Source organism: Cyprinus carpio, unplaced genomic scaffold, assembly GCF_018340385.1.
Source record: "Cyprinus carpio isolate SPL01 unplaced genomic scaffold, ASM1834038v1 S000006753, whole genome shotgun sequence".
In the NCBI taxonomy this organism is placed as follows: domain Eukaryota; kingdom Metazoa; phylum Chordata; class Actinopteri; order Cypriniformes; family Cyprinidae; genus Cyprinus; species Cyprinus carpio.
The window spans coordinates 1,859,479-1,920,426 of NW_024879352.1; the positions used below are offsets into that span (position 1 = coordinate 1,859,479).

General features: G+C 38.9%; 4 protein-coding genes and 3 pseudogenes across 5 annotated transcripts; 4 read left to right on the forward strand and 3 right to left on the reverse strand.

Moving 5' to 3' along the window:
- LOC122144715 overlaps positions 1–8,215 on the forward strand; it is a 10,009-nt pseudogene extending 1,794 nt beyond the window's left edge.
- A 1,286-nt stretch (positions 8,216–9,501) lies between these two features.
- On the forward strand, positions 9,502–12,275 carry LOC109112721 (annotated as a pseudogene).
- A 3,434-nt stretch (positions 12,276–15,709) lies between these two features.
- Positions 15,710–18,394, forward strand: LOC109112722 (cytochrome P450 2J4-like). Its single transcript, XM_019125634.2, has 9 exons — positions 15,710–15,997; positions 16,463–16,625; positions 16,719–16,868; positions 16,945–17,105; positions 17,194–17,370; positions 17,469–17,610; positions 17,707–17,894; positions 18,020–18,161; positions 18,279–18,394. Exons 1-9 carry the CDS (start codon positions 15,806–15,808, stop codon positions 18,392–18,394), a joined length of 1,431 nt encoding a protein of 476 aa, XP_018981179.2. The 5' UTR covers positions 15,710–15,805.
- Positions 18,395–22,008: 3,614 nt separating this feature from the next.
- Positions 22,009–33,437, reverse strand: LOC109113011 (multifunctional protein ADE2-like). Of its 2 annotated transcripts, XM_042755868.1 has the most exons (15): positions 32,984–33,437; positions 31,735–32,124; positions 31,588–31,656; positions 30,767–31,504; positions 30,094–30,171; positions 29,532–29,707; positions 27,759–27,795; positions 26,728–26,925; positions 25,944–26,122; positions 25,659–25,838; positions 25,421–25,534; positions 25,118–25,201; positions 23,036–23,216; positions 22,658–22,816; positions 22,009–22,338 (listed from the first exon to the last, which is right to left on the reverse strand). In XM_042755868.1, exons 1-15 carry the CDS (start codon positions 33,360–33,362, stop codon positions 22,172–22,174), a joined length of 3,129 nt encoding a protein of 1,042 aa, XP_042611802.1. In that variant the 5' UTR covers positions 33,363–33,437; the 3' UTR covers positions 22,009–22,171. The 2 variants fall into 2 exon arrangements, with proteins under 2 accessions (XP_042611802.1, XP_042611803.1); XM_042755869.1 differs by lacking the exons at positions 29,532–29,707; positions 30,094–30,171; positions 30,767–31,504; ... (1 more) ...; positions 31,735–32,124; positions 32,984–33,437 and adding an exon at positions 27,921–28,062.
- On the forward strand, positions 28,388–38,531 carry LOC122144738 (amidophosphoribosyltransferase-like). The gene is made up of 11 exons (XM_042755871.1): positions 28,388–28,520; positions 34,791–34,857; positions 35,006–35,212; positions 35,314–35,426; positions 35,550–35,695; positions 36,285–36,357; positions 36,518–36,669; positions 37,086–37,211; positions 37,298–37,521; positions 37,615–37,735; positions 37,866–38,531. The coding sequence occupies exons 1-11, from the start codon at positions 28,393–28,395 to the stop codon at positions 38,027–38,029; spliced, it is 1,521 nt and encodes a 506-aa protein (XP_042611805.1). The 5' UTR covers positions 28,388–28,392; the 3' UTR covers positions 38,030–38,531.
- On the reverse strand, positions 38,096–42,654 carry LOC109051423. Its single transcript, XM_042755870.1, has 10 exons — positions 42,433–42,654; positions 42,240–42,306; positions 42,031–42,083; positions 41,715–41,745; positions 41,577–41,602; positions 41,408–41,483; positions 39,676–41,210; positions 39,410–39,443; positions 39,243–39,294; positions 38,096–38,918 (listed from the first exon to the last, which is right to left on the reverse strand). Exons 1-10 carry the CDS (start codon positions 42,514–42,516, stop codon positions 38,879–38,881), a joined length of 1,998 nt encoding a protein of 665 aa, XP_042611804.1. The 5' UTR covers positions 42,517–42,654; the 3' UTR covers positions 38,096–38,878.
- Positions 42,655–49,000: 6,346 nt separating this feature from the next.
- On the reverse strand, positions 49,001–58,849 carry LOC122144716 (annotated as a pseudogene).
- Positions 58,850–60,948: the final 2,099 nt, after the last annotated feature.

The following is a 60,948-nucleotide window of genomic DNA, read 5'->3' on the forward strand; positions in this document are numbered from 1 at the left end:
AAAGGTTCAGTGATTTCCTTATAATGGTATCTCACTATGGGAAACGCCCCAGGGGGGGATAGACTATGGAAGCACCAATTACACAACGTCTGTCCAAAGGACGGACCAATCACAGCTCATGACAAGGAGCCCCCCCCCTACCTATATATACTGTATGGCTGTGATCCTCAAAAACGGCATTCTTGTTCTCTTCCCCTGTGAAGACTTTTCCTTTTAGCACCTGTTCTGCGCTCTTCAGTTCACAAAAACATATCGTCAAGGTAGACGTTGCCGAACGCAGAGAGTTGCGCACACTGTTGTGCAATGCCGGCCAGGATCTTGGAAAGAAGGCTTCGGGTGGCTGCATCTTCTAAAGACATTCCGGTTCTATTTTCTGTCCCTCCTTTGACAAAGGGGGTCAATCCCTCTCCCACACGGGATCTTTCTTTGTGGGGGATATTATGGATTCAGAGTCTCCTGAGTTACGGCGCTTTTTGACCAGCAGCTGCATGCGGAAGGTGATGAGGTGGAGGGAGACGAGGAGGAGGATGAGGAGATGTTAGCTCGCTTCCTCCGAGAGGAGCCGGATGATGAGGAAGATGATGCTATCCTGTATGCAGCACAAGCGTCCAGGCCCTCGTGAGTGCGTAAAGCGGCGATGTGGCGTCGACGGTGGTAGATTGTGACCTAGTGAAAGTTTGTAAGTCTGCGGCAGCTAAGCTTGGCATCGCTTGGCCTCTAACTCCTGGGGATCTGGGAGTTAAACGTGACAATCTACGATGGGAGGAAAGGCTTCCTTCTCACCTTCCACCAGCGAAAACAACTGCTTCCCAATTTGCCGCCGTGTGTAGCAGAGATGAAGCGGCCGTGGGACAAACCCTTTTCTCATCAAGGGATACTCGTCGCTCAATGTAAGTGAAATGGAAGGGCTTGGGCTCTCTAACCCTCCCACGGTCGAGCAGTCAGTGGCTGACCACCTGTATCCAAACAGGCGAACCACTCCCTCATCTGCTAGTCCCTCCCTCCCTGGGAAAATGGAATGCTTCACCACTTCCATGTACCAAAAAATTTATAACATGCTTACTTTCATATAAACATCTATTCTGCGCACATGAAATATCTCCGGTTTTCCTTTCAGAGCGAAGTATACGAATTTGTTACTCTTCCATTTGGGCTCAGCCTCGCTCCTTGCGTGTTCAGCAGGTACATAGAGCATTATCACCGCTGAGACACAAGGGGCTCAGAATATTTGCTTATCTGGCTGATTATCTGTTATGCACTCAGTCACGGAGTGGAACACAGAGATGCTCACGTCTCATCTAACGAGTCTGGGGTTCAGAATCAACTATGCCAAAAGCCAGCTGATTCCATCTCAGGAGATAGAGTATCTAAGCTTACGAATAGACTCTGTGGCATAACGTGTTATGCTCTCGGAAAGGAGGATAAGTGGCATTTTATTAGTGCCTGGCCCAGTTTCGCAAGGGAAATTTGGTATCCTTTAGGACCTGTCTCCGCCTTTTGGGCATGATGGCTACGTGGCTGTCTGTGGTCCCGCTAGGTTTGCTGAAAATGAGAGACTTCCAGTGATGGGGTAGCAGCAAAATGTCTCTGTCCCGTCGGCACCTCGCACAAAGAGTAAGAATACACGCGGAGTGCGTGATGGTTCTTTATCAGTGGAGAGATCCCTGTTTATTCCAGACAGGGTTTCCCTTGGGGGGCATGTCTCTGAGAAAAAGTAGTGACAACAGATGCATTTCTGTCGGGCTGGGGGGCTGTTTTTCAGGGCAGATCGGTAAACGGTCGCTGGACACCCAAGCTTCGCAAACTTAACATAAATATGTTGGAGTTGATAGCAGTCTTTCTGGCCCTGAAACATTTCCACTGATTCTTGGAAGGGTTTCATGTTCTTGTCAGGACAGACAACACAATGATGGTGGCATATATCAATCGCCAAGGGGGAACGCATTCGTTACAATTGCGCAAACTGATTGTCTGGGGCGCAGCACACTTCAGCTCACTGTGTGCGACGCACGTACCAAGAGTCCTGAATGTAGGGACGGATCTCATGTCAAGGGCCAACCCGTTATATGGAGAATGGGTGCTCCACCCACAGGTGGTGGATCAGATTTAGGGGATGTATGGCAAGGCGGGCGTAGATCTCTTCGCCTCGCAGGCAAATGCAAAGTGTCCGCTGTATTTCTCTCTCAGGGACGAAAATGTGCCTTCGGGTGTGGATGTGCTGGCGCACCTGTGGCCGAACGTGTTGCTTTACGCATTTTCCTCCGCTGAGTCTAATTTCTCCCACACTGGAAAGAGTAAGAGAAAAAACGGATTATCTCTCCTTCTGATAGCCCCTCATTGGTCGCGGAGGCTGTGGGTGGCAGAGATTGTCCAGCTCCTTCAGGGAGAGCCCTGGCCACTCCCGTTGCGCAGGGACCTGCTGTCGCAAGTGGGGCAGATTTTTCATCCACACCTGGAACGAGTCAAGCTTTGGGTCTGGCCCGTAAATGGTTAAATTTATATGCTATCGGGCTTCCGCAGGAGGTTATAAACGCTATCCAGAACGCTAGAGCTTCATCAACGCGCTCACTGTATGGTCTTAAATGGTGAGTGTTGAGGACTCATAAAGGAGTTTATTCCTTTCAGTGCGCCGTTAGCTATGAACTTTGCTTTTTACAAAGCTTAATGAACAATGGGAGAGTGTTTTCTACTATTAAAGTTTACCTGGCTGCTATTTCAGCGTGACATGTAGGCTTTGAGGGAGTCTCGTTTGGATGGCACCCTCTTATATGCCGTTTTATGAAACGGGTGAAGCGTTTCTAAGTATCTAAGCATCTGGTCCTGTCATGGGACTAATCCATGGTTCTGAATGCCTTAACTCGGGCCCCATTTGCACCTCTGGAGAGTGTTGATATTAAGCTCCTATCTCTGAAAACGGTCTTACTACTGGCTTTAGTCTCAGATAAGTGAGTGTGTGAGTTACATGCTTTGTCGGTTCATCGCGCATCTCTGGATTTTAGTCCAGATGATAGCAAGGTTACATTACTGCCTAACCCAGCTTTCGTTCCCAAAGTCAGTGATTCAGCTTATAACTGCTCTGCTCTGGAGTTGCGTGCCTTTTACCCCCCTCCTTTTTCTTTGGAGGAGGAGCAGAAATTACACATTTTGTGTCCTGTACAAGCATTATGCTACTATGTAAACAGGACACGATCGTTCAGGAAGAATGATCAGTTATTCGTTTCATGGGCCACTCAATGTAAGGGTAAGCCAATCTCCTCATAGAGCCTTTCCCATTGGAGGGTGGAGGCGATTGAATTGGTCTATACATCTATGGGTCTTCATTCCCCAGCGGGCTTAAGGACTCATTCAACAAGGTGTATGGCTACCTCGTGGGCATTGTTCAAGGGGATTTTTGTAGGAGATATTTGTGCAGCGGCAAGCTGGGCTTCCCCTCATACATTTATCAGATTTTACCATCTGGATGTCACTGTGCCTTCTATGGCTCATGCAGTTCTCAATGTTGGCTCTTTGGAGAATTGAAAGGTTATCTTTTGTTCTTGCCAGGTCTGTTCGGCAGCTTCAGAAAGCATGCGTTTCGGGAGTTGGCTACAGTATATCATTCCCATAGTGCGATACCGAGCGATTGTTTGAAAGACAAACAAAGCGAGGTATCTCACCAAGCTTCCCTAACAGCAAAACACCAGGTAATACCCAAAAAATAATCACATTTTCAAAAATCACAGCCATATATACAGGGAGTGGTTGGGCTCCTTGTCATGAGCTGTGATTGGTCCATCCTTTGGACAGACGTGGTGTAATTGGTGCTTCCATAGTCGATCACGCCTGGGGCGTTTCCCATAGTGAGATACCTCGCTCTGTTCTCAGAGAACCGGGGTTACGCAAGTAACCTAATATTTTCTATGGGAAACAATATAAAGTGAAGCTTTGCACATTGTGTTTATATTCTGGGTTCATATGCTTGCCTGTACAAAATATACATAATCAAAAAGGTGTTTAACTGAATTTCACTTTTTAAAATACCTACGTTTTACTACATTACCTCTTAATGCAAAACTGCATAAAAAATAACTGGCGGTCAGTGGAGCAATCCTTCGTTTTGCCCTTCAGGTGGGTGTTTCTATGAGTGTGTGACATCACGTGAAAACTATCAATAGCACAACAAAAGTTATTGAAATGGAACAATTGAGAAAAAGCTTGCAAAGCATTAAAGTGATTGTGCAGTTTACCGCCCCCTAGAGGAAGATATTGCACTTGTTTTGACCAAGTTTAACATTCTGAAGTTTAAATAAAATGATTTAGAATGCACACAAGTTTGGTATGTAAACTTCAAGGAGTGTGTCTTGTTACTTGTTCAAAGAACAATATTTTATAGCTATCTTTTACTATCATATGTTATTAATATATTTATTAATAGTAGCCTAATAATATAATCACCACTAACACATATTTTGTTTACAATATTTCTTATTCAAATTCAATTGGCGTTATAAGTGATTGTCTTATTTCTTTCAAAGACATTGGTGCACAAATTGCTCTTGTTTTGTTAATTGTAAAAAAAAAACATGGAGGGAAAATAGGAGTCCTATGATGCGATTTCAAGTTTTCCTTTCTCTTTGGAGTGTTACAAACTCTTGGTGCATAAAGAAGATCTGTAAAGTTGCAAAGACTAAAGTTTCAAACCCAAACAGATATTCTCAAAAGTTAAGACCTGGGACCACGCCCTCCTAAAACGGCTTGTTTAAACGCACCCCCACATATCTACGTCACTATGTGGAAAGATTTGCATAACACCGCCCAAATGTTCACGCAAAGAAAGAAGGCGTAACCTTTGATTGTCGCTGTTGCCGCCGGCCCCATGTTGTTTAGATGCTGTTTCATTGTCAAATCAACTACTCTGTTAGCCTTCCAAAAGAAGACCAAAACTAGAAATCAGTGGTTAAGATGTATATACAACACTGTTCCAGAACAGTTCAACCAAAATATTCAGATGTGTGCAGCTCATTTTATGGAGGACTGTTTCCTGATCCTGGGAGAGAAGACTACAGTGCCGGCTGTTCTGACTCACAGTCTGGAAGTACATTTACATATGTAAAGGATTTGCCACTGATAATTCAAAACACAAATTTTGAGCAGTGCAGAGTAGTGTTTTGTTTTTTTACAGTCTATGGGTAGCAACATTTCACACAAATAAACTGCGATGTGTGTTCAGTTGTACGCTCTAATGCTTTTCAGATAATCAATTTTTTATTTTATACAATTGTACTCATCCACTAAGAATTAATAGAATTTTTTCGCGGCTGAATATCTGTCCTACTATTTAACGTCAACATCGAACTAACTTTATCTTTGCAAGGCCGGGGAATCGAAGTGAAACTGATATTCTGCAGTATTTAAAACTACTTCTATAGTATATGAGTTCATTTTCAAATCATATTTTCAAGTTTGCAGAAAAATATGGAGACATTTTAAGCATTCGATTTCTCGGACCAAGAATTGTTATGTTGAATGGGTACAAAAGAGTGAAGGAGGTCTATTTACAACAAGGGGACAACCTCGCTGATCGACCCGTGTTGCCTATGATTTATGACATTGCCAAGACAAAGGTCAGTCTTGTAAATAAAATTTAAAATAGTGAATGGTAGTTTCAATATAAACTGACAGCTGTGAATTCAAACTTACATTGAGGCATATGCCACTAGAGAAAAATAACCATTTAAGTGTTCTCTCCAAATAGGTTTTTCATAAAATGCTCTGAGATCAGTACTTGTGGCAGTGAGTGTGAGAAATGGGAAGGTAATATTTAAAATGTGTTGTGATCAGGTTTAATTGGTGGCCAGTGGATATAAATGGAAGCATCAGAGGAGATTTGCACTCTCAACTCTTAGAAACTTTGGATTGGGAAAGAAAAGCCTGGAGCCGTCTATCCTATCTGAATGTTGCTTTCTGAATGAGACCATTTCAAATGAGAATGGTATGTATTTAAGTCTGTGAAATGGAAAGAAAGAACTGAAACTAACCTTGTTGTTCTACAAACATTTAGGATTGGAAGCACAATGTGATTTACTTTACAGTTATCCTAATAATATTTCCAGGTCGACCCTTTAACCCTCACAATCCTGCTGAACAACGCTGTCTCAAATGTGATCTGTGTGCTTGTGTTTGGTAATCGATTTGAGTACAGTGACAATGACTTCCAGAATCTGTTGAAGAACATTAATGAGGCTGTGTATCTGGATGGAAGCATCTGGGCTCAAGTAAACATTTTCATGTTTTAATACGTTAATTTTGCTCTCTTTAGCATCTTTGTTGCTCAGCTAAAGCCTTTTGTTCTTCTTTAGCTCTTTAGCTGTATAACATGTTCCCATGGCTCATGCGGCAACTGCCTGGACCACACAAAAACATCATTTGCTCTGTGGCAGAACGTGATTGACTTTGCTCGAGAGAAGGGGAATGCACACAGAGTGGATTATGATCCATCAAATCCTCGAGACTACATTGACTGCTTCCTTGCTGAGATGGGAAAACAGTAAGACCCTTTCTTACGCAGGTGTCAGTAAGTGGAATGCTCTGGTTATAATGTGACTGAATTAAAATACCTCTCAATCTTGTTGTTTAGCTTGAAGACGACACAGCCGCTGGGTTTGATGTGGAGAACTTGTGCATCTGTACTCTGGATCTGTTTGTAGCTGGAACTGAGACCACCTCCACTACTCTGTACTGGGGTCTTCTCTACATGATAAAATATCCTGAGATACAGGGTGAGAGCTTAGAAACTGCATTCATGTGCATATAAAATGTTGTATATACTTACACTCTTAGTTTTGTCTTGGATTGTCTCTACATTGTATTTTCAGTCAAAGTTCAGGAGGAGATTGATCGTGTTGTGGGAGGGTCACGGCAGCCATCTTTATCAGACAGAGACAACATGCCCTACACCAATGCTGTCATTCATGAGATACAGAGGATTGGAAATATTGCCCCATTAAATTTTGCCCCGGGCTACTGTGGGAGACACTCAAATAGGAAAATACTCTATTCCAAAGGTATAGTAGGTGTAGAGAAACTGTATATGTATGGACACTGGGGACAGTTTAGACTGTCTGTGATTGACTGATAGATTAAAACAATCACCACAGGTCCTCCATAAACATTTTGATTCGTTCTGATTTAGGGCACGGCTGTGATTGGCAGTTTGACATCAGTGCTGTTTGATGAGTCTGAGTGGGAGACGCCTCACTCTTTTAACCCGGGTCACTTCCTGGATGCTGAGGGCAAATTCAGAAAGAGAGAGATGCCTTTTTTGACCTTTTTCTCTAGGTATAGAAACTCAGCTTTCTAGTAATCAGCTGATATATTTTGACAGTTTCCAGTTTTGTTGCAAATAGTTGAATTTCCCATAGCCCTATAAAAAGTTACTCTTTTTGAGTGAAATGAATTATATGGAAGTCATTCTCAATGTAAAACATTATTCAGATTTTATATATGTTATATATGTTATTGTGACCTAACAAATATGACCTTGTTTTATGACAGTTGTGATTATTTCTTGCAATGTTCTTTTTCTATCACCATGGCTCTTTCAAGGGCTCAGTAGAAGCATGCTTTCATGGGAGATTTGCATATTGATATAAAAAAAAAAAAATTCTTCCACACCGCAATATTTTGATATTGGAATACACTTAGTTCCATATTTAATCCTATTCTGTATTTTCTCTTTGTTTCTAATTTAAGGAAAGAGAGTGTGTCCTGGGGAGCAACTGGCACGGATGGAGTTGTTCCTTTTTTTCTCCTCTCTGCTGCAGCGCTTCAATTTCTCTCTCACCAGCAGGTGTAGAGCCCAGCATGGATTATAGACTGGGGACCACTCGATGTCCCCTACCATATAAAGTTATGTGCAGTGCTACGCTAAGACAAGCAATTCACACAAATATGTGATCATCGATTGTTTGTGTTTATGAGACATGTACAGAGAGAATATGTATCCATTTATTTTTAAAAGGTTGTGGAAAATTGGTGAATTGGCTCAGTGGGTAAAGATCAGGGCTGGGAATCCAGAGGTTTTTGATTCAAATCCCTAGATATGGGGATTTGTGAGCAACCAGCATTGTGCCCTTATCATCAGGTTATTCCAGGGGATTGTTTGTTCACTAAAATGTAAATTAGATAAAGTATTTGATAAATTTGTGATGCAATGTATAATATTTTTTTATTTTTACAATGGACCTTAGTCAGGTTAGCGCCATATTTTAATTATTGACAGGAATGAAAACAAAGCTGTGAGAAATAGAAGTACATGCATTCAGTGTATTGTACAACATACCGATGTTCAGCTGATGAAAAAAAAATAAATAGTAGACAAAAACTCCATAAAAGTTTAAAGGTTGTGAGTTGTGAAAATTAAAATATCTACAACCTGTATACAATGTGTAGCAAAGTAAAGACTGGAAGTCTATTCCTCACAGCCAAGTTTTCATCCATGTTAAATTCAATATGGGCATCTAACCTGATTAACGTCTGAGTATAATTTGATATGATACCTGATCTGATCTCAGTAGTGGGCTTCCAATACGTATTTGACTTAGTTAAATTACGTTATTTCATGCTTAAAACACAGAACAAATATGTCAACAGAACTGCCTTTGATTTACGATAATTTTCAAAGCCCACTGGCAATATCTGTTCTTGTTTCAGTCATAAAACTCACATCATTTTAATCAATTCCACATAAAACAACAATTCTTATTTTGTCATTTTGCTTTTCAAGTTAACATATCTTGATTACTTGTACGTTATACATTACTTTTTTTCCTTTTGTTTTTTGTAAAATGAATTAGATCATAATGGAGATATGTTAGACATTGTACTTTCAGACTTTTGTTTGCTAATAAACTCATTTTTACATTTTAAGGACTATATTGATGTAATGTGTCCCTTTCCATGTATTCCTTTTATTTATTTACTTGGCCTTAAAAAGGTCTTTAAAAGTCTTAAATTTACCATCATCAAACCTGCAGAACCCTGAAATAATAATAATAGGAAATAAAATGGTATAATTAATAGCTAATATCTTGTTTAAAAACACACAAACGAGATTTTGTCATTTCTTTATAAATTATATAAGTGATCATTAAGAAAAACAAATTATTTGTTCAGAGTAAGCTGAGTCTCTCCCAAAAGCACCATATCTATCTATCTATCTATCTATCTATCTATATATATATATATTATCACTAATATACATTTTGGAAAGATGACAATATTGAAAAAAACATAAATATGTCATTAATATCTATAAAATTATTAAATTGGCCAATTTTGCTTAAAGGAATGGTAGCAGAAATTATTAAACAACTGATTAAAATACAACAGACATGAAATATTCTAGTACTTCATGTCCTCCATAAACTTTGCTGCTCTGACCCTTCTTGGCACTGAGTGTAAAAGTTCATGACAAATTATCTTATCTGTCCTGTTCATACGACGTTATATTGCGTAATGACGTTTCAGAACGTGAAATTGTGCCAAGATGGTCCAAGGACACCAAAATCAGACAACGCAACGAGTAGATCATGTTAACTGTGTTAATTATAAATTAGTACTTACTAAATTCACATATTGAACCTTAACAATCCAAAAAAAAAATAGCCACCATGGACCTGCTGCATCTTTACGAATGGATCGATATAAAGACTACTTTGTTATTTTGGTGTGTGTTTTTATTCCTGAGTGATTATATCAGAAATAAAGCGCCGAAGAACTTTCCTCCTGGACCCTGGTCTTTACCGATTATTGGAGACCTTCATCATATCGATCACAAGAAGGTTCATCTTCAGTTGGGCAAAGGTAAATACAATTTGTTTTCTTGTTTGAATGTGTAAACGGTCATTTGAAACAAAGTGTACTGAAATTCAACAGTATTTAAACTAGTTTTGTAGTGCATGTGTTTATTTTCAAACCATATATTTAAGTTTGCAGAAAAATACGGAGACGTTTTAAGCATCCGATTTTTCGGACTAAGAATGTTGTGTTGAGCGGGTACAAACGAGTGAAGGAAGTGTATGTACAACAAGGCGAAAACCTTGTAGATCGACCCATGTTACCTATGATTTACGACATCTTTGGAGACAAAGGTCAGTTTTGGAAAATCAAATTACTTGAATTGGTAGTTTCAATTTAATAAGAGAGAATATGAAAAACTTAAATGTTCTCTCCAAATACTGAAATCAGTATACTGAACAAAGAGAAGTAGGAAATGGGAAAGTCTTATTTAAATGTGTTGTAAACAGGTTTAGGTAGCTCCAGTGGATATAAATGGAAGCATCAGAGGAGATTTGCACTCTCAACTCTTAGAAACTTTTGGATTGGGAAAGAAAAAAGCCTGGAGCCGTCTATCCATCTTGAATGTCGCTTTCTGAAAGAGACCATTTCAAATAAGAATGGTATGTACAGAGATACATGGAATTTAAAGAACTGACTAACCTTGTTATTCTATTAACACAAGCATGGTGTGATTACGTCATAGTTATCATGGTAACATTTCCAGGTCGACCCTTTAACCCTCAAATCCTGCTGAACAACGCTGTCTCAAATGTGATCTGTGTGCTTGTGTTTGGTAATCGATTTGAGTACAGTGACAATGACTTCCAGGATCTGTTGAAGAGCATTAATGAGGCTGTGTATCTGGAAGGAAGCGTCAGTGTTCAAGTAAACATTTTCAGCATTTTAAATTAAATTTTCATCTCTTTGGCATCTTCACAGCTCGTCTGCTTCTTGTTCTTCTTTTCTTTAGCTGTATAACATGTTCCCATGGCTCATGCGGCTAGTGCCTGGACCACACAAAAAAATGTTTGCTCAGTGGCAGAAGGTGATTGTGACTTTGTTCGAGAGAAGGTGAATGCACACAGAGTGGATTATGATCCATCGAATCCTCGAGACTACATTGACTGCTTCCTTGCTGAGATGGAAAAAGTAAGACTCTTTCTTAGGTGCAGGTGTCAGTAAGTGGAATGCTCTGGTTAAATAATGTATGGCTATTGAATTGAAATATCTCTCAATCATGTTGTTTAGCTTAAAGACGACACAGCCGCTGGGTTTGATGTGGAGAACTTGTTCATCTGTGCTCTGGATCTGTTTGTAGCTGGAAGTGAGACCACCTCCACTACTCTGTACTGGGGTCTTCTCTACATGATAAAAATCCTGAGATACAGGGTGAGAGCTTAGAAACTGCATTCATGTGCACATAAAATGTTGTATATACTTACACTCTTAGTTTTGTCTTGGACTGTCTCTACATTGTATTTTCAGCCAAAGTTCAGGAGGAGATTGATTGTGTTGTGGGAGGATCACGGCAGCCATCTTTATCAGACAGAGACAACATGCCCTACACCAATGCTGTCATTCATGAGATACAGAGGAGTGGAAATATTGTCCCATTAAATTTGCCCCGGGCTACTGTGGAAGACACTCAGATAGGAAAATATTCTATTCCAAAGGTACAATAGAACTAGTAGGTGTAGACCACTGAATGTCTTTTACTCAAATACAACACAACTCCATGTAAGGTTCTAGTAGAACGGTTCCCAACCACATTCCTGGCTATGCAAGAACTGGATAAGCTGGTTTATGTGTGTTTAATTAGTGTGGAAGCTATATAGCAGGATTGGACACTGCTGATTTAAACCTGTCTGACTGATTAATATCCTAAAGCTGGTACATAGCTACTCATCCTTTATGAAAATTTTTTATTCTTTAGGGTACAGCTGTGATTGGCAGTTTGACATCAGTGCTGTTTGATGAGTCTGAGTGGGAGACGCCTCATTCTTTTAACCCGGGTCACTTTCTGGATGCTGAGGGCAAATTCAGAAAGAGTTGCCTTTTTTACCTTTTTCTCTAGGTACAGAAAAACTCTGCTTTCACACCACAATATTGGAATACAGTTATTTCCCATTTACTTTGTAGAACTGCAAGGCATATACAAGGTACTTTTCTCTACTTTCTATTTTCAGGAAAGAGAGTGTGTCCTGGGGAGCAACTGGCACGGATGGAGTTGTTCCTTTTTTTCTCCTCTCTGCTGCAGTGCTTCACTTTCTCTTCACCAGCCGGGTGTAGAACCTAGCATGGATTACAAACTGGGAACCACTCGATGTCCCCAACCGTATAAATTATGTGCACTGTCACGTTAAGACAAGCTATTCACACAAATATGTGTTTGTGTATTGCTTGTGCCTCCGTATATATGTACCATATGATTTGATAAAATAAAGTAATAGAATGTATTCTAATTTACTTTTTGGATAAGAAACCATTTGGAAAATATGGAATAATACAATGTATTATGAGTTAATATCTAAAAAATGAGAAAATGTAGTATTTATATTCCTTTAATTTCAACATACAGAATTGTCAAAATTAGAGCAGTGCTCCCCAACATTGTTCCTGAAGTAGCTTCAACAGTGCACATTTTAGATGCACTTTAAAAACTTTTATCTGGCACACTCATTTTATGTCTACTAACTAGCTGATGAGTTGTTTGATTATAGAGTCATTATTCACTTTGTGTGGTGTATAGATAACTAGTCCATCAGGGTTGTGATTCTCTTCTATAGGCTATGCCAGTAAAATAAGGATATTACTTAGTAATGCTGGCTTTCACACCATAAAGTACTGATTATAAAATAAACCAGAATCTGAGTCTGTGCTAAAATTGTGCAAGACGGCAAGGCCATTTAAGAGCAACTCGCTTTACAGGCAGTAAACCTGACCAACAATCCAGGAAATGTCAGTCATGGACCTGTGGCACCTTTATGAGTGGATCGATATCATTTTGATATTTTCATGTGTGTTTCTATTGCTGAGTGATTATTTCAGAAATAATGCGCTTAAAAAAATTCCTCCTGGACCATGGTCTTTACCGATTATTGAACACCGTCATATCGATCACAAGAAGATTCATCTTCAGTTTTTAAAGGTAAACATTCCGGCTGCCACCTGTCCCTTAAAATATGGAATCGTCCCGTATTTTAAGGTAAAATGATGCGTCCCGTATCAAAACAATTTTACAAAGGTAAGCTGAATCAATCAACAAAGTATTTTGCGGTGTTTATAATGCTAGTTTCATAAGAAATTAGAGAAGCTCATCTTGGCGTCTTTAGCCCTATTCGGATTGTTTCTCAGGGGGACGTGATTTTTACCATTTCACGTACAGGGTGCGGGTGATTTTAATGCCGTCCGAATCCAGGATGTCGGTGTTTTTTTGACAAACACCAAGGTCATGTCGTGATTTAATTGCCGTCCTACCTACTGTTTTTTTGACAAACACCAAGGTCATGTCGTGATTTAATTGCCGTCCGAATCCAAATCTCTGAGTTTACTAGAAGAAATCGATTCAAAATTCAGTGTTTAAACTCTTTTTTAGCAACATAAAAACTCAACGTTGTAGGCTACTTCGGTGTAATGTGCATACATATTTATTTCTGAAATGCTGGAAAGGATTTAAAAGAACATACTTCATAACTGCTCCACCACAGCATGGGAGCAGAAAAAAAATAAAAGTACATAAACATTCAAAGGGTCTTTATCATTACCACAGCAGCAACACAATTTTTAAATTTTAAATATTAAAAACTAAAAACAGATTTTTTTTTTTAAATATTTGCAAACATATTATGGTATTTTTATGCTTTAGTAGAGTCAAGAACATACAGCACCTTTAATGTTAAAACTGCCTCTCTTTACTGGAGGTAGAAAAGCTTTCACTAAAAGAATGGATAAATTATTTCAAATGTATATACATTGTTTTATGAAAATCTATATACACCCTAGGCCTATAGATTACTTTGTTTATTTGAATAAATCTAGATGTACACATATACATTGTTTTATGAAAAGCTGTATGGACCCTGCAGCCTTGCACTCGCAAATCTAGGGACCGTCTCTAAAGTTACATGCGAAACTACTATACACTTCTCTAACGTCAATAGCATGCAAGGAGAATGACTAACAGTCATGAAAACAACTGTTAACTGTTCATCCAGGTGTCAAACTATAATGCACACCTTTTATATTTTTTGATAATTATTAAAATAAACTGTAAATCGAATGTAAAATATTGCTAATTTTCATTACCGAATGGGCTCAAAATTAAAATATGCCATAATTTGAAGCTCAATAGCATTTGAACAGAATGACTCACATTCATAAAACATACTGTAAAGTGTTCATTTGGGTGTCAACTATAATGCACACCATTTATATTTTTCATAATTATTCAAATAAACTGTAAATCATATGTAAAATATTGCTATTTTTCATTACTGAATGGGCTCAAATTTAAAATATGCCATAATTTGAAGCTCAATAGCATTTGAACAGAATGACTCAATTTCATAAAACATACTGTAAATTGTTCATCTAGGTGTCAGCTATAATGCACACCTTTCATATTTTTCATAATTATTCAAATAAACTGTAAATCATATGTAAAATATTGCTACTTTTCATTACTGAATGCACTTAAATACAAATTTAAAGCTCAATAGCATTTGAACAGAATGACTTACATTCATAAAACATACTGTAAAGTGTTCATCTAGGTGTCAGCTATAATGCACAACATTCATATTTTTCATAATTATTCAAATAAAATGTAAATCATACGTAAAATATTGCTACTTTTCATTACCGAATGGGTTGAAATGAAAATATGCCATATTAGCAATATTTTACATATGATTTACAGTTTATTTGAATAATTATAAAAAATATGAAAGGTGTGCATTATATCTTACACCTAGATGAACACTTTACAGTATGTTTTATGAAAGTGAGTCATTCTGTTCAAATGCTATTGAGCTTTAAATTTGTATTTAAGTGCATTCAGTAATGAAAAGTAGCAATATTTTACATTTGATTTACAGTTTATTTGAATAATTATGAAAAATATGAATGGTGTGCATTATAGTTGACACCCAAATGAACACTTTACAGTAAGTTTTATGAATGTGAGTCATTCTGTTTCAAATGCTATTTGAGCTTTCAAATTATGGCATATTTTAAATTTGAGCACATTCATTAATGAAAATTAGCAATATTCTACATTTGATTTACAGTTTATTTGAATAATTATTAAAAATATAAAAGGTGTGCATTATAGCTGACACCTAGATAAACACTTTACAGTATGTTTTATGAATGTGAGTCATTCTGTTCAAATGCTATTGAGCTTCAAATTATGGCATATTTTAATTTTGAGCCCATTCGGTAATGAAAATTAGCAATATTTTACATTTGATTTACAGTTTATTTGATTAATTATGAAAAATATAAAAGGCGTGCATTATAGCTGACACCTAGATGAACACTTTACAGTATGTTTTATGAATATGAGTCATTCTGTTCAAATGCTATTGAGCTTCAAATATTATGGCATATTTTAATTTTGAGCCCATTCGGTAATGAAAATTAGCAATATTTTACTTTTGATTTACAGTTATTTTTAATAATTATCAAAAAAATATAAAAGGTATGCATTATAGTTGACACCTGGATGAACAGTTAACAGTTGTTTTCATGACTGTTAGTCATTCTCCTTGCATGCTATTGACGTTAGAGAAGTGTATAGTAGTTTCGCATGTAACTTTATAGACTTTAAACAGACACGCCAATAACTAACTTCCAACGTCAACCCAACTAAATTCCGAACAGGCACGCACGTCTTGGATTTCTTGGGTTGGTTACCGTATTTAAATTACGAACAGGTAGGTCCCTACTTATACCTGTTCGCACTCTAATTCAAGACGTGTCAGTCATGGAGCAGTTGCACCTTTACGAGTGGATCGATATCAAGAGTATTTTGATATTTTCGTGTGTGTTTTTATTGCTGAGTGATTATTTCAGAAACAAAGCGCCGAAGAACTTTCCTCCTGGACCATGGTCTTTGCCGATTATAGGAGACATTCATCACATCGACAATAGTAGGATTCATCTTCAGTTCTCAGAGGTAAATACAATTACAGCTATAATAACTAAATAAATCGGAAAATGCAAAGTAGTGGTTAGTGACTGCAAACAGCGTTAAACTAGTCGAAAATTACTGACGAAAATTACGCTTTGTATAACTACGACACCGAAAAGAAACTTCTTTTCATGAGCGTATTGCAAAACGATATACGTGTAACTCGGGTTGTTACCTGTTTTTATACAGTCTGTGGTTGTGACGCAGAGCCGTAGATATTCTTATGTTCTCAGAGGCTTATGTTATGGCTAATAATGAACTTTAGTTCGGTAGCTCTGGGGAACATGCTGCCGTCGTAACAGCTACGTAATGGAATAATATCCTAAACATGTCAAATTAATCAGTTTGAATAAAGCATTATTATGTTAATTAAGTAATAATAGATAATTCGTTAGTATGCTGATTATATATAATTTCTGGAGCTCCGGCTCTGACAATCGTATTTTACAGTTTGCAGAAAAATATGGCAAGATTTTCAGCCTTAGAATTCTTGGACCAAGAATTGTTGTGTTGGATGGATATAAACTCGTGAAGGAGGTGTATTTACAACAAAGGGACAACCTCGCTGATCGACCCTTGTTACCTTTATTTTATGATATCATTGGAGACAAAGGTAAGTCTTATCTGAATGTTAAACTGGTAATTTAACATTTCACCGTTAATGATCAGTAATCAATTAACTGTAAAGGGTCTGTTTGGTGATCAGGTTTAATTGCTGCCAGTGGGTATAAGTGGAAGCAACAGAGAAGATTTGCACTCTCAACTCTTCGGAACTTCGGATTGGGAAAGAAAAGCCTGGAGCCATCCATCAGTCTTGAATGTTGCTTTCTGAATGAGGCCATTTCAAATGAGCAAGGTATTTACTGAGGTTTGTTTGCTAAAACAACTGAAAATTACATTTGAAATCAGAAGTGATTAACCCTATTTTCCAGGTCGACCGTTTGACCCTCATTTACTGCTGAACAACGCTGTCTCAAATGTGATCTGTGTGCTTGTGTTTGGTAATCGATTTGAGTACAGTGACAATGACTTCCAGAATCTGTTGAAGAACATCAGTGAGGCTGTGTATCTGGAAGGAGGCTTCTGTGCTCAAGTAAACATTTTTACATTTTAACATTTTTACATGTTAACTTTGTTCTCTTTCACTGCTCAGCTGCTTCTTCTTGTTCTTCTTTCTTTAGCTGTATAACATGTTCCCATGGCTCTTGCGGCTAGTGCCTGGACCACACAAGAAAGTTATTATTCTGTGGCAGAAGGTGATTGACTTCGTTCGAGAGAAGGTGAATGCACACAGAGTGGATTATGATCCATCAAATCCTCGAGACTACATTGACTGCTTCCTTGCTGAGATGGAAAAAGTAAGACTCTTTCTTAGGCAGGTGTCAGTAAGTGGAATGCTCTGGTTATAATAATGTATGGCTATTGAATTGAAATACCTCTAAATCATGCTGTTTAGCTTGAAGACGACACAGCCTCTGGGTTTGATGTGGAGAACTTGTGCATCTGTACTCTGGATCTGTTTGTAGCTGGAACTGAGACCACCTCCACTACTCTGTACTGGGGTCTTCTCTACATGATAAAATATCCTGAGATACAGGGTGAGAGCTTAGAAACTGCATTCATGTGCATATAAAATGTTGTATATACTCACACTCTTAGTTTTGTCTTGGACTGTCTCTACATTGTATTTTCAGCCAAAGTTCAGGAGGAGATTGATTGTGTTGTGGGAGGGTCACAACAGCCATCTTTATCAGACAGAGACAACATGCCCTACACCAATGCTGTCATTCATGAGATACAGAGGATTGGAAATATTGTCCCATTAAATTTGGCCCGGGCTACTGTGGAAGACACTCAGATAGGAAAATACTCTATTCCAAAGGTTGGCCTAGTGATGTTTAATGCACTATAAGATTGTCAATTTAAGCATTTGCATTTTTGTAATTGACATTTATGTTTAGAACCCATAAGTTTAAGCATAGTAAGAGTATAATTATACTTTTGCAGGGCACAATAGTGACCGGCTATTTGACATCAGTGCTGTTTGATGAGTCCGAGTGGGAGACCCCTTACTCTTTTAACCCGGGTCACTTCCTGGATGTTGAGGGCAAATTCAGGAGAAGAGATGCATTTTTACCTTTTTCTCTAGGTACAGAATAACTTGTTTCCTTGAAAATAATACAACGATATATGTTAACAATTCTTTACAAGCCCCTATAAAAAGAAACCCATAATGATTACCCATAATTTTTTTCTGATTTTTCAGGAAAGAGAGTGTGTCCTGGGGAGCAACTGGCACGGATGGAGCTGTTCCTCTTTTTCTCCTCTCTGCTGCAGCGCTTCACTTTCTCTTCACCAGCCGGTGTGGAGCCCAGCAATTAAAAACAAACTACCACCCACTCACCCCAACCAACAATACACAATATGCACAGCCACACTAAAAAACACACATATAATACATTACAGTAATTTAAAAAAAAAAAAAAAAAAATGTTTATAAAAAAAGATGAGTGATGCATTTTAGTTAGTTGGTTGGATGTAGACTGGCCGTTGGTTGGTTCTATTGTTAATTGGTGGTTTAAAAAGTATAATACAAAAAATATTTATAAATAAATACACTGGAAAATTATCATGAATATGTTACATGGGAACAAAATAAATCTATAAAGTCTTAAAATGACTTAAAATCAGTTCTATAAAATTCATGGAAAAACGTGGTATGACATATCTTAATTATCATTAACAGAGGTCTTAAATTTGGGTTTGGAAAAACTACTCATGATATGGCCTACTATCAAAAGGCTATGATTTGATCCGGTGCCCCCGTGTCAACAAGCTTGGCGCCCCTAAATTTGTAGTATCACACCAAACTATTTTGGGTGCAGGCAGTTTAAAAAAAAAAAACATCACCAGCTGCTAAATTCAAATTTGCGCTCGCTGACTGGCGCAGAGACAGACGCATTTTGCAGTGCTGCGGATTAAATAACAATCGCACACGAGTTGAGTTTATGAATGCAATGGCCGAAAATGTCCAAAACAAATAGAGCGACATACTCGACAGATTTCATCCATGTTACTGGTCATGATACGGTTACACTGTCATCAAGGATACGCAGAGATCACGTGGGAAGCAACGCCATCGTTTTCGAAAGACTCCGTTTTGGTCCGTTTACACTGAAACGCAACCCTAGTTTTCAAACTAAAATGAGGTCAGCAGCGTTTTCAAAAGTCTCCGTTTTCGAACGTGGAAAACGCCGGAGTAATGTAAACGATAGGTGTAACCGTAGCAAAAGTTATATGCGTTTTAAAACAAAAACGCACTAGTGTAAACGGGGACCCCTGCATTTTAGTCCGTATTACATATTAGTCCGCTGCATTTTGTACGATTATATTCTGTTTTTCACGCTAATTTTTCATTATTTTCATGCCAGAACACTAGCCTGCTATGCCAGCCCATGTAAACTGGCCAAACATACCCATAATTCTTTGCGTTCTGATGACGTTGCCGCCCAGCATTTCACATTTCCCAAAAACCACTATAGAATGAATTCGAATCAGAGTTCCCATTGTCTAGTTCCCAAAATCTATAATATGGATATGCTAATGAGTCAAATGTTTTTATCGTTGAACTAACAATGAAACACCGACATAAATGTAACCGATTTGAGCAGTGTTATGCCGAAAGCTTGGATTTAGATTGCACTCTTCACTAAGCGTTATAGGATAGGTATTATAGTGTAGGTATTTGAGTGTAGGTGTTTGTACACACTTTGTTTTAATGGAGCTGAGGTCCATTCTTTGTACCTGGCTTAATACATCTGAGATCTTCTAGTAGTTATTACTGTTCTCTGGCTAATTTGGTTCTTCTCGTATTCCCCATAAAGGGCAGATGTATCAATCATAGATATATGGCATCGATACTCGAAACCACGATCAGCAATGCAGCGATTGGCTGGCGGCAAGACAGCAACGTAATGACATCATTTAATTAAATTGTAAGACACCTGACAAAAACTTGACAAATTTCTGGACCTTTTTAAGGAAACAGCCAAGTGAACAAAACTTCATAAATGTTATGCTAGATAAATGAAATGTGAAAGTGACGTGACATTCAGTATGGTGACCCATACTCAGAATTCGTGCTCTGCATTTAACCCATCCGAAGTGCACACACACAGAGCAGTGAACACACACACACACTGTGAGCACACACCCGGAGCAATGGGCAGCCATTTTATGCTGCGGCGCCCGGGGAGCAGTTGGGGGTTCGATGCCTTGCTCAAGGGCACCTAAGTCATGGTATTGAAGGTGGAGAGAGAACTGTACATGCACTCCCCCCACCCACAATTCCTGCCGGCCCGAGACTCGAACTCACAACCCTTCGATTGTCAAAAAGTTTTGGCAATGGCATTAACCACGACTTCCCTATGTGCAGTTTTTTCCCAATTATTTATATTCACGATTTATAGTATTTGTACTGTCATGTCTAAAAGTTTTGGCAATGGCATTAATTTTGTGTTTTGCAAAGTTTGCTGCTTAAGTTGTGGTATTCATTCACATTGTTTTTTGTGTAGAGGGAACAGATGCATTTTAAATAATTGCTAAAAGCTTCATTGGCCAAAAAAAATTTTTTTTTTTCGCAAAAAAGAAAAAATTCACAGCCTTTTAAACAAAACAAAAAACTAACATCAAATGACTAATCATATTCACATCATAAAAAATTAATAATTACTAACTAATCAGGTAAAATCACTATCATACTAATTAGATTGTAAGACGCTTCCAGTCATTGTGTTCTTGTTAGCAATGGTTACCTTCAAAGAAACACGTGCATCCATCATCGCTTTGCATCAAAATGGCCTCACATGCAAGGAAATTTCTACAAAGAATATTGCACCCGAAAGAACCATTTACCGGATCATCAAGAACTTCAAGGAGAGAGGTTTGACTGCAGTGAAGAAGCCTTCGGGACGTCCCAGAGTGTCCAGCAAGCACCAAGTCCTTCTCCTCCTGAAGAGTCAGCTACAGAATCATGTCTCCAGCAGTGCAGCTTTTGCTCAGGAATGGCAGCAGGTTGGTGTGAGAGCATCTGGATGCACAGTGGGGCCAAGACTTTTGGACAACGGCATGGTGTCAGGAAGTGCAGCAAAGAAGCCACTTCTCTCTCCAAGATAAACATCAAGGACAGACTGAAATTCTGCAGGAAGTACAAGGATTGGACAGCAGAAGACTGGTGCAAAGTTATTTTCTCTGATGAAGCTCCCTTCTGACTGTTTGGGACATCTGGAAAATCAATTGTTTGGAGAAGAAAAGTTGAATGCTACCATGCGTCCTGTGACGTGCCATCAGTGAAGCATCCTGAGACCATTCATGTGTGGGGTTGTTTTTTTTTTCAACCAAAGGAGTGGGCTCTCTCATAATTCTGCCCAAAAACACTGCCATGAATAAAGAATGGTATCAAAATGTCCTGCAAGAGCGACTTCTTCCAACGATCCACGAGCAATTTGTTGATGATCTGTGCATTTTCCAGCATGATGGAGCACCATGTCACAAAGCAAGAGTGATAAAGAAGTGGCACGAAGAACATTACATTGAAATTTTGGATCAGTGTCCAGGCAACTCCCCAGATTTCAATCCGATAGAGAACCTGTGGTCAGTCCTCAAAAGGCGAGTGGACAAGCAGAAGCCCACAAATTGTGATCAGATTCCAAGAACTAAGGCAAGAATGGATCACCATCAGTCAGGATTTTGCCCAGAAGCTAATATGCAGCATGCCAAAGCCAATTGCAGAGGTAAGGAAGAACAAGAGTGAACACTGTAAATATTGACCTTTTTTTGCCAATAAAAGCCTTTAAAACTTTAAAAAGCATTTTATATGGAGGATTTATTTTTTAACCAAAAAGTTATTGGATAATATGATTTAGGACAGTGTTTATCACACTCTTGGCTTTTATTGCTTTCATTTTTGCAGAAAACAACCACCACCAAGACAAACGTAACTGAGGAAAGTTTATTGACGTAATGTACACAAGAAATGGTATTATTGCAAATAAGCTCTTGGTCACATTTCACATAGGCTTGTTCAAAGGCAATGACAGGTGCGTACACAAAAATGCAAGCAGAAATGTAGTGGTTGAAGGGAATGAAAATGCTGGTTTATTACAGGCTGCACTCTTGCAGCTTCTTGTCAGCCTGCTTCAGGGAGATCCAGGTGTTCAACATGGATGCTCGAAGTTTGAGCCAAACCAAATGGTCGTTTAGACCCAGAATCTGAGCTGCAAACTGAGCAGCAGCTTCTGGAGAAAGAACCGTGGAGCAACCCAGACCTAAAAAAGAAAGAATGAGAGATTATTTAGTATTACACCTACAATACAACTGCAGTGTACACTAGCATTCAAAAGTTTGGGGCCAGCAAGATTTAAAAGAATAATGACAATAATACTATTTAACATCAACGCATTATAATGTTACAAAAGATTTCTATTTCAGAGTTGAATTTCTCTATTTTCTTTTAAAATTGAACAGCAATATAAATTTTAATAATATTTCACAATATTTCTGTTTTTACTGCATTTTTGACTGACACTGTTGTAAGTGTGACAGATAATCGCATCATGTTTAAAGACGAAGAAAATCGATCTGTACCACTAGGCATGCGAAGAGATGACCAGATGTCCTGAGCACCCCAGTCAGGGGTAATGGGAGGACAGTTAATAACCGGATACGCAGTGTTTCCTGACATCACAGGACCCAAGCCATTACTTCTGCCTGCCACTGCAACAAAGATGGTGGGTATGCCATCACCTGAGGAAAAAAAAAAAAAAACATTGATAGATTTAATTAGGTACTGAACTATGCAATAATCTCACTCTACTTAAAGCCTTCTGGATTAAAATATTGATGTCTGAAACATTAACCACTGTAATTAACACTAGTAGTTTTTTGATATACATTTTATATAAGATAAGAGACTGCAGAAAGGACATTCTGTTCTTAGTGTTACGTAGTTGTGTTTGGTCATACCCTCGTATTCAGCTTTGATGCGGAGTGTCTCATCAGGGCCTTTATGGGCAGAGGTGACTCTAAGATGGCAGGGAATACCATAAGAGCCACAAGCCTTACGGATCTTCTCACAGTGAGCCACATCTGAAGTAGAGCCCATCAGAACGACGACCCTTCCTTTCGCCTGTGACTCTAAGAGCAGCTAGATCACACACAAACAAATTCTCATCAGTTACTAATGTTTCAGTTAGGCTCTTCCACAAACATAGCATTATTGTGATATTAGGAATAGTGGAAAAATGTCACTGACAACAGAAAAACAACAACAATCATTTCTTTGATCTATTAGGAATCCCATTCTAAAGTGAAAAGTTTCAGTCAGGAAAGGTGGTAAGGTTTATTCAGACTGGGAAAAATTCATTTAGATGTTGCGCAAGACTTTATTGGAGGAAGAGGGACGGCGGGGTCATTGCGGTCTTCTGAGGTTAATGGCGTGAAAGCCTGATCTGGGTGAATTAACTAAACAGCACAAGGTCAAAGAGCTCTATGTTAATGTTCAGCTTCTTGATGCAGATTATGATAAATTAAATTGACTGCAGTCAGTTTTTATTACTTGAGGATCTTTAAATTCACGATGAAGTGGACTAGCGGTAGATAATTTCTTCTATATTGTGACACATGCAATTTTAATGAATGAAAAGAAACAAAAGGGCAGAGACTTGGTTCTATGATTGTATGCCTTGGTCCTTGGTTCTATAATTTGTGCATATATTGTCTTCTCTTCCGGGTTTGTTGTGAACGCAACTGCTGTGACGGTTGACGTATTACGCTGCTGACGTGTTCTCTGCTGCGCCCCATAACAAAGAAAACACGTCAGCAGTGTCGTACATCAGCGGCGTCACTACAGTGTTGTGAACGCGCTCACAACAGACCCGGAAGAGAAGAAAATGCTGAATAAAGTCGTAATTTTTGTTATTTTTGGAGCAAAATGTATTTTCGATGCTTCAATAAATTCTAACGGACCCTCTGATGTCACATGGACTACTTTGATGATGTTTTTATTACCTTTCTGGACATGGACAGTATACCGTACATACATTTTCAATGGAGGGACAGAAAGCTCTCGGACTAAAACATCTTAAACTGTGTTCCGAAAATGAACGGAGGTTTTACAGGTGTGGAACGACATGAGGGTGAGTCATTAATGACATAATTTTCATTTTTGGCTGAACTAACCCTTTAAATATCATGCTAATATTTATCATACATCCCTACTTTTTAGTAAAGCAATGCTATTCTAAAGTATTTGATTAGTTCTTTTGTTTGAATTTGCATCACACCACATCTGCCAATTATATCAATCCACATTGCCGCTGAAAGCTTAAGGCTACAAGCTTTTCAGTGCAAAATTCAGTGCAAAATATGTTTGCCAACTATTAAAATGCTATCGGCATAAAAGGTTTCAATATAAAACCTGAGGTAGCGTCACACACACAAACAGACACACACATACAGATTTAATTGATTCCTCCAACAAAATCCATCGACTTCTCTAAAATATAATAAAACAATATTTCACCACAAAAACACAAACACATACTAAAAATATTTGTTAAAGTCTTATTTTGTGATGATCTCAGAGTAAAAAGAGGTGTTAAAGTCTTATTTTGTGGTGGCTGTGCTTAACAAAATTTTGTTGAACTGAAAATTTTGAAAGTCTGACAGTAATCAGTGTTGAGTACTACTGTAAGGTTAACCCTGCCCTGTTTGATTTAAATGTCTGAAAATGATTAACGTTTGAAAACATTCATTAGAAATTTAGAAAAGCAACTGAAATGTAATCCAATGTAATAAGTTACATTACTTTAATAAAGTAATTGAAACAGTTACACTACTTATTACATTTTAAATATGGTAACTTGCAATCTGTAACCTATTACATTTCCAAAGTGACCTTCAACCAAAAACATGCATTTAAAAATTAGATAAGGTGAATTTCATGCTAACTTTTGCAATTTTAATATGAATAGAGAAAAAACAGTGTGACTTACATCCCTATATTACAAGAAGTGTAAAAATATTAGCTTTTGTAAAACATTGTACCTTGACTCGCTCTGCAACCCACTCAAAGTTCCTCTTCACCATCTGCATGGCCTCAGGAGTGACTTCTTTCAGGTCACGGTACACCCACAGAGAACACCATTTAAACTGACAGTCATAAAGATCATACTTCAGGTTGGTTAATTCTCTCTAATCGGCGAGTTTCTGGAAAGATCGCGATCATAGCAGAAGGACATCTGCTTCCTCAGAATTAATACCAAACTCTTATTGGCGGCTAGCTTTACTCCAGTGAAGAATTAGTGTAAATCCTTTATGTCTGACATGTATAGATATTTGGCTACTTACCTGTTTGTCTTTCTGCTGGCTGCGATCCCCAGCAGGCCAGAGTCTCCACGAGTCGTTGTCAATAACATCAGCCAGCACAATCTCTTTTGTTGTCACGTTCACACCAAATTCAATCTAAAAGGTTTATGAGCATTAAACATTTACCATAGGAGTCAATAGTAGCAAATATCACTGCCACCAGTTACACTAACAGAAACTTCCTTCAAAAGTGCTAGTTTAATACACACAGGTTTCTTACTTTCATATCCACCAGCGTGCAGTCCTGTGTGGCCCAAGCCTTCTCCAGGACTTCAAAAATGGCCACTGTGCTTTTGCTCATAATGTCCACCTCACAGCGGCCAATAGTCAAACCTGCCAACTCAAAACCAGCTGCCAAAAGCTGCTCCTCTGACCACTGAGGATCGTTATTGGCATCATCCTGAACAATAGAAGAATAACGGAGGACATCAATATGGGAAATCTGTGAAATGCGATTGATAAAATGCCTTCTCAACAACTTTATTTCTAAATAACAGAACCTCACCTTAAAGAACATCTCCATTTTAAGAGGAGTGAAGCGGTAGCCTTCTTTGACCCCAGGGTTGCGTTTGAGGAAGGAGCCTGTGGCTATCCGTCTGCAGACCCACTCAATGGGTATCATCTCACATCGGGATGCCACAAAAGCAGTCTCAGAATGCTGCCTGACAAATGCCGTCTTGAACCCTGAAAGAAAGTGGTAGAGTCATGATTCACATTACTGTGTGTAGAAAGGACAAAATTATTGGTCTAGTACATTAATGGCATTTACAAGCAGAGTACAGTTATATACTGACACTGACTGTGCAGAGTACAGGTATTACAGACAAAAGACACATGCTTTCACACAGTGAAACTGGGACAGCAGTCTTAATAGCCTGAACACAGCAAGCATGTGTGTAATTTTCAGTTTAATTAAAGGAAGCATGGCTGTCACAAGGCAGTCGTTCCCCAGAGTATACACACCAACTTTAATTCACTAAAATTGCTGAGGTTGTGCGAACTATTTTAAACGTAAATGCCCTCTTGTAACTTTGAATTTGGGCCTCTCTCATGAATGTCTTCAACTAGATTATACAAAAAATTATACAAACCAGAGTTTGAGACCTATTGCATTGCTGAAATTGTATTCAATAAAAAGCAAGGTACTGTGGGTCAGCACTACTTGCTTGCCTGTTTACAGTACACCTCCATCCTTTTGAATGAATATTGTTTGTGACAAATGGGCAAATAAATTAATCAGCTTGTCAAAAGATTAAATAAATAAAAAATCAACAGAAAGGAAATCTCACCAGCATCCTGTAAAAGTTTGAACACACAGCTGGTGGTCTTGTTGGCAATGGCTGCCTTGCCCTCCATCTGATCCTTCCGAACCGCATTGCCCGCTGTGATCTGATCTTTAGACTGGACCAGAACATAACCCGGCTCATCCACAAGCTCAAAGATCTGCTTGGTCTTACCCTCATTCAGTTTTTGACCTAGTTTCAGTTCTACACATAAAAACCAAGGCAACAATGCATGTTAATTGATGTAAGTGCATGTGACTTTGAGATGTAAATCACTGCAAATTATAGTGAACAAGCACATATGGGTCTGACATTATGACAATAAATATAGCCATAAGCAGTTTTTCAATCCATTATTGTATTAATATTATAATACCAATATTAAAAATAAATAAATTAAATTGTACACCAAATCAAAATCAGTATTGCATAAGCAACATGAGGGAATCCAAGCTCTCTTTAAGATCCTCATGATGGCTTGGCAATTTTTTTTAATAAATTCATTTATTTTTAAATGTCACATATTTGATCTTTTTATGAAAAGATATGTTGTGTTGAGGAAAAAAAATTACTAAGTCTAAGAAAAATTGGAATATTATTTGATTTAAAAAAGGTTACTTTGTAAAAAGGTTTTTTTTTTTTTTTTTTTTTTTTTTTTTTTTTTAAGAAAATAAATTTTATTTTAGTAATTTATTCTGGATTTTTTGGAGCCATTACATAATTTTATTAGAATTTCTTTAAGAACAAAATACTACATTTAGCAACAGAAAACCTTCGTTTCTAAAAACTTTAAAAAAAGAGAGAGAGATTTTAAAACATTCTTCTTTATTATATAGATTTGTCACTGACCCATATTCTGATATAGCTTGACTGAAAATAATTATATTACCTCTAGTAATATTACTTCTTCTGTTTGACAAAAGAACTGAAGTATTAACTCATGCCACATGGGTGCATTTTATTCACTGCCTCACTGCACAGCAGTAAAACATGGTGAACAGAGAAATAATCAATCAGACAAATGAAACCAAACTTACCTGTTGTGTTCGCCATTATTGTTGAGCTTTGATTTTCCTGCAAAAACGATTAGAAACTTGATTATTCTGTGTTGCTGGGTTTAAAGCAAACGTTTCAATAACTACTTGTACTTCAGAGAAAGGCTAATATAAAGTATGTCGAGGAGGAGTGTGAGACCCAACTCATTTATTTTCACGAGAGCAACGCGTTGCGACACTCTGCCGATTCATAAAAACCAATCAGAGTCGTGCCATCTTTACCACGTGGGCAAAATCTTGATCTGCATACTTTAAAAGACAAAAAACTTATCCATTGAATTGAAGCAAACAATCATGCTCAATCTTTGCAAACTATGTTTAAGTTAAGCAAGACATTGATCGCATTCGTCACAATTTATCCATGAGACTTTGTACGTTTTAAGATATTGATTGGACAAAACTTGCTCTTTTTCCTCCCCAAACTTTTCTATTTTTTTTATCTTCTCTAGCCTGTGCTTCAAAGCTGGCGTTTTTTGTTCATGTGAGCATTTGTGTTGCCAGATCCTCTGTCGCATGTTCCGCTGTGTGGCAAAACACGTGCTTCGAGTGACTCCAGCCAGCGTGGAAATACACGCTTACACTACAAACGCATTCAGCTCGCCTCGGAAAGGAGGACATGGAGTTTGAGGAGTCGGGCATTGGGGAGGAATGCGGGGTGTTCGGCTGTGTGGCGGCGGGGGAATGGCCAACACAACTGGAGGTCGCGCAGATTTTGACACTTGGACTTGTTGCTTTGCAGCACAGGTAAGTGTGCTGGTTCCTACAGAGGTGACTTTTATTGTGGAGTTAGAGACTATTACTATAGAACAAACATTTTAAGATCACCCCTGCTGAAAAATATAACTTGCTGGTTTCCCAACCTGGCCAGGCTGTTCTGTTGGATATTAAAGGGGGTGAGGTGGAAGACCATGTTAAACCAGCTAAGACCAGCAAACCTTCTTAGACTGATGTTTTTCAGCAGGAATCTGTTTGACCTAATTTGCACCCCTAGGTACTGAAAAATTAAATAGTGTTTAAATCAGTTTTTTTTTTCAGCCTGTTTAGACATAAGGACCACCCACCCCTGACCCCTGTCCCCAGTCAATCTAGGTAGCCCAATATTCAATAAGCTTTTTCTTAATGATTATATTCTATAATTCTTAACAGATCGTGAGCGTACCAAATTTAGCAATAGATTTTTCTTAGTATATATTTATATTGTTCTTTTGGATTTTTAAAGCGCATAGGATACATTATTTCCTAAATGCTTTATATATCCGCCCTGGGTAATAAATGCTTCATCAAAGCTGGTTCTCCCGGGTTCTCCCAAGCTAGTCAGGCTGATATTTGAGGGGTTTTGGCCAGTTTTTAGCTGGTCAAGCTGAAAGACCAGTTTACTCCAGCTAAAACCAGCATGGATCTCCCTGTGGTTAAAAATCTTCCCTGAATTATTATTATTATAATAATAATAATAATACCAGCATGGATCTCCCTGTGGTTAAAAATCTTCCCTGAATGACAATACTGAAATTAAACGAACCTCTTGTTTCTCATAATTGTTTGCATGGTGTACAAACTAATAATGTATTGTTCTTAATTATGTACATGCATAATTCACCGGGGCAACTTTTGCAATGGCCTAATCTGTTTTCTTAATGTTATAATGCTTTATGAATGCTGATGTAGCTCATGGTAATGATTATAATGGTTTGCAATACCCTGCAGCTATGCAGTTGAATCACAGATCAATAGACTTCCATTGTCCTGCCGTCTCACCGATTGTTCAGACGTGATTGCATTAGATGCCATTGAACAGATCGAGGTGATCTCCATGATCGGAATGTACGGATCCTCCTCTTCTTTGCATTGGAAGTCTATATTCTCAGACCAATCTGTGCTGCTTTCTCCATCATCAGTGCTCTGATGAAACTGTTTACAAAGCAAACGTTCCCCTAAACACACAAGATATAGTGTTATATGGGTCAAAGAACATCTTTGTTCACTGACAATTTCTTAATATGCTACTTTTGTCAAAGAATCTAATACTGACTGAATTTTATAATTAATTTATTTTCAGTAATCAGTATTTCTTTTATTGTAGTGTAATGACTCTTAGTTGCATCCTGATTCCCTTTTATTTAAACTTTCAGATGACGAAATGGTTCAGGATTGTTTGCCACTGTCTATGTATCTTGTCAATGTGATCTTATTCCTGTCTTGATTCTATTAGTCAAACTGAAGTCACAAGATCAACTCACACCTTACTCTCACTCTGCTCATTACAAATCTCTGTATTAGTCTCTATATTCTCTATAACGAGGAGAAAATAATGAAAAACCTTCATCTGCAGCTTTCCTTTTTCTTCCTTTGGTAGCAGCCGCATGCTCTCCCCTTGTGTATGATGGGTCGCTGCTGTCTACATTGCAAATGTATGCACACATATTGAGACAATACAAAACATTAAAAGGATCATAAGTCATTGGTTCTCAACTGGTGACCCATGAGCAAAAAAAAAAAAAAGGGTTTGTTCTGATAGCGTTGCTACCAGCAGAGAAAGAAACAATACTAAGTGCAAATAATAAAATGCAAAAGGCCTTTCTGTTTAAGGGAGGGAAATACTTCCAATATCTTGTGTTGCTGACGTCAAAGGCTTTGTGTCCGATCAAACTGTTATTTTACAAATTCATCTGCCAGAAAATGCTACATGGACTGGTTGCATCATCCTCAAACATGCCCTCATTTTCAAAATCCATGAACAAAGCATTGGCAGTTAAATTAAAATATGACTACAATAAATATGGATTCAAGAATTGAATCAGTGTATTGATGCAGTACGTTATGGTCTTAACATAAAAAAAAAATATATTTAAAAAAATCTTTTATTCCACTTTATTTCATTTAGTTTACTTTCATATGATAAACAAATTTGGTCATGCTTTGGGCCACCACATATCTAATGTCAAATCGGATGCAAAACCAGATGAGAACCACTGGTACAATAATTTTATTACCTGGGTTCCTTCTGTACTTATGACTGTCGTCGTATATAACACCAGTGATGGAGTCAGTGGAGACATGCTGTTCATATTCTATCTGAGGGCTGCCAGTTGACCTCACTATCCTGGCATTCATTTCAGGCATCCCATATTCAACATTTGACACTTCCTCTGGTCTTGTTAAAATTCCTTCGGTGTCATCTTGGTTCCGAAAGACCCTTGCAGAAATGGCAGGAGATCTCAAAGCGGCCTCATCCATGGGTGACTGGTCATATCTAACCGCCACAATGTCATTGTCCTCCTGTGGAAGTCCACCCATGGAGTGCTCCTCAAATGTTGGTGGAGTGAACATCCTGGAGTTCCTCAGTAAACTATTTGTGTCTGAAAACTCGGTGTAGGTCAGGCGACTTCTAGGAGGCTTGGACAAAAGGGCATCCAGCTGTTCGTAAAATCTCATGACGCGGCGTGGATCCCCGATATCTGCTTTTCCTCTCTGCAGAGAGCGGTAGAGGTACTTCAGGTTTTTGTACTTGGTGCGACACTGTTTCCAGTCCCTTTCCACACCTTGCTGAAGAAGCCTTCGTGAAATCTGCACGAATATGTCTTTGTTTCTGGTTGAGCCCTGTAGCTGTCGCTGAATGCCTTCTTCGGCCCAGATCTGAAGCAGTGCAGCCACCTCTTCCTCACTCCAGTTTCTGCCTGAGTCATGCACTGTGATTATGTTCATCTCGTTTGCGGCTGCTGCTGTTGTCGCTGAAGAAGAAATTAGTTTTTTAGAATTTTTGTTAAAAAATTGAAGATGTTGAAACAACATCTATGTTTGTATCAGAACTCACCTGTCTCTCTTGCAATCAGTGGATTAGTGGTGGCATTCATTATTGTTTGCGTCTCTGCCAGGCTTTCATCTAAAGAAATGGTGAACAGATGCAGATGGTGAACTTGAACCATCACTGTTTTGTTGTAATTGATAACACAAATCTTACCGTCGTCAATCTTGATAACCTGTTCTTCGACAGGTTCACGCCTCATGGCCACCTGGTCCCTGTCTGGTATGTTCCTAGATGACTCGTCCTCTTCAAATCCACCCTCGATGTCTTTGCCCTGCATTATAGCATCAAGCTCAGCAAAGAACCTTATCTGCCGGCCTTGACTCTTGCTGACTTTGTAGTCATATTTCATGTTCTTATATTTGGTGCGGCACTGTCTCCAGTCTCGCACAACACCGTGTTGGCGCTCCAGCCGACGTGCCATCTCCTGGAAGATGGCCTTGTTTCTGTGGGAGCGTTGGAGCTGCTTGTGAACCTCCTTGTCGGCCCAAACAGTAAGGAGAGCCCGAACTTCCTTGTCAGACCAGTGCCTCCCTCCTTCCAGCCCTAGAAGTAAATTGGATCTCACTTAAAAACAAGTTTGGCAAGATTAGGCAGAGGAAAATTTAGTATAAACAATGGGGCTAGATTTGCACACCTACCAGGTGGGTTTTTAAAATCCACCAGGTTTTTGTTTGGTTTTCAGTTTTTTCGACTACAAGGGCCTCCTAGACCACAACAAAGTTTGGCCACATGACATAAGTATATATATATATATATATATATATATATATATATATATATATATATATAATATATATATATATATATATATATATATAGGATAAGTGTATGTGTGTGTGGTGTGTGTGTGTGTGTGTATGTGTATGTATGTATATATATATGTATATAATATATATATATATAATTTTTATTTATTTATTTATTATTATTATTATTTTACTCACTATTTCTACCTGCTAGATTATTTCAGTACTCGGCATAACTAGAAAAATGTATTCATTAAAAAATGCTCATGGAGTAAGTTATATGAAGTAAGACAAGTTTTTCAAGACCGTAGAAGTCCTTTTTTTTTTTTTTTTTTTTTTTTTTTTTCAAAGAAGTCGTTGGGGGTGGGGGGTATTGTGTTGGCAGTTTAATTCTTGTTTTGCTTGCTTGAATTTTAAATCGTTTTAATTCATTTTGAGGCCCCATTGTGGGCTCTGGCCCCTGGTTGGAAACCACTGTTATATAAGAAATAAAAAAAAGTTTTATAAAATTGTTTTTAAAAATATATTTGTAATTATTTAATTATGCAAGTTACACAGAAAATTTAAAAAAAGAGCAAATATACAATTGTAACTTGAATGCTTCATCCAAAAATGAAGCATTCATGGTTGTAGCTTCGTTATCATGTGAGTGTTACCTTCCTGAAGACCTGGCAGTGAAGCAGCCTCCTCTCTTCTGGCAGCCGTCGGCTCTTCATCTGCCACGTAAGGCCTTTGGGTCGGCAGCCTGCTATCTGCAGAAGAGTGTTTGTAGTTGGTCTGCGTAGGCCTCCAGTCTGGAAGAGCCATGCTCCTACTCTGGGCCTTACAGTCAATCCAGTCTCTACACACCCCAAGCTCTCTCAGACGGCTTGAGATAGCCTCATACTTGGCCCTGCTTTCTTCCTCTTCCCAGGCTTGTCTCTCCCTCCACACGGAAAGCAGTGCTTTCACTTCCTCCCCTCTCCAGTGTCCAGCTGTGTCCCTCTGCCTCTTGTCCTCTCCAGCATGCCTTTGTTGGTCTGTTTCAGGCTCCATGTTTCTAAGCTTGCCTAGAAATGGCTTCTGTTTGTTCGCCTCTGCCTTTATCCTCTCTGCTCCCCCTCCCTGTTGACTTTAAGCTCAGTGTCCAAGGCAACCAGACGACTGAGCCAGTTAGGAACAGCCACGTGACAGAGAACAGCCTCATGACTGGCTTAAGCTGTGTGCAGCGGGGGAGGGCCGGGGAAGAAATGTGAGAAGTGGCTTGGCGAATGAGCTGCACTTGCTGCGTCGATCTTTACTCAATAAGACACGTGGAATAGGCTCAGAGGCATTTGACTGTGCGAACACATCTATTTTGAATGTCTTTTGTGTTTATTTTGTCACATCTTTGGGATGAACTGCCTATGCTTTCCCTCATGCTTTCTGTCTCATACTCTCTCTCTCTTACACTCTCTCTCTCTCTCTTCTCTCAACACCTCTCCTCTCTCTCTCTCTCACACTCTCTCTCTCACTCTCACACTCTCTCTCACACTCCCTCTCTCTCTCACTCTAATCCCTCTAATTCCCCCTCCCCCTCTTTCTCATTGTCATTCTCTGCCTAACCACTTCACATAAACCAGTTTGATCTGCTTTAGTCACACTCTGTGCAGTCATTCACTCATTGAAACAGATTTGGTTTGATTTTGATCTTGTTGGTGTAAAATATCGGGGGAAAATGGGAGGGACACATTCTCTCTTCAGACTTTAGTCTTGCAAAGACATGTTTTCTAATGGATTACCACATGCAATATCACTTCTTAAACACCATCAGCGTGTTTCAGTCTCAATATCTGCACTTTTTTATTATTATTATGAAAGGTACATTCCCTTTATTCAAAGAAAAGTTTAGCACATCAAGAAATTAATAAAAATCATGTACACTAACATGAGATGAAAACTTAAGCCATATTAGAAGCTTAATAAAAGCTTTTTTATTTCTTTGTTCAGATCACATGACTACTATATTTTTGGTATGAACACTGATGAAATTAATCATGCCCGATTGTAAATGGATCATTCCTACAATGTAATCAGTAACTGAAAAATGTTATGTAATGCCTCCTCAGTATTCGCTACTTTTCAAAATGTCTTTAATGTCTATAAATTATTATTTTTTGACTATATGCATATTTTGAAATGTGATTTATTCCTGTGATGGCAAAGCTGATTTTTCAGCAGCCATTACAACCATTACAAAAAAATTCAGGATTCTTTGATGAAGAGAAAAAGATCAGCTTTTTTCTGAAATTGAAATATTTTGTATCATTTTGTCTTTACTGTAATTTTTTTGCATTTTAATGTGTCCCTGCTGAATAAACTAATTGACACCACATTTTTGATTGGTATGTCTGTGTATGTATTAGACAATTGCTAAATCTGCATAATTTATTGTAGATCTTTAATGTGAAAAAAAAAAAAATTAAAGTACTCTTTGTTCGATAGGGGTCAGGAGAGTGCTGGGATTGTCATGAGTACGGGAACAAACCCACCAACATACACCACCCTAAAGGTAAGGTAGGAATAACACAGCATTTCGATGCATACAGCATCTGCTTCTTACTTAAAACATGATTTGTTCCTGTCCCATGGGCCAACACATTTCAACGTACAGCAATGAATGCAAGATTAGACATGCCTGACATAATTGCTTCTCACAGGGCATGGGTTTAGTGAATACAGCTTTTAAAGCAGAGGATTTGCTGAAACTGCGCAATGGTAACCTAGGCATCGGGCACACGCGTTACTCCACCACGGGCATCTCAGAGCTGCAGAACTGCCAGCCTTTTGTGGTAGACACGCTGCATGGCAAGATTGCAGTAGCACACAATGGGGAACTGGTCAATGCCTCCGCACTGCGAAAGAAGGTGGGCTTTGATTCTTAAGGATTACATGAGACTTCACATAGTTTCAGGAGAAGGGATGAGGGTTTTTTCTATTTGATATAAAGTATTTGTGTGTGTTGTAGGTTATGCGCCATGGCGTTGGCCTCTCCACCAGCTCAGACAGTGAACTTATTACCCAGCTCCTAGCTTTGACTCCACCCATGGAGGAGCTAGACACTCCGGATTGGGTGGCTCGGTAAGTTGAGCATGTCTACATCTGATCAACATTTGTTAAATCCTGTCAGAATTACTGATTGCAAAGTGAAGTCCACTTCTGCAGTCTTCATTTTTATGTATTTTTATTGTTTGTTTTTCTCAGTATAAAGAACCTGATGACTGAGACGCCTACTTCGTACTCACTGCTAGTGATGTATAAAGATGTGATCTATGCAGTGAGAGACCCCTATGGAAACAGGCCTCTTTCTGTTGGACGTCTAGTGCCCATCTCCAGACTGCACAGCTCAGGTGTGTGATTCAGCAGTGAGGGAAAGGGTTTGGTCACTTATAACATGCATTTGGGAACTTCCTATATTTTATGTCAACAAAAGAGATGCTTTAAGTGCTGTTAAGGGCTATAAATATTAGTAATTTTATAGTTATACTGTAAAATCAAATAATTTATTATTATTGTATTCAAATTCTAATGGCAAATATTTCTTATTGTTTAATTTTAGTAATAATAATAATAAAAACATTTATTATTTGTGAATAGCTCTCACACTCAACTACAAGGTACGACATGCTACAGCTGGTAATCAACATGGACACAATCATACTACAACAGATTCAAAGGGCCAATTATATAGTGTCAAGACCATCATTTTAGATTAAAATGTTATGAAATGTGACTGTTGAGCTTTCATTTTTAGTATGCGAAATTTAGTAGCTTCTTTGTTTTTCTCCATGACGTTTGGGGGCTGTTTAGAAGAATATGTATATATTCATGACTGTGCATGTCACGGTATGCAAAATAAAGTCTGAAGGGGTGCATGTGGCCTGTCTGTGCTGTACCTTAGGTCTAGAATGGTGCTAAACTTGTTTTTTGATTCTGTAGGTGCTGGAGAAACAGACACAGAAGGCTGGGTGGTCTCTTCTGAGTCCTGCAGCTTCCAGTCTATTGGAGCAAGGTATGTTCACATCATTCTGACAGAAACGCTTTGATAAGTCTTTTTGGCTATTTATACATTTCTTTAAAGGAGTTTCCATCCCAAACCTGCACAGTAGCTGCTGCATATTTTAGTGTTTAGTTTGTTTATTGTGTATGTGTTTTAATTTTTCCGTTGTCAGGTATTATCGTGAAGTACAGCCTGGAGAGATCATCCAGATCTCTAAAAATGGAGTGAAGAGCCTGAGTGTTGTCCCACGGCCAGAGGGAGACCCTCCTGCCTTCTGCATATTTGAGTATGTTTACTTTGCCAGGCCAGACTCCATATTTGAAGGTAAGTTCATAATGTTTAAGATCATTCTTATGTTTTGAGTAAAAGGAAAGCTTGAGATGTAACTGTAATATGTGGGTTAAACCAAATGATTGGGGTTAGTAAGATTTTCAGCCACTTCGTATTGTTACAGATGTTGGTAGTATATGGAAATAAACAATGTGTTCACTTTCTCCATGCACTCAGATCTCCCCATTTGTTTTTCAGTTAAAATCCATCATGTGATGCTTTTTGTTAAAGTTTCAGATCATGCTTCTACATTTTTGTATCCCAGCTCACAGTTAGTTTGATCAAACACAGTGCATTATGGGTGTTGAAGTTTCTATACCTTTTAAGCGAAAGGGAACACCACAGGCCTTTTGCTCAGTTTCTCTAGTCACCTATTAAAAAAATAAGTAGCATTTGTTTTGGTGTTACAGGTCAGATGGTATATACAGTGAGGCAGCGCTGTGGACAGCAGTTGGCCATTGAGGCTCCCACTGATGCTGATGTAGTGAGCACTGTTCCAGAATCAGCCACACCTGCAGCATTAGGATACGCACAACCAAGTGAGTAACAAGGATGCTGTACACATCTGTCATAATGCTTTGTTTCTGATCCATTACAAAGCGTTACATTCTATCTCTTTCTTAGTCAGGCCTTCCATATGTAGAGGTGCTTTGTAAGAACCGCTACGTGGGCAGAACGTTCATTCAACCAAACACTCGCCTACGTCAGCTTGGAGTTGCCAAGAAGTTTGGGGCATTGACGGATAACTTTGCTGGCAAACGAGTGGTGCTTGTCGATGATTCGATTGTGAGGGGCAACACCATCTCCCCTATTATTAAACTGCTGAAGGAAGCAGGTGCAACAGAGGTAGAAATATATTTGAATCAATACTGTATGTTTGCTGCTTTGATCTATTTTCACAGACACAGTGTCTTTGTCATGTCACATGACACATCACAGGTCCACATTCGAGTTGCATCCCCTCCAATCCGGTTCCCATGCTACATGGGCATTAACATTCCTACCAAAGAGGAGCTAATTGCTAACAAACCAGAGTTTGAGGATATAGCTGGTTATATTGGTAAGTCAGGAGCAGAGATTTGTTTAATTGCTAAGGTTTTGTAATGAATACTTCCCATCTGAAAACAGAAAAATGTCATTTATAATTATGTGGTTTCATTGTTTGTTTGGTTTTTCTTCGCTTTGAGCAGGTGCTACAAGTGTCCGTTATCTGTCAGTTGAAGGTCTGGTATCTGCTGTCCAGAGTGGGATAGAGTCACATGGGAAAGAAGAGAGGATCAGCACTAAGACTACTAGATTTGGTCATTGCACAGCCTGCCTCACAGAAAAATACCCAGTGGAGCTGGAGTGGTGAATTTCATCCCTCCGAACTGCTGTTCACATAAATGTCCATTCATTTCTGTATAGAATAGTTTTAATCTTTGAAATCTTTTGTTAATATGACTAAAACCAGAATTAAACCTGGTGCTGCTTTAACATTTTTAAATGTCATTAAAGCCAGGCCAAATACTATGTGAATTAAAATAAAACATTCTATTTTTCCTATTCTCATACATTCCTTTAAGAGTTGCATTAAAAGCATTCCTGTTGCTGTCAGATTTAAAACCACTACTTTGGTCAAGATTCTTGTCTAGTAAAATCACTACATCTTGTAAATATCCAAACTTTTAAACGATCCATTTCAGTATCCACATAAGCTTCTGGACTTTTTTCTTACTTTTGAATCAATGTGAACTTTAGAAGGCATGCTTCTTAAGGAAACCAACTGTTTCTTTTCTGTTAGTCCTCAAGAATGCACAAAATGAAACTGTGTACGTGAAAAGCACATATTTGTTTATTAAAAAGTTTGTTGAAACAAAACATTTGAATTATTTACAGACAAACATTCCATTCATCAACGCACATGTAATTGGACACTTATTAAAAAATACTGGGTTCCATTAAAATTGATAATATTAAAACAAAGGGGTATTTCAAAGTGATGGAAATATATTTACACAGCAACATTGTAACAAACTGCTGCATTTACAGGTACATTATATTTCAAAAAAGAAAACAGGACTACTGTATTTTAAGCACTAGGTTTACACATTGATGTCATCCCATGCTTTTTCACTAGGGGAAACTTTATATATTCACAATATATGTTGTGTTTATCCCATAAGGGGAACTGCAGGCTGTGGGACGCATACAGGAAAACACATCACTGCAGAAGACCATACTGCAGTCGCCTCCTGGAGAGACTGAAGAAAACAGATCCTCAATCACCATGTTAAAGACTAAAAGAATATCTGATCACTCACAAAAAAACAAAATCTTCATTTTTTCAGGAATGCACAATATATTACCACCATGTTGGTTCTTGGCCAATATTGGAGATTTTCACTAATTCACTAATTTATAGCACTTTTAAAGTTATTAATTTTGGTTAAAGTTAGTTTTATATCTTATTTATGCAAACTATATTAGACAGAATTTTAATATTGGTACATCCCTAGAAAAAGTCATATGGACTAGTTAAAATGCAGGCTGTGAGAAATTAACATAGTATTTGGTGCAGAATTTACCTAAGAGAGAGTGGCGAGGTACCCTGATTAAACGGTCTCATGGGTGATACAGCTGTTGAAATAAAATACTGATGAGTTAACATTTTGTACTATCTGTAAGCAAGATACAGAGGCCATGGTGATGCAGAGCAAGTATTTTTTAGAGACATTAAAATGTGACTACAAACCCTCCAGTGTATGGACTCTGCTTGGGGCATCTCTCTGCAAAGGAAGTAGAGAAACCAATGGTTTACTCTTGTTATTGTTAAACTATTAAAAATCCTTTTTGTTAACTGAAATACTGTTGAAGTAAAATATTAGATCAAAAACCTGAATGGATATTAGACAAGTAAATGAAATAAGTTGAAGTACAAAAATTACTAAATGGCAATTCAAAACGATAAACAATACTAAAACAACAATATTACATAAGTCATATCGATTATGCTTTTACCCAAGACAAATTTAATTTAGCCTCCCTGATTCTTCTGAGGTTTCCAGTGCCCCTGAGGAACCGTGGACTGGGGCACTGCAGCAGGATGGCTCTATCCAAGGTGTGTTTGTCTTCAGAAGGTTCTGACATGCCAGGGGTCATATAGCTGTCTCTCAGCTGGAGATGTTTAAGTGGAGAGCGACTCTCTCTGAAGCGTTTGAATCGGAGTGACTCTTCCACTTCAGGTTGACGGCGGCGTTTCTTGAGCTTGGCTCTCAGTGGTGTCAGAGCGAGAGCAGACATGCTGGAGGAGGAAAAGCTGGGGCTTCGGGACGTCTCCTTCATGTGTCTCTCACACAGGTGACAGTGGGAGGAAGGACACGGCGATGATGTTCCACGACAGATGAAGTGGTGATACAGTTTTCTGAACTCAGCATCAATCTGCAGTTCACTGAACGAGTGGGTGGACTGGGGGCCAGAAAGTGAGCGTTGACGGTTGGATGGAGTGAAATTGGATTTCTCCACTTTGGATAAGCTTCGGTCAGGGTGGTCGTAAACAGACCACCGGGCGGGTGATGACAACGGCACCTGTTTGGCACCATAAGGAGATCTGAGAACCTCAGAATGGGACAGATGGTGGACAGGAGACCTTCGCTTTGGACTTGCTGTTGAGTTTAATTGTCTTTCCATGTTCAGCACACTGGGTCTGAAGCTACTTTTCCCACTAGGAGATAAAACACCAATGAGACCACGGTGAGTGAGGGGAGGGACTGGAGAGTGTAGGTGGTCACTGAAACAGTCTTTGTCCAATAAGGAAGGTCGGGAGGTCACTGATATTCCTCTCTGGTCAATAAGAGACAGATCTGCTCTGCTTTGTCGTGGAGACGCAAGAACCGAAGAGGCTGGAATAGCTTGAAATGTTGGTCCAACATCATAGGTTTGGTCCAGATCTGGAGATTGGTCACTATATGAGGGGGAACCAGAATATGCAGGTGTGGAGAAGTCAATCACACGCGCAGGTTTACTGGTTAAATGCAAATCAGTCCATGAACACTCATCCGTCACACCGCTCACATCCACGCTGTTCCTCCTGGGTGAGTAAAAACAGGCACTGGCCTCGTAGGATGAATTTTTGAGTGGCGAAGACCTTGATTTGTTCTTAAGCAAATGTTTAAGTTTGTCACTGCTCTTGAAACAGTTGCTAATGTTTCTCTGAACTGGACTTTGACTGGTAAATGAGATCTCTGTTGTTTTGTTCAGAGTGCAGTTGTGTCTGTTCTTAAAGGATGCATTGCGATGCGACGGGCCGCCTTGCCAGTGTTTGCGGCGGTACTTCTGCACCACGGCCCTCGCCGTATCAGTCACGTGCTGTCGCCGGTATGCCTCGCCGATCTGGTTGAGCATGCTGGGATAGACATCCAGGAGGGTACTGCCATGGCTGCTCAGTGTTTTCTCCAGTTCTTCATCCTCTTCCTCAGGCTGAGATGGCTCACCCCACAGAGAATCAGTTGTGTTATTCAGATTCAAAGAGAGCTGGAATGATTCACCTCTGTGCCCTAGAAGATTATAATTGAGACAAGATTGTGATGGCAGCTCTAAACATAATTTTGTATTTCTTCAATAAATGAATGTAAGAGCATACAGTGTGTAGTTCATAAATATAAAAAAACTGTTTATTTTGTGATAAAGTGCAAGGTTACTTGTTTGTTTTATATTTATATGTACATATAAGTGTTATATACTCATTGCTTACACAGATTTTCACTGTTTTCCTTTTGACTTGACCCATTAAGATCATCCTCAGAGATCCCTGACACATCCATCTGAAACTGGTGGAAATAACAAAATAAGTAAAATAAATTATATATATATATATATATATATATATACTTTTTAAAAAGCTATCATTTTCTTTTTACTACCTGATCATTTTCCTGGTCCTCAAACTCTATAAAATGCATAGGATAAAAAGATTAAACATGAGAAATAAGGATAAATGGCATTATACTTAAAACAACTGATAAAAAAATACCCCAAAATCACAATATTTTGTTTCTTACCCCTCACTGAAATGTCTGCTCTAACTCGAGTCTGCATATAAGAAAAGAAATGTAATAACCATTATGCAAACTTACACAAACTTGGGCAAAAAAAACAACAACAAAAAAAAACACTCATATTTCAGATCAAAGCTAATGTAAACTTGCATATTACGAGTTTACTATCATAACTATATCCTACTGAAGAGCACCAATATCTTATTTGCAGAGGAAATTTATTATGTCCATGATTATTAAATAAACAAAAGCAAAATATTTCAGAAAACATTCAATTTAGATATGTTTTCTGGGTTATATTTACAACAATGACTCTCACCTTTAATGCTTCCAGCTCACGTTCTCCCTCTGCGCTGTCAATGGGCACAGGACCTGCAGTCACATAATACACAAACTCAGAAACAAATCTTAATGATTAGGGGAAAACAACATAACATCTATTTATTGATTTATTTTTTTATAACCCGCCCAGCGAGTAGAAATGCTTAGATATCGATTTTTAATTTCGATATTTCGGCCTAACGTTACCTCTACCAGTCCTGCAGGTCATTGTTTTCAGACAGACGTCTATCCCAGGATCATTCAGAGTAGAATACTATAAATAACGTAATAAACATGAAACACGTTACTACATGGATTCGCTACAGTTTTTTAGAAACATAACATTTGGTAAGATATGCGCCAATACATGTACTTTATCTGTAACACTAACGTTACGTACCTTTTGAAAAATAGCTTCCATCGTGTTTCTAAACACATCGTCGTTTCTCTTGAATTGATCTGCATATAAAGGTTTTGCAGACATGTTGCATTAACAAAATATATTGCAAAAAATGTATTTGACCAATATAAACTGAGATTTTACAGCCAGCCAGCGGCTCGTCTGAACTTTCAAATTTCTCCCCGAGTAAAAAACTCGAGCTGTGATTGGACGTTCTTTCAAGCAACACGAAAACGTCATCTTAAAGCGCGAATTTGTCAAATGAGTCACCTCCACGAATCGGTTCTTTCGAGCAGTTTGCAGGCACAAAAGAGATTCTTTGTCATTGCGTAATTGCGTCTCCACATGGTTCACTGCAATTTTATAGCCACAAATGGCTTTATTTTTCGATTATGTTTTATTAAAAAGGTTGTTTTTTTTCATTATTGCATGTGCCCTATATACTTATTGCAGTGATTCATCACATTAAATAACTTAGAACATAAATATACGTTAGTTAACTTTCACATCATACAATACAAAAAATAAAAATAAATAAATAGTAATAATTACATTTGTTGTCTAAAAAATCGGTCTGAGTCGTTATCTCGAGAACCGCTCGGACCGAACAAATGACGAAATTCAAACGACCGATCTGCCTTCCAACTCTGCTATGATCAAATACATCCAACAGAGGGAGCCTTTGGCTTATGTTTAACACCCATCCGGAACAACAGGTGCTTCCAAAAATAGTGAAGGTCCCACACAGTTGTATTGTGCCTAATATTAAATATCTAAAGTAAGAACACATTGAACTTTTAGTTGAAATCTGCAGTTATTAGGCTATATAGTTGATTTTTACCTGAATGTGTGTCATTGTGTTCTTAATGTGTTCACTTTTTTACCTGACAGCTATAGCAAAAATATTACATTGAAATGTAACTTTTGAAAAAATAAAATAAAAAACTACATTGGATTTAAAACCTTACAATGTTCATTCAAATGTTGTGAGATAATAGATGTTTAAATATATTGTCCTGAAGTCATTCAAAGCAAGAGACTCTACACTTCCTACTAATTTTTGATAGTTGTAATCTTGTTGTGTGCTACAGTGGTTACTGTTTTCTAATTCTGATCTCTGTGTTTTCCATAAAATAAAGGTTTTTGTTGAAAATGCCTTGGTTATTTTGTCAAACATACAATCAAACATACAGCTAATATTCCTTCAAATTTTGAGTGATGGAGATATACAATATATAGAATATCAAGTATGGATGTTCTCTAATTCAGATCTCTGTTGTATAGTACTGTTCCTATACTAAAATATTATAATTGACTTTTAATTATTTTTCCAGGCCACTCCCACCTCTTGTGAGATGCTTTGGAAGGCTGTCTTTCAGAAGGAGTTGCGTTGTTCAAATTCACCCCTGAGGTTATTGGCTTTTGGAGGAGAACCATGTCCATCTTTAAGTCTTCTCAAGAGCTGGAAGCAGGAAGGCAATGTAATCTTTACGGCACCCACTGTAGTTTCTTGCTGGGCAAGCTGGTACAAAGTCCCAGACGAACACATGTTCTTGGAGAACACGTGAGTGACACCCAGAAACTAATAAAATGGAAACCAACAAAATTACAAAAAAAAAAATAATGTTCGTTTAAAACTGAAAATAGAAAAGTTAATTCAAAATATTCCTAAAAGCTCTAATAGTAGCTATGTTAATCATTCTAAAACAGTCTATAGAGAATGTTTTCTCAAGGTCCACTGCTTTATTTTAAATTGACCTAAAAAAATATTCTTAAATATTATTCAGCCATTTCTTGTAATGCATTTTTGTTTATGTATCATAGGTATGATTGTAAAGAACAGATGAATTTGTGCCCCATGGAGAGCCGATGTTAGATACCGTAATAGAGGTGAGAGATGAGACGGGATGTCTCGTCAGTGAAGGAGAAGGAGAGCTGCTCATTGGTATGGTACAATTGTATCAAACATTAAAAAAATAAAAAATAAATAAATACATTTTTCATAACTGTTTTCTATTTTAATATATTTTCAAATATAATCTATTCCTGTGTTGATAAAGCTGAATTTTCAGCAGCCATTACTGCAGTCTTCAGTGTCACACAGTCCTTCAGAAATCATTCCAATATTATGATTTGCTGCTCAAGATACATTTCTTATTATCATCAATGTTGAAACAGTTGATAAATGACCCATGTGTTATGTAACAACTTTGGCATGTATTTATATTAAAATCTAAGAGTATTGAAAGGTACATACTGTATATGATCTTACCACAATTATTTATTTCTTTGCTCAGATCATTGAGAATTTGCCTCAGGCGGAGGCTTTTGCAGTGGCCTGATTGATTGAGGGTGACAGGCTGCTCATTTATAGTGCTCACATCAGGTCAACCAGGACCCCTTTCATCCTCTGAATTTTCTCATCAAAAACCTTTCCAACATTCTACACAGTCCTCTGAAGACCTCACCACTGTCGACGTCTCAAGAAACTCCCCCTTCCCCTCACTCAGGTTTATTAAAGATGAGATGTCTCGCAGAGGTTATCACAGCTTTTGGCCAGTCACAGCATTCCTCGCGCAGCCAGACCTTCAGACTGACTGCTGAAGGTCTGGAATTCATGGCAGCTTTCATTGGCCAAGTCCCGCCCATGAGGCAGTTTGACCGACATGTCAAACAACCAATCACAGTTTGTTTTCTTTTTAGCGTCACATTTAGGGGCGAGGAAATGTCACCACAATAACAGACCGGCGTATTTTAAAGATTCTGTGCAGAACTTTAAATATTTCATATACTTTTGAAAATCCAGTGTTTAGTTGCTCCTGATAAGCGCTCGTCATCACAGTTGTAAACATGACGGCTTTCTTCTTTCGTGAGGGGGTTTGGCGTCACGGCATCTTTGTTTCCAGGCAGAACGTTAAAGAAGCAACACACACGTCTCCCGGAAATCCTGTATAATTCAACCAATCCGATGACGACTTAGAAAATCCTAAAGTATTCCCACTTCTTTGTGCCATATGCATCAGACAACGTTTCTTGTGTGCATGACGTCTGAGGCTGAGACTACAACATTCTAGACATGATATTCGTTCATCCGTGCTCTTCCACTCACCTCTTATGGCAAGTGAGAACCATCCACTAAAGGCCCTGTTCACACTAAGAATAATAACTATAAACATAACTGTAAGGAAAACTATATTAGTGATTCCAATAATATCATTTCTCCATGCCGTTATTGTTATAGATATGGTGTGGACTCTGCTATTCTAATAAATTTAAAATTATTTTTAAAAAAACCATATCTTTATCGCCATTGTTATTGTCCTTGTCCTTTGAAGTACCCCAAATAATTTAATTAATGTTAACAAATCCAAATCTAATTAATTTAATTTAAATGAACCTTTTATGCTAGTAACTATTTATGATTTTATACTTTTTATTATACATTGTTTTCTATCCCAAAAATGTTAATTTATGTTTTTATATACATTTAATTAATGAATATAAAATGATTAAAATTACTTTTTAATCAATTAAAAAACATAAGAGGCTAAATTAAAAAAAAACAGACTGTTCTGAAATATTATTATTATTATTAGACATTTTCATTTTGTTTCATTAAGCTTCGGTATTTCTATCACAAATGAACATGCGAACATGTTTTTTCATTGTAGTCATAGATTTCACAATCATTTTGTATATTCCCCTGTTGCATGTATTTTTAGATAAAATAGCCATCGAGGAGTTGATGAGGATGTGTGACACTCAAAAACAAAATATAAATATAAATACACAAACTCTATGGAAAGACATTGAATCTGTGAGACTGAAGTTACAGACCCTGTGAAAGGTATAAAATAACTTTTATTCTTTTTGCACAAAATTATTTAGTACTAATTGTTGGACACGTGGAGGTATTTATTAAATAAGATATTTCCTATTGCCTTGCTGAGTGAAAACTGCCATTGTGTGCTTGTCTGTGTATATTATGAATGCCTTGGCCTGCCAAATGGACGTGGTGGTTGAGGAAGATGCACAACTTCAATGTTAAGTGGAGGAGACTCCCTTCAGGCCCTGCGTCTCTTTGATGAGATCACTGTTGCCATGAGGACAACCTTTTTGGGCCTGCTGGAGGTCATATTAGATGGCTCTTTCTCAGATGTTGTTAGCCACGTCATGACAGAAACACATAGTGCATCCAGCCATCAAAGAAGAGAATGCGGGATGATTCAGCACTCTATAGTTTCACCTAAAAGACAACAACATGAAATGACCACAGTGAATCATATAGAAAGCACAGTGGGTTTTGTAGTTCTCTCAGTGAGCAGGACCATGGGATTATAGTTGTGAGACGAGCTGGAGAGGTTTTCATTTGGGATCGTTTTCAGAAAATGCAAGAGAAAAATTTCTCAGATGCACTAGGAACAAACAAGAGCAAACTTATGGTGTTTTGGTTATGGTTAAACAAATACTTCTGAGGATAATGTGAATTTAATATCTAATCCTTCTCATGAACTTTATAATATATCTGCTATTTATAAATCCTGCTATTAAAGAATAAGATCACAGTGTGCCATGTTCCTCAAGAAGTTACCGAGACGTTTCCTGTCTCTGAGAGCCCAGGTATGGGTGAAGGTTCCAAGGGAAGATCTTCCGATGTCCTGCCACTGGGCCCTGCGGATCCTCTGGAGTTCAGACATGGGCAGGTGTGTGGGATTCCTCTCCAGTGCTGCTGGTGGGTCCTGATAGGACCACCGTGTTAATTGGCTCTCACTCATAACTGGATAAGTATATTTTTATGGGTGACTCCCAAAAGCACCTATTAAAAAATGACATGGATATATTTAGTATGTATTGTACGTATATATATCCTGCAAATACATAAATGTTTTTAGCATTAATGTTATGTTTGTTTTTGTGCAAAAACAGGAGTTTCAGTCCACCGATTTCAAACAGCTTCCTTTAATTTTCTCTACATATTTCATAACATTTGCATCACTTTTTCTGTAATGGGTTTTTCTAAAGTGGAACAAAAAAAAAAAGTGTAATTATCAACAAACTTTTTGTTATATATCACATACAACACTGTTTACGCTACACTATTGCACACGACCAATGTAAAACAAAGTGACCGACTGCAGTTCAGGAGATCTCCAAAGGAATGCAGTCCCTGCTTCATTCACCTCTATTACATACATACATTACATACATACACGTTACATTAGATAGTGGAGTCAGTGGCTCTGCTGAGAGATCAAGGCTTCGATTTTAATAACCTCCATCATTTAGCAGACACTTTTTTTCAGAGCAACTGCATCTACAAGGACAATCCCCCCCTGGAGCGATCTGGGGTTAGCTGCCTTATTCAAGGACATAGAGGTGATGTCCGTTAATAGTCCATTCATTCACTCACTAGAAATGCTCCTTTTTTTGTAAAGGATATTTCCATTGGCTAGACCTTTTTGTTCTACTCTCTCTCCCCGGGACGTTGCATTTGAAACACTGATCTCCCATCACTTAGCCGTGTTGCAGGTTTTGCTAATTAGCGGTAAAAGAGATGCTAGCACACGCTACGCCAGGATAGCATTGTTTATGTTACAGCAAGCAGGCAGTTCCCAGGCAACCCAATTCTACAGAAACCAGCGTGTATTGACACTGCAAGAAGTAGATTTTTCATCAATTGACCAGCACGGTTCAAGTGCATATATACTATGTTGTCATGGAAACTTCAAAATTCATTGTTAGTTAATTACATGAGTAAACAGTGCTGACGTGTCATTTATGATTTGTAGCAATAGTTAAAATAACAGAACTCACAGTTGTCACGGACACAGTGAAGATCTTTTTTACTTTGCCAAGATATCAAATATAATAAGAAATAAAAAAAGTGACAATGTCTGTCCATCGGCAAGGTCGGTGTGAGTGGCAAACTCATTTGAGTGCTATAATGGAAAAAGAAAACAAGAAAAATTACAAATCCGTTTCTCTGATTTACATGCTTGTGGGAGTGAAATTTGTGAAGGTTTCATCAGCTGTGTCATTATTAGCCCTTGACTTGCTTCCCCAGAATTGTCACCAAAGCAATAACATACTTTCTTGTTTTACTTGACATGATGCATTTGTACTTAATGTGAACCACTCATATTGTTTTGAGTGATATCTAGAATCAACAGTTGGCATGCATTGTGTATATACACTGTTAACCACTGGCAACTTCAAATATATGAAGGGCTGCAACTTCTCTGAAGGATTCTAGGGCTTGTTTGATAGGCTGTGACACAAAATGAGTAAATAAGCTTTTGATGCATGTTATTTGCAATAATCCTGTGTATTGAAAACTAGAGGGGCAGGTTGATGTCATTGTCTTATGTGATCATTTGATAAAATCCTTAGTGAATCTAATATTGGTACAATATTTAGTCACTAAATTACCAAATATTCAGAAATGCCTGATTGCTCTAAAGTAAATTATAAACTTTTTTTGTTCAGAGCAAGAGGTGAGCTGGGGGGCAGTGATGGCTAAGTGATGTGGATGAAGGAGATGCCTTGTTTGCTTTTTCACTGTGTCAGCAGTAATGGATCACTTGATGATCTGTGGGCAGTCGCTCCAGGCTTTGGTCTTACGCTTTGCTAGGGCAAGCCAGGCAGGCTCGGTAGAAACCTGGGTAGTGTCACCAGGAGGGAAGCGCTTTGTCACATCTTTTGTTGCTGGCGGAGCATGGTGTAGAGTCTGTAATTTCAACTGTCCAAAAGAAGAAAGAAAATCAATATAAAGACTCAGAGATTGTCGTTTTATGTTTTTTTTTTTTTTGTGGTTAGATGTCTCAGTTTTAAAAGCATCACATCTAGATAGGAACCATGTCTAAATCCCACTCTAATGTCAGTTGCAGTTCAGCTAGGCCAGGGGAATCTATATGAAAGAAATACATAACAAAGCCTACATAACAATAGAGCATAAGAACTCAAAGTTACCCAAAAACAACCCCAGTATAAAGCTAATGAAGAGAAATTTAATCAAATCCGTTTTTATTTATTTATTTTTTACCTGTGACTGCGCTGGGCCAAGGTATTTGCTTTTCTTCAAGTTGGTCACGTCGTTCAAACGGGACAGGAATGTGTCTGGTCTCTTATTCGCATCTGCTTGCTTGAGGCTTGAGAGGGCTGGGACTTCCATTGCCCTTATCCCTCTGTGGGGACTGATCATTCCAGCCTTTCAGAGACAAACAGCACCATATTGTAGTTATATGTAGCAGGATTTTGGACCAACAAGATCTCCTAAAGGACAAGGTTACCCCACAACACGCACCACAAAAACAAAGTGATCAAAAAATGTTACTTGTTGTGGCTGGTGAAATCTATGTGAAAGAAAAGCTGTTATTGCTTGTTGCATTATATTGCATTGCAGCTTGTTTAAAACTCACTGTTATGGTAATTTTACATATAGTGCCAACAGCAGCTAGTTAATGATAATATATTTGTGGTGGCTATGGCTATATTTATATAGGCCTACACATACGCTATCTCTGTCCCTAGCCTGTTTCTCAGCCAGCTTAGCTTCTCTCTGGCTCTTCCTATCATCTCGGTTTTGCTGCTGTTCTCTGAAGCCTTTCTGTTTTTGCAGTGCCAGAGTGATCCAAAGTGGTCCTGTCTCTTTCTCCTGTGTCCGTGAGCTGTCCAGAGAGTGCCTGGCCTGCAGAGAGGGTTTTTTCTGTAAAGGAGAAGAAATGCAGAAGGTGCCAAGTTGACAAGAAAGATTAAAAACCATTTTAGAGTCTTTCTGTTCTTCTGTTGTACTCTCTACAAGAATAGTATAAATCTCAGTTTTCCCTGTACAAAATATCAATGCTCATACAGTATCGTTAGGAATATTGTTAAAGTTTCAGGAAAGTTTAGGCTTCAGGCATTGTTTCTGCGTGTATGATTTGTGTGAATCAACACAAACTTCAACACACAAAGCTTTAAGGAAAATCAATAAACTGAATGCTTTTGCATGCATTGCAATAATTGTGAAGTTCATGCAATTATAGCTTTAAAAAACAGTGCTTGAGTATTTCCGACCTTTTTTTAAATTAGTTCTGTCCACGGTCTGTTTTTTTTCTCTCTCCATGGCATGCTGATGGATGGAAAAATGACTTCTTTTCTTTAAGCTCCTCCTCCCCTTGTCCATTTTTCTGGGATGGTACAGATGCTGCTGCAACTTCTTCCGTTTGATCACTGCTCGGCGCAGCATCTATCTGTCTCTGCTTGCCCTGTCCATTGTGAAATCATGTCCCCTGAAGTCCTTCTGGCCAGGTTTCGGGGGAGAGGAGAGGGTGGAGGTGTGGCATCTTCAGATGGTTTGGGGGATGTAGCTGGTTTTTTGGTAAAATGGAGGCTTGGGGACAAAATTGACGGGCTTCAGTGCGTGCCAAAGGGAGAGTATTTCTGCTAAACTTACTTCGAGATTCTTTACTGGGTGCTGTAGTGGATCGAAATCCGGTAATCTCTTGTTGCGGAGAAACAGGGCTAGACTTTTCCGAGAGTGTAAATGTGTCAGAATCTTGGTCATTGGAGGTGAGGGGCACTGGGACACCTTCAAAATTGTCTCCTGCACTGTACCTTTTCTTCCTCTTCTCTGCAGATTGTTCATTGTGGAAGCGAAGAGAGTAGTTGGGGTCTTCTCAACTTGATTCCAAAAGGTGAGGGCTGCTCATCACCACTCTGGTCCTTCTGATCCCTTTCAATCCTTTGGAGCCAGTCTTCTGATTCTGCCTGACTTAGGGATCCAGACTCGGATCTCTGTGATTTGGGAGATCCATGTGTGGACTGGGAACAAGGAAGGAGGGGAGGTCTTTGGCAAAACATGCCATTCTTCAAGCACTATCTGTGATGCGGACAACTTTGCTTCCCCCTGCTCTGGATCTTGGTACCTAAAGAGGGCAATTCAGATTTTTTGTACAGAGGGAGTTTCCGTAGATGGTGATTCTATTGTCACACCTTCTTTGTCTTCCTGACCCAAACTCTCTGAGTTCCTTTTGGAATCAGTAAACTTCTTTCTGGCTGGTATGATGGAAAACTTAGCACTGGCTGACATGGTTTTCCTGAGGGTTGCTGTGAGAGAATGGCACTGTATTAGATCCTCACTTATCGGCCTGCGACTCTGATCTGGGTATTCGGGATATTTTCCATCCTCATCACCTTTAAAAATTTGGATCTCGGATACTTGCCCCATTCTGGCCAGGACAGCAGCATTTGATTGGTCTACAGATAAGGAAGACTCATATAAGGATTTGGTTTTTTCCAGATTTACGATCTGGGTGAAGTCTGCTTTTGGTTGGAGGAGTGCTTTCATGGCCTTTTTGCCCTTCCGAAAGGCCAAGAAGGGTCTTGCAGGCTGTGTCTTTGATCTGATCGAGATTGACTGCAGTTCCACAAAGTTGGGCTCCTGTCACAAGAATTGCAGTATGTGGGACATAAAGAGATGAAGACAGAGTTGGTGATCTGTGCATCCTGGTGAAGAAGCTTTAGCTCCCTCCCTGGTTTCAGCTGTTTGATTCACCCTGTTGGCCAGTTGGTAGAGTAACAGGAGTGAGGTTGACCTTCTGGAAAAGTATCTGCTTCTCACCTGAAGAAACCTTGAAAGTGAAGGTGCCTCTGTCTCTCCTCCATCTCTCTCCATCTCAGTTCCTCTGCTTTTCTTTCCATTCTGGGTCAGTAGCTCCAGCTTTCTCCTCTCTGCTGTTTGCCACTTTTCTTTCCTCCTCTTCCTCTAGTCCGTTTTCTCTCAGTCTCCTCTCCTGTCGTCGCTTCTTTTCTCCTCTTCCTCTCTCTGCCGTTTCCGTTTCTCCTCTAACTCTTGAATCCTATGTTGTTCTGCCTCCTCTCCCTTTTCTCCTTTTCTTCCCTCCTTCTCTCCTCCCCCTGCTCCCTTTTTCTTTTCTTCTTCCAGATGAAGACGCTCTGCCTCAAGTTCCTGCTGCCTTCTCTCCTCCTCTGCTCTTCTTCTTTCCTCCTCCTCTTTCCACATTCTTTCCTCCTCTTGCCCTCTTTCTGCTCTTCCTCGCGTTTTAATCTTTGCTCTTCCTCTTCTCCTCTTTCTTTCTTTCCTCTCTTCCCTTTCTTTCCTTGCCTCTTCCTCTCGTTGCGTCCTCTCCTCTTCCCTCCTTTTGCAGCCTATCCTCTTCCTGTCTGCGCTGCTTTTCTTCTTCTAGCCTCTGCTCCTCAATTCTCCTTTGTTGTTCCTCCCCATCTTTCTCTCTTCCTCTTGTTCCCTTCTCTGAAACTCAAGGCGTTCTTGCTCCTCCTCATGAATCGTCGCCCTTATCGATTTCTCAGTGGGTTCATAATCCTCTTTGCTCCTATGGATAATGTTATAGTCCTCTCTTGTACAAATCAAAAGACTTCTTCGTCCTTTTGTGGTTTCAGATTGCTCTTGCATTTCAGAGAAATCCTCTTCCTGAAACTCCTGAAATATATTAAAGTTACAGAAGTTATTGCTTTTAGTTATATTCTTCAAAGGAATAGTTTACAAAAAAAATAAAAAATTTGTTTACAATTTTACTTCATCATCCACATTTCTTCTGTGGAACACAATATAAGATATTTTGAAAAATGTCCTCACTGTTTGTTATTTTGTCCCCTGTTTGTCCAGTGTTGTTTTTAGACCACCCACTGACTTGACATTGTAAAATGGACAAACACAGTTGCAAACATTCTTCCAAATATTGTCTTCTGTGTTTCACAAGTCATACAGGTTCGGGAAACAAACATGAAGATGAATTAATTTTTGGGGGGGGGGGGGAAAAGATGACTGAATTTATGGACTTTTTTTCTGTGTGGAACTCTTTAACACACATCTTCATACATAAAAACTATCCCAAAGGTTGTTTCACATTTTAAAGAACACCTTCCCTTTACCTGTGTGAATCTTCTATGTTTGCGTGACACCCTCTGGTTCTTCGGTTTGACAGACAGTTTTATGTTTGGGCAGCAGTGTTTGTCCAAGCATGAGACCAGACTGAGGGACAGCATCTAGATTGATGGACTCAATTTGTGCCAGGCGAGGTGGTGGTCGCTTAGTGCGTGGGGATGTTGACTGGAGTTCTGTTGCTGGACCGTGTCATGGCTGCCAGCCTAATTGTGACGCAAAAACACAAACAAGTATGTACATATTAAGAGCCAGAGGATTCGGAAGCATATTATATGTATGGGGGATAAAGTGTATTGATAGTATGACAGTTTTAACCAGTTTCATGCAGCTTAACTAGAGCACGCGATTTAGCAACAGGTTAATCGTGTCGCTTTCAACAGTTACTCTCCGAAACAATAGGTTTTTTTTTGTTGAGTCCTTTTAAAGGGTCTAATCTAGCTATATCAACTTTGATTGACATTCGGCATTTATTTAGCAATTTAAGTTAAGCGATAGACTTGTCAGATAAACTTTACTTCTTTTTTGTTTATGGCTTTCGGCTCTGGTGGCTGCATTCTCCACCTGAGCAAGAAACCTCAGTGGACTTCGGTGTATCCATATCTCTTCTTCATCTGAGCTACCTTCATCTCCCTCACTCTTTTCTAAGTGAAGGCGAGGTCCTCTTGAACCAACATTTGATTATTATGTTCCAATTTGGCCTCTGTCAACAAAAGCAGACAGAGTAAAAATGTCTGTGTTTGATTGGTTTTCTATCTGCAACTTGTTAGTCACAAAATTATAGAAAATGGAAGGAATTAGCCAACATTAGATTCCTAGAAGATACCAACAACTAAAAAAAACAGTCTATACTGGTTTTATGTACTTTTTGCAATGCTTATATGAAAACTGTTGTTAGTAAGTTTTTGTGTGCAAATGATGTAATTGCGTGTAACATATGCAATCAATTTGTAATTTATACTGTTTGTTTGTGAACCAATTCTGACCTGAATGTTCCTAACTTTGGTATGAAACGTTCCTCAACACTGGGACATATGTTCCTGTCCTGGATATGTTCGTTCTCTGGAGTTCCTCTGGGATCTACATACACGCTGACTCGTGGATGTGAGGTGAAAAAAGGCTTTCGGGACCTCTAGGGATGTTTTAAAACTCCCTGTGAACTACAGATATGTGAGTGTTTTCAAGTATACATATTCCGAAAATGATAACTGTATTCTAAAGTAAATAAGAGCAATTTAATTTTGCACATACATGTCGAAATCATGAAGGCAGCAACAAGAACCCATGCACAAAAATGGTTATAAAAGTACCCTTTAGATACGGATCAGCTTCTCCTCGATAACTGAGACCCACCCCATTAGCAAACACTGTCAGTGAATGGTGTTGACTAGGGTTAAAGTTTTCAGTCTGATCTCCCTCACAACTCCACGGCTCTTGCTTCCGTATCCAGTTTCTGTCTTCGCCCAAATATATACCTGCCGGAAATGGCTGGAATTTTGCCCTTCCGTTGACCGCTCTGAGTAAAAAGTGGGGTCTCATTGGGGGCAAAGAAGGTTGAAGAACTAGTCATACAAGTCAGCACATATAGACCTACAGTACATGTTTTATCCGTATGTACACAAAACGTGAGCATTTTGTATAATATAATGTCCATGGAAATGGAAGACCAAGCAGCACCAGATCGGAAAAGGCTATAGGTTAATCAGTTAAAGCCTGGTGCGGCGGGTCAAGGCTTTACTGTTCGTGTTGCGGGAAACAGGGCTTTCATAACATTATGGCGGGTAACAGAACCAGATGAGTTGGATTTAAAACATCACAGTGCATTGTCGAGCGGGTCCTCTAAAGGCCCTGTATGATCTTGAAAAGGCATCACAGAGAAAAAAGAAAAAATTAACCAGGGATTAACCAAGTGTAGAACGCCTGACGTGCTAAAGAAGCAATTTTATATAAAGCTCAGTATCATTCAAAGGAGTTATATGTAATACACTGTTTTGAGAGAAGAGAGGAGTTTTTACAGGATCTATTACATGCTCTAACCCGAAAACAACAATTATGCATTGTTTGGTATTTGTACCACTATGATAAAAGTCTAAAAAGTGTCCTCCAATATGCCAGATATAGAAAAGATTAGCAATCCAAGCCACAGGCAAAATGCATACAACGTATAGTGAAATCAGTATCACAGGGGTGATGTTTGTAGGTTCGCTCTCGAGTCAATGTCTACTTAAACGATCCCAGCTGGTCGTCAACTGGAGAATTTGTTAGGCAGTATTCTTTTTCAAAGCTGACATTTGAAAAATGAATATGTATTGGGAAGAGTCATGTACCACATATAATTTGAACTATAACTGGGGTAGGGGAGACAGGTTTTTCTTAATGCATAAATAAGCTACTTTTCTTTGCCCATCCTTTACTTATGATGACAGCATACACCATTGAGGATAATAATCTGAACTTCAATGACCAATACATCAAACACCAAAGTTTATAAACATACTAATTCCAAATCTTAAAAGACAACCCAAAACCAATGTCGCAAAGAAAACATTTATAGAATAATTCCTCAACCTACCATTAAGAGTGAAGGTCTCTGGCAGGTGCAAAGTGTCTCTGTCTATTTACTGAATCATACGGTGTTCCCATTTTAATGACATTAAACAATGATAAGGCAAGGGACCTTTGGTTTGTAACGAGTGCGTCTAAAGGAGAAGGTTCCAACTTCCCCTGCAGACTGAAAGTCATTAGGAATCATTAAACACTACGGAGATAAGAGTAGCTCAAAAAGCACTGTTGACAGGATATAAATTACAAATAAAACATTGCCAAATTACTAAATATATGACTACTACTATTATACAACTACCTATGCAATAGTTCCTGAAGCCTGGGAAGGATTTTTTATGTTTTTGGAAAGAACTGCACTCACCTGTCAAGGATGCATTTTATTGGATTCCGAAAGAATTACATAATAAAACAGCAAATATTTTGCAATTTAAAATAACTGTTTTTCTCTGTAATATATATTTTAAAATGTAAATATCATTCTGTGAGTGGCAAAGCTGAATTTTCACATGATTGGCAGAGAAAGCATTCTAATATCCTATTTTGGTTCTCAAGGAATCAATTCTTCTCTGGTACATAGGTGGTGAAAACAGTTTGTGCTGCTTGGAGAAGTATTTTTGCAGGGATTCTTTTATAGAATAGAAAGTTCACAAGATCATCAGCATTATTATGAAATAAAAAATCTTCTGTGTATTCCTGTCACCGGTGTCTGTGAGTTGATCCACTGTTTTTGATACACGTTATTAGAAGTTGTGAATTTCTCTGTTTCGGTTCCAAACAATGTCACCGATGCGTAATTAGTTCAATAGTGGCCTCGCTGCTCTGTATAGGTGCTGAATTTTGTGTTCTGGTTACAGCCGCTGTTCCGAAGGACCCATTGTCTTGGTCGTTCTGATACTCGGTATTTAAGCACTACACCAAACAAGAGCAAAACATCTCCGAACTGAAATGAGGCTGGGTGGCGAGGGCCACTCTACACCCACAGAGTAGATAAACTGTGCAGCTAAAAGCATTAGCGTGGATCTGGTTAAAAACAGAGCTTAAAAGTAGGAAAGCGTTGATGGAGTTACACAGTAAGTGTGTTGCGGCTCAAAACACATAACAAGAATAGGTCGGCAGTTGGCTACACCCGGAACGTCTTGTCCCATGAAGCCCACACACTGTCGGATTGCGTTGGTGCTGTGCGAATTCCCAAGTTATTACCGTTCCAGAGTTTAACGCGTTACGAGCGTATAGACTGGGGGATTATTTGTTTATGATTTCTCATATTTTGCCTTGTCATTTTCCTCTTAACAGCCTCGTCCAATCCCAAGGCGCTTCCAGCTGCTACTAACCAGTTCTCTTTCTCTGGCTGCCCACAATGCAGTGCGGCAGGCGTCCTCAATCACTGAGGCATAGGAGTGTTGAGTGGCACACCACATCATGGCCGAGAAACCGTCCCTCGTGTGTGGTCTCCCTTGTACTCTTTCCATACTACAACCACCTGTCACAAACACAGCCTTTCTGTTTCCTATGAGTTTCAGATACTGCTAAAATAAAATTCACTTGAAACCTGACTGTTTCCCTGCTCACTTCTTCAACAAAAGCTAACACACACGGCCATTTTCACTTCAACACATAAATAACTCAACCTTGCGCTGCACCTCTTTGTCATACATGGTTCCTCAGCTAGTGCAAAAAAGCCAATGAACTTGTTTTTGTCGCACCAAATGTAATGCCCGCCTAACCTCCTTGTTCCCCTCATTACTCCAAATTATCCGCATTAGTAACATGATTAATTGATTATATTTATCCTAAGCAACACCATACTTGGCACGGTTTCCTTTTGTCAGACAGTGGTACTTTGATTGCCTAAACTATTGGTATGAATATCCGTAACAACAGACTGAAACAAGCTTAAACTAAAGCATAGCCACCGTCAGCCGTGGTACTGAGAAAAGAAGAAATGTCCCCAGTGAGACAGTACTGAATAGGTAATAAAGTTAAATATGGTCTTAAGGTTTGCGGGCACAGAGTTCACTCCAAAAAGTGTGTAAATCCTGGACAGCAACACTAAGGATTCAAATAGTAAAAACAGAGCCCATTGATTAAGTCATATTTAAGGGAAAAAGAAAACATAAATTCACTAGAATGAAACCTCATGGTTACTCCACACTCATGTCATTTCAAATCTGTATTACTCTTATAGTGCGTTCCCCAGGACCATCAATGAGACATTTGTGGAGATGGTCGACTGTCACGAGTCTGCTACATGCACTTACAATGAATACACTACGTGGTGACAAAAGTGTGTCGAAAGCACCCAGAAAAGTCTGGTTCATGTTGGACTTGTGCAATAGGAGTTCAGAGACTTCTAAAGCTAATAGTCAAGTTTTAGATGAAAAATGTTGCCATCCAACTCTCATTGACAAGAATGAGTGAGATTAGCAAATGTCTGAAAAGATCGAGTCCTAATCTAGCTCAAGTCTTGAAATATATTGCGACAAGTCACAATGACACTTTGTAGGTGGTTTTTACATCCTTTTTGAAGCTTGAAATGCCCCTTTCCTCCCATCACTCATTCATTGTAATGGCATGAAAAAAATAAGAAAGACAATCTATCAAAATTAATCTTTTTGTGCTCCATGGAAACGAAGTCTGTTAGGTTTTTAAAGAAATGCGGGGTGAGTATTGACGGAATTGTAATTTTTGATTCTGACATGTACTCCTTTAAAGACACACAGGAACACACATACACAGCACACCAGTTCTTGAAATTTTTGTGACCCTTTTTGAGACATCACACAGTTCTTAAAGGGACAGTGCTGATGTCTTGAGCATTAAGTCACTGTCACCTTTAAGAGTCAAGCCTGTTCACAAAAGATCCTCACTCTGTTTTGTTTTACCTGGGCCGTGCATCCTTTCTGTTACCTCGACCCGCGCGTCAGCTGCTCCCTTACTGTCGTTCCTCATGGTTACGACGCTTGTCACTGCAGCAAGAGTAAGGGGGATAAGAGGATGAACACCACAGGTATTTTTCTCATTGAAGGTGATTTGTGTGTGCAAGTATTAAACGAAAATGGAAGGAGAAGCTACAATAATAGAAATAAACGCTACTAGAGATGATTGAGCTTGCTTTTTTTTATTGCTTTTGTTTGTCTGGGCTCCAACTCTCTCTTTCAGTGAAATTATTATAGTGTTTTCCCAAATGCTTGATCTCCATTTTATATTTTCATCGGGGAGTCTGTTTGGTGCTTGTACAGCAGTCCTTCGTTTAGCTGGGGTTTAATTCTGCCATCACTTTGTGCGAATTACAGGACCATCTCTTTCTCTTTTCTCATTGGCGAATTTGCCTTAGTGACTTGAAGAGTGAGGAAATTCCTCATCTTCGCATGCACCCTATCGATAAATCCTTATATTAAGGATAACTGTAAACTTTTACTACACACAACACTGGATATCATGCACAGGTTATAATGCTTTTTGGTATATAATGGTAATAAGATGTCCTAGCTGCTGCCATGATGACACACACAACATCTGTCTTAGTTTGGGTTAGAGCTTTCCCCCCCCCCCCAGTAACCTGGGAAAGATCTGGTGTTCATAAAGCTGTGTGTTATATAATGTGTACAATGCTCTGAACATAGTATAGTACAAATACTGCCACCTTAAATATTAATCTCCCTTTATTAATTTGTTTAGCTAAGACCCTATAATTGGGGCTAACTATAACAACGCATTCTGGTATCATGTATTACAAAATAAATCCCTTCAGAGTTAACAATAGAGCATTCGACACACCCTATATATTAATTTAATGGTATATGTTGTCAGTTCTTTTGTGTTTTATATGAAACAAATAATGAGATGATGAAAAAGACACTCAGATAATACTTAATTTCCATTCAAAAGACGTATTTAATCAGTCCATTTTATAGCTTTAATAACATTACATGTATTTGTAGTATGTTTCAGAAACATTGACAACACAACTACATATCTCACACAGTGAATGTGCACTGTCCAGTGAGATGTTTAAGAGGATAATTCATAAAGCATAACATTTAAACAATCACATGCATAATCAGATAAAAAATAAAACAATTTTAGAACGAGAACGCAACCTACCACGGTTGTTTTGAACCAATGAGCCATTAAAACTGCTCGCATGTCTCGCAAGCTCATTTACCCATCATGCTTTGTTGCGTCAGCGCAGGCTGCGGTGGATGAGCCAACTGGCGCTCCACTGGCACAGACGGAATCATGGCGTGAGATGATTTACTTAGGCCATTCGTCAGGCATAACCCATGCAGAAGCAAGGCGCGAACTGCCACTGGGACACATTTCTAACTTGTCATGCATCTTGCTGTGATCGCGTTCCTCCCCTGCCAACTTTTTGCTATCGTCAAATGAAGACTAGGGCTTTAAATTAATGGCAGGAGGATAATGAGATAATTAAAGGGGTGACGCGATTTACAGGTGAGAGAGATAACTAATATCAGACACCATGAGGGAAAACTAGTGCCCAAACAGCGCGAAAGAGCTAAAACAATAGACGCAAGACTGCTGACGAATAAGCCCCCTCCCCGGCCAAGGCCCCGACCTCTATCCGCGCGTTGACGAGCACCGTGGTGGCAGGTTGTAAATGGGTAGGAGGGAGGAGGCCCATGCGATGATGACCGCCTGGGCCGGAGGGATCCTGGCCCGGGTAGCCGTGCAAGCTCCTGCCAATGCCAGGCCCGGCAGCAATAAGTGCACCCCAGGGCTGCCCGATCAGAAAGGTAGAATGCTGGAGCCATGGACCCATGTGTGGAGCCCCGGGAGCAACTTGATGGACAAAGGCGCAAGATGATAGAAGGCCGTAGGAAGGAGGGATGAGTCTGACAGAGTCCAGGAGCGGGCTGCGACTGGAAAATGACAAGAGCCCAAAGCCAGAGGAGTAGGAATGCAATCCCGAAGGCGTAGCGTGAAATGGTCAATGATACTGACCAAGTGTAGCAGGCCATGGCGAGAGAGGTGAGCCTAGTGGAGGCCGTTGCGGATGAGGGGCTCAACTGGCGCTGAGACGAGGA

Bases quoted from the DNA above. Each gene is read 5' to 3' on its own strand.
- LOC109113011 (XM_042755868.1), bottom strand. From the start codon at position 33,362: ATGGAGCCTGAAACAGACCAACAAAGGCATGCTGGAGAGGACAAGAGG. The intron at 26,926-27,758 runs GTAAGTTTGGTT...TTTTATGTGTAG, and splicing joins AATAATGGCGAACACAACAG to AACTGAAACTAGGTCAAAAA. The intron at 25,839-25,943 runs GTGAGGTTCTGT...TCTATTGTTCAG, and splicing joins AAATGGAGATGTTCTTTAAG to GATGATGCCAATAACGATCC.
- LOC109051423 (XM_042755870.1), bottom strand. From the start codon at position 42,516: ATGTCTGCAAAACCTTTATATGCAGATCAATTCAAGAGAAACGACGAT. The intron at 41,603-41,714 runs GTAAGAAACAAA...TGCATTTTATAG, and splicing joins AGCAGACATTTCAGTGAGGG to AGTTTGAGGACCAGGAAAAT. The intron at 39,295-39,409 runs GTTTGTAGTCAC...TTATTTCAACAG, and splicing joins CAGAGTCCATACACTGGAGG to CTGTATCACCCATGAGACCG.
- LOC109112722 (XM_019125634.2), top strand. From the start codon at position 15,806: ATGGAGCAGTTGCACCTTTACGAGTGGATCGATATCAAGAGTATTTTG. The intron at 16,626-16,718 runs GTAAGTCTTATC...TTTGGTGATCAG, and splicing joins TGATATCATTGGAGACAAAG to GTTTAATTGCTGCCAGTGGG. The intron at 17,106-17,193 runs GTAAACATTTTT...TTCTTTCTTTAG, and splicing joins AAGGAGGCTTCTGTGCTCAA to CTGTATAACATGTTCCCATG.
- LOC122144738 (XM_042755871.1), top strand. From the start codon at position 28,393: ATGGAGTTTGAGGAGTCGGGCATTGGGGAGGAATGCGGGGTGTTCGGC. The intron at 35,427-35,549 runs GTAAGTTGAGCA...TGTTTTTCTCAG, and splicing joins ACTCCGGATTGGGTGGCTCG to TATAAAGAACCTGATGACTG. The intron at 35,696-36,284 runs GTGTGTGATTCA...TTGATTCTGTAG, and splicing joins CTCCAGACTGCACAGCTCAG to GTGCTGGAGAAACAGACACA.